Raw genomic sequence first — 72,089 nt, forward strand, 5'->3', positions numbered from 1 at the left:
GTTTATTTTTGTGAAGCGGTGTGCGAGTGATGATTAACTTTGTGCTGCAGAGAGAGAGAAAATAAACTATAACCTGAACCAGGAAAACTGCTTCTCGTCTCCTCTTTACAATCATAATGCACTGATTTAAGACCCAGTCACGCCATATGATGTAAATAAACCAACAATATATTGTATTTCAAAGTAACAGTTTAAATTGTGTTGTTTTATCATTGAAAGGTCAAAAACGATTTGAGCACAACCCCATTTAGCCCGTAGCCCTGTTTCGATTGCAAACGCCTTTATCAGTCTTCTGTCGGCTGGAGATCCGGAGAAAACCCCGATCATTTTAATGCATGTAACCCCTTAAAAGCCTAATTATGAGCCTTTGCTGTAGGCCTACATGTCAACAAGTTTAGTTTTCATTTTTACTCACTAAAGGTGTAAAGACTCTCCTGATCTGTCACAGCTTTACTGAAAACACTTTAACACTTCAGCTTATGTAAAAATGAAAGTGTCTCCAACATGGAGACAAATATTACACAGAATCCCTCCTGTCATCAACCTCAAAAATGTCTGCCAGCAATGCCAGCTGTGCCCCCATGACCACGACTCTCAAACCTCGACACCACTGGAATTCAGTAAAGACACAGAACAACTAGAATGTGGCTGTAAAAGCAATGATAATACTTCCTCCCTGTCTCTTTTCTGCCTCATTCACACTGTTAGCCCTCTCTCTCCTTCACCCAGGGTGACTGTAGTCCTATTAGCATGGCACTTGGGCTGTCGGTTTGCCAGTAATGAGTCCAGCAGCACAATACGGGCACCGGGCTGGAACAGCTGAGAGAGGACAAAGCATCTGAAAATGGGGCTGCCGCAGAGGGCAGAGAGAGAGAGAGAGAGAGAGAGAGAGAGAGAGAGAGAGATTTGAGTCCAGGAGTGTGTGGGCATGTGTTACTGTCATCACAGGAGCCAAAAGAGAGGCAGACAGGGGCCCTTCAAGAGCTACAGCCAAAAAGGCAGCTCGCTGTTTTGTGTGCTAATACTTCAATCATCGTTTACTCTCTGCTGTCCTGGACCGTTCACCTGGAAACTTTGCATTTGTATCTTGGACTGAGACATTGGTCATCAACAAACGCAAAATCCCCTTCAGGATTGTCGGGTAGACAATATTTGTCTGTCAAAATAAATTAAGAGATGGTGTCAGCTGAAATCATGAGGTTGTGTCTCCTTTATGTGTGAGTGAAGAGGGTCATTGTAGTTTTGACAGAAGCACTTAACTCAGACTGAGTGAATGAAACAAACAGCCTCATTAATAGATTTCACCAGCACATAGATCATTAATGTAAACATGGTCAGTTTATTACATAAAATTTGCACCCTTTTCAAAGACAATTAATTAGTGATCATTTCTCGTGAGCTCATTGTCCTGAAATAGTGGGGTTAGATGTGGACTAGAGAGCATTCCTCGAGTGTACAGATCCAACCCTGAATGACAGCAGGTTCATTATCCAAACATATCGGTATGTTAAATTTGAGAACTACTATAGACTATAGACCATTTAGTTTGGCCAAATATTCTATACATTTTTCAAAAACTGTTATTTACCTAGCAACTTTTTGACTTAACTAAACTTAAATTGACAAAATTGGAATAGTCATCGATGAACAGATTATTTTTCAAAAAAATTAACATTTTAAGCAGCCAGATGAGAAAGATACTCGCTCTTTTTTAATTTCTTGAAAGATCCTCAAGTACATATAATTGAAAAATATTGAAACAAAACACTTGTTTTCAGCATTTGTTACACAGTCACCTTAATGTGGGTCAATGATTCACTTGTTAACATCTATAACAAAATCCTGAAACATACAATAACAATAATAATACATTGCATTTATATAACGCTTTACATTGCAAAGCAATCTCAAAGCACTTTACAATAGGATAAGTAAAGGGGTAGGGAAAGCCTGTTTGAAGAGATCGGTTTTTAAATCCTTCTCGAAGACCTCCACATAGTACTGAGAAAGCTCGATCACCCTTGGTACAAAGTCTAGTTCGGGGAACATGGAGGGCTGTGTTTTGGGTGGTCCTTAATCAACGTGGTCTGGACCACTATGAGTTCGTTCAAATACGAAGGGCCCAAGTCATGTAAGGCTTTGAACATAACCAAGAGCATCTTATTGTCCACTCTAGACTTAACAGGAAGCCAATGTAATGATTTCAGACTTGGAGTCAAGTGAAGTCATGTGCAGATATAAGAAGTCTGGCCCTTTAAAAATAGCTGTCTGTATAAATCAATGTGCTTCTCATTTACTTGTCTCTCATGGGTCATGTCAGACATCTTGAGCTGAAACTGTCTGTCTGTTTTCTGAAAATGTAGTTATTTTCTGCATGTCTTATGAGAATATGAATATCTGGAGAAGAAAAGAGAAAAGATGAAAAAACTGAACACAGATATGCATGAAGCCTTCCAGTCGAATGAGAACAAGAGTTTTGCATTTATTTTAATACATGAATTCTCATTTTGACTGGGAATCTGTAAAACGCGCATCAATATACAGTAGGGTCTAAAAGTCACCACTAGTGAAAATCTGAAAATATGATTTATAATATGCTTTAAGATGTCAGCCTACATGTAATTTACACCAAGCAATGTACTACAAGCTACAAGCATATTCATTTGGGCAAAGTGGTTAATTAACTGAGGTGCAGCAAGCTAACCAACTAATCTCTGATTTAACTATGCCTTCATGCATTAGCTAGTTAGCCTGCTGAGCTCAAGTAGGAACAACTTATTTGCCCAACGTTAGGTAACTGTTATCAGACAGCAACATAGATGGTACATCAAACCTAGATAAAATATTTCTAATATCTACCTTGTAAAATTCACAAGAACATTGATACCTTACAATGTAAATGTATTTATATTCCCATATTGCCAACTTTGGATACTGAGTGAGATTTTGATGTAATGGCCAGGGCCGCATTAATGAACAGGCAAATCATCGTTCAAGCACAGGGGGCCCGTGCCCGTGGCACCTTAATGTGTCCCTGGACATACTTAATACTAGTAGGCCTTCTGTCTTTAATTTCTAACACCAAAACAAGACCTAATCCAACCCTACAAGACAGTTTCACAATTTCAAAACACCCATACACTATGACACAACCAGGGTTTTTCCTGGGTCCAAAAATGGTCTTCAGTGGTGTCTGAGGTGCCAAGCTCACCCACAAGCTCAAAGTTGGTTGGTTACATAATTGCAATTAATTACTAATTAACAGAATTACTAAACTGCATTTCATTTTAGAATTTTACAATTATTCTTCAAAATGCTATGGGAAATCAAACTAAATTCACTTAATTTAAATAAGAGCTTGTTTTTATATGGCTAGTTATAATATACCTACAGTATGAGTGGGCCACTTTACTGAGCTGGGACTGTTTCCAGTAATAATGTTTGTGTCCTTTTGAAATATTGTTTTCATGTCATCAAGCTCTTGATCATTTATATTAAGTCAAATCTTGACATATCTGAAGGTAAACAGGGCCAGTTTGTTAGAACAGCAGGAAAACTATAACGGTTCCACCTGCTGGCCGGAGCAGGTAGTTTTCAACCACTGGTTATAAATGCGAGGGCTTTAAAATCGAGCTGATGGTCCTTTCTGCAGTGAACTAAATGAAAGCACAAGTGATAATCCACCACAGGCAGTGCCCAATGCTTTTCATCATGGAGAGATGGAGTAACTACTGGGCGAAGATAGGCAAAATCATAAAACATATTTTCTTTGTGAAGTGAAACGTGTGTGAATCAGCAAAAAAGATCAGGGGCTTGTGACAATACATCAGGGGCTTAAGCCCCTTAGTCCAAACTGAGATGCCCCTGAGCCACATGCTCACTTTACTTTCACAAACCAACACAACAAAAGACTGCTCATGAAAAGAGACTTTTAAACAGAATCATCCACAAGGAAGTTAGATGAAGAACACAAATGAAGATTTTTAGGAGAATATTTCAGCTCTGTAGCTCCATACAGTACAAGTGAATGGAGACCAGCACTTTGAAGCTCCAAACAGCACAGGCAGTCAGCATAAAAGTAATCCATACGACTCCAGTGTTTTAATCCATGTCTTCAGAAGTGATATGATAAATGTGGGTGATGAACAGATCAATATTTATTATCTTTTTTACTATAAATCTCCACTTGTGGTACCTGTTTAGTTGCACTCTCACATCTGAATGTTGAAGTGGAGATTTACAATAAAAAATGACTTATATATTGATCTGTTTGTCACCCACATCTATCATATCACTTCTGAAGACATGGATTAAACCACTGGAGTCTTATGGATTACTTTTATGTCTCATTTATGTGCTTTCTGGAGCTTCAAAAGTCTGGTCACCATTCACTTGTATTGTATGGAGCTACAGAGCTGAAATATTCTTCTAATAATCTTCATTTGTGTTCTGCAGAAGAAAGAAAGTCATACACATCTGGGATGGCATGAGGGTGAGTAAATGATGAGAGAATTTTACTTTTTGGGGTGAACTATCCCTTTAAAGTACAGTCATGCTACTCTTTAAAAGAATTAGCTACACTACAAGCTACTAATAAAAAGTAGCTAAATACATTGAAGCTATTTAAAGAAGAAAATGTTTTTAGACATATAACAGTTGGATGATATTTAATTCTGCAATCAGTTCAAATACAGTATGTAATTAGTGTGATGTTCCCTTACAAAAATTAATCATGGTTTTATTACAGATATTTGTAGTAAAAACCATAGTAACCACAAAATGAACCATGGTTACTACAGTCATGATTACTACAATGTTACTATAGTAAAACCATTTCGTAAGGGTTAAACAAATAGGGCGACAGCATTAAATTGAACATAAATGTGAACTTAATACACACTATTAAAACTAGAAACGGCACTTTTTATATAACTGAATTTAAATGTTGTGAAAAAGAGCAGCAATTAACCAAATATTTGGCTTTAAAAAATAAAAAAATAAATAAAAGTGATTCAGCAAATCTTTATCTATTCAGTTAAATGATTCAGTTTTCCCAGCACTACATGTGACAGAGAGAGGCCGGTTCAGGTGAGTTTGTTTGATTACCCCCTCAACTCCATTGCTGCGTTCACAATGTGACGAAGTGTTTCGTGATGTTACTCGCTGGAAAATGAAGCTCGTTGCTGGAAAAGACACACTACTGTGGAATTAGTTGGTAGTGTCACTACTTTTAGTTAACTTCTTTCCAATACTGCTTTAAATGGCTTTGCTATTTGTATCTGCTAAATGCTATATATCTCACATATCTCTATCTGTGAAGGAGCTCAAACAAACAACACAAGACAAACTCAGTGAAGAGATGAGGTGAGAGCAGTGCAGAAGACTGTGAATGTAAAGTCCAGTAATGATGGAGAAGATGTGAGAGAGATGAAGGCCTGTCACAGATGACATGATAGTGAGATATCAGTCAGGTTGAACTGTGATGCACCTCACTGATCTCTGCCTGCATCACCCCTGCCTAATGATGGACTACACTCTTGAAATGGAATACATAGACTATCAATTAACTGCCAACAAAGCCTTCATCAGCCAACTAACAAAGAACAATGCATCAATGTGAACATCTGCAGTTAATCCAGGATGGACTTCAAAGACATTAGTCATTAATCTTACAGTTCATACAAAATCTTTGTTTTAAATACTGACCCTTAACACTTACTTAGTTTAATAATGTTAAACCATGACTTGCACTATACATAATTAAGTAATATTGGCATTATATTCATTTAGTCAGAGGGGAACTGGCCCCCACAGTGAGTATGATTTCTCCCAAGGTTATTTTTCTCCATTAATCAACATCTTATGGAGTTTTGTGTTCCTTGCCACAGTCACCATCAGCTTGCTCACTGGGGTTCTAAATATAATTATTATTTAATTTTCTATTTTTATACTCAATTTACAATCATATTTAATCAAACTACACAATGATGACTCTAAGACATTATAGATATTACAGTTTCATTTTCTGTTAAAGCATGATTTTCTGTAAAGCTGCTTTGAAACGATGTGTGTTGTGAAAGGCGCTATACAAATAAAAATGACTTGACTTGACTTGACTAGATACAGATATAAAAGTGTCTTATAAGAAATTAGAGAAACAGGAAGAGGAATGATGTCTGGAATTTTTGTGATAGATCAAGCGAGAAATGAGATGGAGGTGGAGCAGATGTAAGTGTTTGACAGGACCCTTAATGAAGAAAGCCCTCCACTTGCCTTTTTAATTATTCAACCAGGCCTGACAAGCAGCTACAAAACCCTTCAGCAGGACGAAAACAACAGGACGACTCAAAAGCACCATCCACTGATGTCCACAGACGTGACGCTCCAGCAGCTCTGGTCATGACCTCCATCACCCAACACAAGTGTACTCGCAGCCGAAGGGCAAAAACAACATGACTCTCCAAAGTCTCAACAATCTGCGTGCTTCAATATGACATCTACGTTATTTTAAAGCTTAAGCATGTAACTTTTTCAGTGTTAAATTTATTTATTTATCCCAGCTTAATATGCAGAGACAAATAGAAGTTAGCCATTCGGAGGTTAATTTTTTCTCGAAAACTGTAAACACAGTGTCTCTGTGGCACTATAAAACTGATATATATAATCAATAACACTGACTCAACCAATGGCGTGAGTTGGGGGCGGGACTAACTGTTCAACAGACGGGTGTATTCAGAAAGCTGTTTAAAAAAAAGAAAATCTTTATTTTTACAATTCTGTTTGGTGGCACAGAAATGACTCTTCAGCTTTACGGTTACTTAACATCAATGATAGTATTTTTCTAACACTTTATTTTTATAAAATGTTTTGAACATGATTCCATTCAATGGCAAGTTTATTTCAAGTAATTCAAGTGCAAAATAGTTTGCCTGTCTGTATTTAGCAGTATATTTGTATGCAGATGTCTGAATCTAACAGGCGTTTAGTCATTTTTGGAGTCTCTGAGTGTTTGATTGTTTTTCTTCACAATCTGTTGACATGTAAACAGCATTTATCTGATATTGTCTTTTCAGATCTTTATCAGGTGGACACATCCTGTGTAACAGCACCGCCCGAGGGCTCAATCCATCAAACATCTCAGCTCATCTTAATGGAAGGTTCTTCTTTCAATGAAAGGATATGAGATGTTCACAAAGACACAAGAGCCATTCAGCAACGTAACTCTCAATAGTCTCTTTATCGCAAAAATATTACATTTCTTCAACAATTTTAACAGTTTAAGACAGAGAAAAATATAACAAGTGACAAGTGTTTTTTTTTTATTTATTTTTTTTTTTTTATCAAAAACACAAATGATTCCAAATTAAAAAGCTGTATCCCTTCATCATACTAGCATTCACACTGTTTACTATCAGTATCTGCACATTTCTGTTGATGTCACAATAAACTGATCCAAAATAAACTGTGATGGTTAGGACTGAGGTAAGAATAACTGATCAATTGTTTTCCTTCATTCAACCATCTTGTGAAACACCTCCCTCTTGTGGACAATATGAACAGTGTCAATTGAGGAAAGGTTTGTGCAAAAAGTCTTTATATAAAGCATTATAAAATAGAACTGTTTACATTTTTTTTAACTTGCATGGAACATTCTTTATAAACTATTATAAACTACATTTTTAATTAAAACTTAAAAAAAGGAAATTAAATGTAAAACGTTTCAAGGATTCAAGTGCTTCCATCAGTTTCTGTAACAGTCCTGACACTGTAAAGGCTAAATGCCTTATTTTTCAAAGCTCTTTGTTATGACGTGGAATTATGATCTTTCGATAAGTGCGTCGCTCTGAGATGTTGCGTCTGACTTTCACGACAGGTTGAGGAGGCGTTTCTAACTCCAGAGACGGACTCGAGTGAGATCTCTTCATTCCAGCATCAGTCTCGTCCTGATCTTCATCCATCACTCCTCTCCACACTCCTGCATCAAACATGCTCAATTTGTCTCCAACGGATGATTCAGACGTTTCTACGGTCTGCCAGGCCTCCAGCATTTTAACATACACTTCATAACGAGACTTCTGCAGAAAAAAACATGAAACAGCTGCATTTACTTACACAGAGCACATTTACATACATGTTCATACACCGATTATGCTTAATAAGCCAAAAAGGCATGTGGTCATGAAAACGCATTTAACGGTTTTTGTTTATCGTGTAAGGTCATAAACGGTTTAAGCAAAAAACTATCGACAGGTGGATTTTTGCCCATTACTGTATTTTGCTCTGCATATTAACACCTTTACTGACATTCTTACTGGCTTATACAATGTGCGTATGTGTTGTGCGCACAACTGTTTACGTTTTGACCTCACAAGCAGAGAATACAAAAACGAGTTTTCCCAAGGGGGTGCAGCGTAACTGTTGCTCTCATGCCCTAACATGAACGTGCACTGGAGATCAAAGGTCAGTGAACATTTCACCAAATAAAACATTCAATTTCAGTTATCGAATGCTTTCATAACAATCATGAGTCTCATGGAATAATTTATTAGACTTCTGAATTATATTTTTGTGTTTTTTTTTTAAGCTTGAAGAGGTGGTCACCATAAACTGCCATTGTATGACATCATTGAGCACAACATTTCTTCACAATTTCTCCCTTTGTGTTAAGAAAAAGAAAGTCATAGAGGGTTATAACAACACAGGGGTGAATAAACAATGACTGAATTTTCATTTTTGGGTGAAGTCTCTCTTTAAGTCAAAATATTGTATGTTTTATTTCCATATCATTGAACATAACCCAATTATTGGTCTACTTCCATCTGAATGATTTTTGATTGTTGGTCTATGTACTCATGCATCAGACGACACTTTTGGAGCATCTCACTTTCATAAAATGTGCATATGCATATTGTCATCCAGACACAATACTACTGCATTTCACAATACTATACACTAAAAAGTGAGACTGTGAATATTGTCTGTTCCAAAAAGAGATAGCTTATTATAAAAATATGAATTACTTTGCTACGTTCTCTGTTTATTTTTATGTTAGTTAGGTTAGAGGTTTAATCATCAGTTAGATCTGAGTTTTTTTTTTGTTCTTTTCTTTCCTTTGGTGTTACTTGAGTCCCTTTTCTCTTGGGTTAATTACTTAGAATATATTGATTCCAATTGTACATATTTGTATATATTTTTGCTTATTGTTCATCTTTATTATTATTATCATTATATCTTGTTACACTTATTTTCACTTATGTATAATAAATCACTTTTCTTTTTGGCATTACTTTGTTTTTTCATTGTCTCTTACCACCACCATCACTCCAATTTATCGCAATCTCAATGTTACCTCTTCTAACCCTAGACCAAATTAAGAGGTTGTAACTTTTAATGGGGGCTCGCCCGGGATAGATAATTACAAAATATCCCTGTAATTGTGATAATTGGCGTGTGTGTTGGTGGTATGTTTGTCTTGTTTCCTAGTAAAAATATCAAAACATGATCAATTCCCTGAGAAAACACCTGAGAAGCAAAATTGTGTAAGATTGACAAATATACTTGTGTTATGCAAAAATCGAACCGATCTTGTGCAATTTTGCTTCTCAGATGTTCAGGTACGCACTTTTCAATGCCCATTTTGTGGATCCGCAATGCTTATGCATCAGAGCACTGGAGCATTTTAAAAAACAAGCACTTTTTGAAATAAACGTTACTTTCTATTGACAAAACCTCTTCCACACCTCATAATGTAAATATTCTTCTCTCTGTCGGATCTCCTCGAGTTCTCTGGCTTTGGTCTTACGTCCGTCGAATGCCGTCTGCTGAAGAACCCTCAAATCCTCCTGGAAACTGTGTAACATGGCTGCATGCGACAGCAGCTGTTTGTCCTGATCAAACACACACAAAAACAGCAGCATCATGTAAACAATCACAGATACAGTGAGGACTGATTCATGAGCAATGAACGGGATACTAGAAATTCCTGAGTTCATTGACACAGTCCTGCTTAAAAAAACATCAGTCCTGAAGAAGGACGTTACAGGACTGAAGGACTGCAGACCTGTCACTCTCACATGTGGCCCTCCAGAAAGCTACCAGAGATGCTGTCTAGTCTGAATGTAGGGTGTGATGGTCTTTTGAGCTCTATTTGAGGTTCTCAGGGTTTAAAGCTCCTCGACTGTTCGTAGATATGATCATCTACGCTGTCGAAAGCTCTTGGAGCAACAGGAATCCAGACTGGCATGCAGGAGGTGAGAATGCTCTCAATGGCAGCTCTGTAAAATTGGATGGGAGATGTTCAGCTTTTTGAGTTGCTTTAGGACTTCTCAGATTATGGCAGTGATATTGTTCTCTTATTTCAAGCAGATATGGGGTTGAAAAAACATTTTGAGCCGTTTATTTCCAGGAGGAAGTGGGTGTTCTGCCTCTTCCTAAAGTCTGTCCTCATCAAGTCTTTATGGCCCATGATTTGACCTCCAGATTTACCTCCAGGGCTCTGTTCTTCAGATGGACATAGTTGTCGGTGATTTGGTCTACTGTAACGGCCCCCAAGTATTTTGATTTGTGGATGACCAGTATGTGTTTTTCAATAGATGATTGTTAAACTACTCCATATGGTCACACCCAATCCTGGTGCAGTGAATGCAGAAAGGTAACCTGCTTGTGGGCACCAATATCTGTGATCAGGTCGTTACAGTGGTATGAGTCCACTTGAACAGACTGCTTCCTGTCTGTTGAGAAAGCAAAAATCTGATGGAACATGGAAGGAGTTTTATGCCTTGAGAGATCTCCTCAGTCCTCCTGAAGTCCATCTGCAGATGAACGTCCTCATGACAGCCGTCCTCCTCATGGACTAATTAAACAGCATGCACAGCTTCTACTGATCCAGCAATATGGCTATGTTTTTCATATCGGATCATGTGCCACTTTGTTTGGGACAGACTGGGTAGTTGTGACATCACAAATGGTTAGCTTATGAATATTAATCAGGTTAGATTACAAAACACTACAAATTAAGCGGGTCGCACACCGGACAAGAAGCAACACGCCGCATCACAGGCATCGCACAACGTGTCATTAGCAGTCCAAAACAGTGAACATAATCACTGTACAGACAAAAGTTTCACATGAAGGTTTTTGTACTCAATGAACAAAGTGATGTCAATGAGTTTGCAGGTTAGTGTATGACAAAACAAAAAACCGAAAGATTACAAAGGGTGACATTTATTATGCAATTTCTCTATATGTAGCTGTAAGCAAAGACACTCAGAATGAGGGAAGGAGGGCACTGGGACAGGGAGCTTCAGGTCTCAGGTGAGCTTTTAATCACAAACTTTGGGTTAACAGTCACAACTGGCACCGTAACTTCTTTAGCTTCACAAACTCTATAGTGTCACAGGCTCCTAGTCACAGCCTCTTAATCATCACACAGTCTTTATCACAAAACGTCACAACTCAGTAGCTTCACCGTGAGACTCTCATGCCAGACTCTCTCTCACTCTCTGCTGGTGGTGTGGCTGCTTGTATACTGCTCTCCCCATGCTCACTGGAATTAGAGACAGGTGTTAAACATAATCTAGCTCAGGTGCAAGCGCCCTTACCGCTTTTTCTCTCTCCGGACGGATGCTTGACCACGCTGCCACAGTAGCCTAGGCTTTATTTGGTCAAACCACAAAAAAAGACAAACTTTTTCCTGAAAAGTGCCTAAACACAATGCATCTTCTAGAATCTATCCTATCATAAGTCTACGGAATGTCTCTTTGGGTCAGGTTTAATGGAATTTAATGGAAAGAATGTGAGTGGCGCTCAGTGATGTGGCATCATTTTAAGCAGCCCCTGAAGTCTTAGCTGGGCACATTCGATGGACGCCAAACAGTGATTGTGTACTTACATTCATAGAATACAATAGTTATGCGCTACCTGGACCGCTTTCACTATGTCGCGCTGTCTCCGTGTTTATATACTCGTCTCCCATTGAATGCATTTAAATGCGCTCTACAATACGGAATAGCCTTTCTGTGGACCACCCTCCAGTCCGGGCCCCACCTCAAGCCTGGGACAAAAGGTCCAGTTGTCCCCCCTTATTGGCGGCCCTGCTGAAATGTATCACTGTACACTGTCAATGAATAATGTCTCCTCACACCTGACCGATGTGTTAGTGATAAAGATGGTTACCAGTGTGAGGTTTGACTCAGCGGCGGGCAGGATGGGTCGACAGAACTTCTTCTGCGATCCGACTGCCGCAGGGAACGGTGGAGAGGAGTACAGCGCAGACACCAGGTTTATCCGTCCGATCCAGCTGTTCATCTGCTCTGTGGAACTAAACGAGACGTGATGATTGCTCAAATATAACTGTTAAAGTGATTTTAGATCAAACAATATCAAGACAAGTCATTTTTATTTATTGAGTCCTCATTGGGCAGTTTCATTGAAAAACGTTATTGAGAAACATGCCTTGAAATTATTTGTCTTTTAAAGTATCTGCACACACACTCACGCAGCCTCGAAGAGGAAGACCCTCCAGTCGGCCGTCTGCAGGCGAAACACATGAGGTCGTTTGGTGTAGTTGAGAGCACACTCAGTGAGAGCGTGATGAACGCTAACTACTTCCTCTGAACTCTGCCAGTCGATCCCATACTCATCCTGGACAGAGAGAGAGAGACTGCTCATGTTCAATGTTTTTATAGCATTTTATTATTTGAATTGATGCTTTGGCAATACTGAATGAGAAACATGTCAATAAAGCAGAAAGAGAGAGTTTGTTGCAAGAATCATTATTGTAGTCTGTCTGTTTTTTTTCACATATTATGAATATCCAAGATCAGTATTTAGCGACGAGTAAACAAACCTTCTGCAGGTAAAGTACGGCTCCCTTCAGCACACCATAAAACGTCTTCCAGCTTCGTTTCCCCCATGGAGCTGCAAATCAGTTGAGTTCATTATCAGTGTGTTCACCGCTGCTCGTCCAGTATTTTTACCACACCCACAGTCTCTGTTTGTACTAGAGATGGTCAGGATGGTCAACTTCTCGTCCAACAACAGGTTGACTAATTAATCTAGATTTGTTTTAGTGGCAATGCTTTAAAGCTGATGAATTCCTCACAGACAGTTTTAACGTGACGACAGCATCATCTGCTTTAGCACAGTAACAGCTTAACAGAAACGAGACTCTCACAGAAGTTGTGTCTCTAAATTCATCTGTTGCTGCAGCGCTTGTGTAAGAAATGCAGCGCCACAATTACTGTCAGACTTCTAAGCACCTGCTATCAGCAATATTCACATTATTATAATGCATAATCTGTGGGTCTCTGTTAGTTTGTGAGGACTATTATAGTTTTGGACAATAAAATATAATAGATATTTAGTGTATTTATTTGTTCAATACTGTATCTGTCAGTTACCCTACTGAGGGGCTCTGCTTTTGCTTCCATGTCCACTAAGAAAGATGGTCTGGTGAACCCTAAACCAGTCTATAGAGGGTAAGTCATTCAGACAACAGACTAGTTGGCTCTGAAAACATACAGTTGTGCACATCTGTCATTTGTACATCAGACCAGTGGTTGTACACACTGTAACTCACTGCGTTTTCCATCAATGTCCGCATGAGCTTTCCGTTTCAAAAAGCCTTTCTGGAACACGATGGCCTTTTTATTGTGAGGGAGATCCTGGAATGGGTTACTCTTCGATCGCAGAAGTCTGTCCTGCTCTACATCCTGCTCGAGCATCATGGATTTTGCTAGAACCTCTTCATCTCTAGAAACAGAGACAAACCAGATGAAACATCAGAGATTTAACTCCGATCAGAGCTTTAATGAAAGAGGTCAGAGGTCAGTTAACTCACATGGCCCACTGAAGCGCATTGCTCTTGATGGAGTTATAAAGACTCTGAAAGTGAACAAACAAACATGAATTACTAATGACACAACTGTGTACCTAAAACTGCAGTTGAATTTCACAGCACAATCAAAAGAAATTGAAGCCTATTTTTAGGACATTTAAGATTTTCAGCATTGTGTGAAATTATTGTCATGATAATTAGGTACATCAATATCTCATTCTAATTAATGTAATGTGTCCAGATGTTTTCCTCTTCAGTTTATTCATGATTCTCATTATTCTCAATGAGATTGTGATAATATTTTTTTTTTTTAACAGCATCAATTAAAGACAATAATATACACTAACATCTTGTTTTCACATTAAAGGTGCTGTAAGTGATTTTTTTCATGGAAAGGTATGCAAAACATTTTCCTACTCCCTTAAAGATGAAATAAGTGTCTCACTAGTCCCTGTGACAGCTTTAGACAAAAATGTGTCCACGGACCACGGACATTGACGCTTTTCACCTGTCAATCATTATGCTCCTTCTCACAGTATTGTAGTTGCAGTGAATTATTGAGGCTTAATGCCATTTTTATGCCATGTTGCTCATAACAGTTGAGGGCGCTATTTTGCTGCTGTTGTTTTAAACAACCGTTTCAGCTCATGTTGGTCTCAATAAAGCTCATTTGGCATCTTTGGAGTGCGGGGTTTTGGAAAGAGGGGCGTGGCTAATCCAAAGGCTCAGTCTTGTGGAAGTAGAATTCTTTTTTTAAAAAATAATAATAATTGAATTTCTTTTGATTTTGGGGTGAATTATGACATGCTGTTGACAGGTCTCATGAGATTCACCCAAATACACAGGAACATGAGAATAACTCTTAATAAAGATGATTCACTGTTCACACCTTCAGACAGTCCTTGTTGAAATTCTCTCCTCCGTTCATCCTGTCCAGATTGGACACAAATTCAGCCACAGACATGGGCTTGCCGACATTCTGAGGAAAAAGATGAAACAAACACAGTTTCATCTTACAAACACTGTAATCAATCATTTCAGATCAACAAAAAATTATGAGATGCTCTTAAAGTGCATCATTTCTGCACCACTGAATGGAATTGCAAAAATAAACATAGTATCAAACAGCTTTCTGAATACAGTCCCATCTCAAACTCACGCCACTGAGGGGTATTCCAGAAAGCAGGTTAAGTGACTTACCCGGGGTAAATTTAATCAGAAGAAGTGGATAACCTCAGCTTTCTGTTCCAAAAACTGAGGGAACTTTCAGGGTATGTTAGTAGCCATCGCATCTTACTCTCTGTACATAACCTGCTCCGGAGTAGGTTATGTTCCAGAGTTAGTTTATTTCAGGTAGATATTAGTACGTTTCAGAGGCCGTCAGCGCATGTGTGCCCTTTTAATAGCAGCACAGTGGGGAAGAAAGTTCAGATTACGCACAATATTATACTTCTAAAGCAATATTACGGTAAACTGCAATCTTTCTCACAAATCTTCTTTACTCCGGCATTTCCAGTCTTACACCGCAGATTTGCATTCAAAAGTGAACAAACTGTGTACATTGTGCTTTAACTTTTAATACTGTAATATATTTTAACACAGAACACACCGGAAAGTCCCCCACACTCTTCACTGTGAAGACAGGGCTTTATGTATTTATATTTAGCCCTTCTAATAAATCATTTTATTCTATAAATTTCATAGAATAAAACTATTATAGCACCCGCATTCTATTTACAGTTCCTTCAGTCAATGAATATTCATGTTATTTATAAAATGACATTCCATAGTAGGAAATGTCTGCCAATTAAAAACTCAAGCAATTAATCACTCGTTATTCTTCTTCACTAACTAGATAATGTGATAATTTCACAGACCACAGATTCACTCTAATTCATGTAGGCTACTGTATATATAAATGCACACATTTCCAGACTTGTTTATTACTTTATTATCTGAAATATAAATGAGACGTGCTGTCATTTAGAGTCACCCACAGTGCCCTCATTTAGCTGGTGGTCAGCTGATTCAATGAAAAGATGTATCTTTCTGATGCTCAGCCTCCTCTACTCCATCAGAAGCTGTACATGGTCCATCTCTAAATTACATTTTTGTTCTGCCTTTCAATAGGGACCCTTTACAGCTTCCTATTAACAAGGAAGAGATGAGTTACTTTTCCCGAATGCTGAGATCATGAACATCTATAATGTATAGTCAGACACATGATCTTCAATTAAAACAACATAATTTCATTCTGTAACAAGTTGCTGGAGGCAGATGGACCCTACTGTACATGACAACACAACATGACAAGTTTTAATGCCACATCAAATGAGAAAAGAACACAATGGACATGTAACTCCTATCACTGTCCACCTCTGTTACAGCAGATCTTCATCTTATAATGCACATGAATAATCATGTGTGGCCTACTAAAAACATTACATTAAATCTATGAAAAATGATGACAATCAATGACACCATCAGCAACTGTGGGAAATTAAAGGTGATATGATTCTAAGTTTTTAGAAACCCCAACTGGGTACATCAAATGGTATTAAAAATAAAGGAAATACATTCAGTTCACATGACATACAGTAAAATACAATTAGCATGCACAGATCATGGTAAATACCATTAAAATCAGTCTCATAAAATATATAGTAAACCTATAGCCTATTATCATAATATTAATAGAATATCAATGTTAATACTTATAATGAAGTTCAGTGCAAACAAATAACGTAACGGTCAACCTATTAAACATTAATATAGGCAAGAGAGGTCTAATATTAATGTTGAATTAAGCTTTTATATGTATGGTAAAACTTTATATTTTTATTCATTTAAAAACGCAATGATTCAGTATAATTTCTGTCAAGCAAACTCTCAGTCCTAAACCAATGTAGCTCCTATCGCTATTACGAGTGAAGAAGAAATAATGCTCGTTTGCAGTCATTAAAACTTCATGTTCTGCTTCACTGAAATATGGCGCGCCTTTCTTCTTAGTGTCTGTTTCCATGGTGACTCATGGATTCTGCGATCTGCTGAGAATGCCTTTCTGAGTTCACTGAAAACGCGCACAAACTCTGAGTTTCAAACTCATGGTTGAGTGAACTAACCCCGCGCAGGTGTTCTGGAACCCACATACCGCAAGTTTTGGGTTAATCAACCGAGAGTTCAGGGTTTGTCACGGTAAGTTAACCTTGCTTTCTGGAATAACCCTCTGGTCTCAAACTGTCGAGACGGGTCACTCAAAACAAACAAAGAGACACAATGTTTACAGTTTTCAAGAAAATTAACCTATGAATTACTTATTTATAATTATCTCTGCACAGTAAACTTGGATAGGAGAAAGTATTTTAACACTAAAAATGTTACAGTTGAAGTCAGAAGTTTACATACAACTTAGCCAAATACATTTAAACTCAGTTTTTCACAATTCCTGACATTTAATCATAGAAAACATTCCCTGTCTTAGGTCAGTTAGAATCACTACTTTATTTTAAGAATGTGAAATGTCAGAATAATAGTAGAGAGAATGATTTCTTACAGCATTTATTTCTTTCATCACATTCACAGTGGGTCAGAAGTTTACATACACTTTGTTAATATTTGGCAGCATTGCCTTTAAATTGTTTAACTTGGGTCAAACATTTTGGGTATCCTTCCACAAGCTTCTCACAATAAGTTGCTGGAATTTTGTCCCATTCCTCCAGACAGAACTGGTGTAACTGAGTCAGGTTTTTAGGCCTCCTTGTTCGCACACGCTTTTTCAGTTCTGCCCACAAATTTTCTATCGGATTGAGATCAGGGCTTTGTGATGGCCACTCCAGTACTTTGACTTTGTTGTCCTTATGCTACAACTTTGGAGGTATGCTTGGGGTCACTGTCCATTTGGAAGACCCATTTGCAACCGAGCTTTAACTTCCTGGCTGATGTCTTGAGATGTTGCTTCAATATATCCACATAATTTTCCTTCCTCATGATGCCATCTATTTTGTGAAGTGCACCAATCCCTCCTGCAGCAAAGCACCCCCAGAACATGATGCTGCCACTCCCATGCTTCACGGCTGGGATGGTGTTCTTCGGCTTGCAAGCCTCAACCTTTTTCCTCCAAACATAACTATGGTACTTATGGCCAAACAGTTCCATTTTTGTTTCATTAGACCAGAGGACATTTCTCCAAAAAGTTAGATCTTTGTCCCCATGTGCACTTGCAAACTGTAGTTTGGCTTTTTTATGGCGGTTTTGGAGCAGTAGCTTCTTCCTTGCTGAGCAGCCTTTCAGGTTATGTCGATATAGGACTCGTTTTACTGTGGATATAGATACTTATCTACCTGTTTCCTCCAGCATCTTCACAAGGTCCTGGGATTGATTTGCACTTTTCACATCAAACTACATTCACCACTAGGAGACAGAATGCATCTCCGTCCTGAGCGGTATGATGGCTGCGTGGTCCCATGGTGTTTGTACTTGCGTGCTATTGTTTGTACAGATGAATGTGGCACCTTCAGGAGTTTGAAAATTGCTCCCAAGGATGAACCAGACTTGTGGAGGACCACAATTTTTTTTTCTGAGGCCTTGGTTGATTTCTTTTGATTTTCCCATGATGTTAAGCAAAGATGCACTGAGTTTTAAGGTAGGCCTTAAAATACATCCACAGGTGCATCTCCAATTGACACCAATTAGCCTATCAGAAGCTAATTGGCTAATTGTCTAAAGGCTTGACATCATTTTCTGGAATTTTCCAAGCTGCTTAAAGGCACAGTTAACTTAGTGTATGTAAACTTCTGACCCACTGGAATTGTGATATAGTCAATTAAAAGTGAAACAATCTGTCTGTAAATAATTGTTGGAAAAATTACTCGTGTCATGCACAAAATAGATGTCCTAAATGACTTGCCAAAACTATAGTATGCTAATATTAAATCTGTGGAGTGGTTAGGGTTAGGGTTAGTTTAACCTAAGTGTATGTAAACTTCTAACTTTAACTGTACATAATTTAGCATTAAGGAATGACCCATTCTCATGTATAAGTCTCTGACTGTAACAGTAACATGAGACTCACTTGTCCGTGCAGGTCTGTGTTTAGCAGCATGAGAGCGCATGTGAGCGTCAGAACCGATTCTGCTGAGGAGAAGACATCCGGATTACACTGCTGGAATCGACTGGAGAAATGCTGCAGGACTCTCTCACGCTCCTGAGACTCACCGATCAAAACCACCTCCTTCAGAAATGACCTAAGAGTCATGACGCCAAAAAACATCAAAATAAAATCGTTAGCAGAGGAATCTCGTCATGAAGCTGAAAGAATAAATCTTGAATCCTACCGGAGCGCTTGTTCCAGACTCTGGTCAGTGAAGTCAAAGAATGTGAGGTACTCTTCCCCGACAGCATGACTGAACTCGTTGCTATAACAAATGCAAAGTTTTGATGAAAACACAAATACTTGCCTTGTACTCCATCAGAGCTGAGTAGTCACTTACTCTTTGTCCAGGTGTCGGACCACATCTGTACGCTGAAAACCGTCCAATCTGAAGAGTCTTTCAGCCAGTCGCTGAGCCTCGGCCCGGTCCACCAGCTCCACACCTCCATTAATATGAGGACACACAGGTACCTGGTTCTCCAGAACTTCCTGCACGTGTTCAGCCGCATCTGTCAGCACTGGAGGTCTTTTCAGGTCACTGGACTCAGACTGTCTGGTTACGGCTGAATGTTCGGTCTGGTCTAATGGTTTAATCTTTGATTGTACCATCTGCTCGGGGGGGTTCTCCTCATGTGGATGTTGTATCTGCTCTGAGGATTCATTCTCATCTGGACATTTGAACTTCTCTGTCTGTTCTGGTGACTGTATTTCTGGTTTATTGGATTTCATTGAGGTTTCATCTTCTGTTGAAAGTTCTGACATCTCCTCTGAAAGCTCCAAGTGTTTCGCCGCTTCTTTTGGCCCATCTTCTGCTTCTTCAGGACACAGTTTCTCCACTGAACTGACAGGTTCTTCTGCACATTTTGGTCCGTCTTCTTTGTTTAACTGTTCTGAGACGTCCTCTGTCTCTCCAGAATGTTGTGTATGTTGTAGAATCTCATTGTTCTGGTTCACCTCCATCACTGTAACAGATATGTTCATATCTTCTGTATGTCTCACTGGCTCTGGTGTCAGTTCAACTTCCTCTAGTTCCTTAAAATCCATAATAAGGTCTGATAGTTGCTCTCTTGGTTCTGTTTGGTCTGTAATGGATTCCTGTAGTTGATTAGACTTGTACTCTAATTGGACATCTAGAAGATCTGACGTTTCCTGTTCTAGAGGCTGGTCAGGTCCTCTAACCTGATCCAAGAAATTCAACTCCTCCTGATTATTTGTTCTTGTGTCTGACGATTCTCGATTTGTCTCAGTGCATTCTTCTGTACTTTCCTCTCTGTCTGAATCGGAGCTTTCCTGATGGGTTAAAGTCAGTTTGGGAAGGATTAAAACATCTACTTCCTTCTCTTCTTCCACATGTACACTCTCTTCCACATGTGAACTCTCTGGACCTGATTGAATCTCAGAGCCTCGTGTGTCCATTAATATATGAACACCATCAGAAGACTTAAAATTCTCCTCAGATCTGGATGTCAAATCTGCAGTAGAATCTGATGTCTGTGTGGTTTCTGAAAAACAGTACACACTTTTATATATTTCAGGAAGAACATTTAAAAGTTTTGGGAATGTTGTTGCTTCTTGTCTTTGCAGAAAAATTACATACTTTCCAGAACAACATCAAGCTGCTTAAACTACTAGGAATGTAACGGCTGAAGTGCATGTGGTCACATTTTAAAGGTTATGCAAAAAGACATTCAGAAACAACTTTTGAAGAGGAAGCCATTTCGATTGAGTCAGCGAACGTCCAACATTCACAGCTGACGAACACATGCCCGTTTCACAATCACACCATGACAACCACACCCCATTTTAACATTGTACCCCATACACAAATCTGATATATGGCCATATATGAACAGATATATAATTATTGTTCACATATTCAAGTATTTTCAAATTACACTAGTATTTGGGAAAATGTATGTTTTCGTTTTCGTATGTTACATATACGAAAACAGACATTTTTGATATATTTTGAAATGTATGTTCCAAGTCTGTACAAGTAAGTGATTTTTAAATCAGTAAAAACCATACATGTACATATACTGACATATATTGGATTTCTGCATGGGATAAGATGACATAAAGCACTTTTATGCAAAAAGCTGAGGTAATTCAGACGTTACCTTCGACATATGCAGATGGTGTCTGGATCTCGTCCTGTGAGGATTCAATTTGTGTGTTTATATCTGATTTCTGTGCATTACATGTCTACCGGAGGAAAAGCACCAGAACAGATTTCAAATTCACAAATATTCCAAATCCAACTGATATAGTGATTTTCTAATTCATTTTAAACACCATTGTAAGTTTGTCTAAAATGTGATGTGAAGTATAGGGATATAACGAATGAGCTGAATCTATACAAGTTTCCAAATCTTTAATTTCTTATAAAGTTCTTTATAACTTTTCCTTGTGAATAGGTTTCTAAATCAACAACATATAAAACCACAATGTGTAGTGAATGTACCCAAAACAGTTTTTAAATAGGATGAGGACACCAGTTCCTGATACAAACACAATGAGGAAAACCACAAAGTCCTTCCATTTTGACTAACATACCTGTGAAGAATCACTGTTTGTTAAAGTGACATCTGTTTGTGGCTCAGCTTCAGGTAGTACATCAACAATCTCTTCCTCACTTGGGATGTAACTGATTTCTGTGGACAGCAGATTAACTGTCCAGTTCATTCCAGAGTTCAGTTCATTCACAGATCCAGTGGATGGAGGTTCTGCAGAGGTTTCTGGGACATCCCACTGCACAGTAGCGTAAGAGAGAGAAGTGCAGGGCACAGTGACAGAAAACAATGAGACGCTGTGTTCGGACAGATCAAGACCATCACTGCTCGCCATCTCAGTTTCCTGTGTCATTTTCTCTATGTACTGCTTGGCCTCCAGGTATGGTTCAGATTCCTCATAGTCTGCCATATTATCCATAGTCTTCTCATTTAGATCCTCATCATGAAGACGTCACAAGGGTAAAATATTCAGTCTTTATATTCTGTGATGAGCAGCGCGTCCATTTTGAAATGGTTTCCTCCCACGCCGACATTCACTCACAAGACACTGTGATGAGAAGAAACACATATTTAATGTCTTTCTCATCATCGTTCAGTAGATGTGCTCAAACACTTCAGTCTATGGTGCATTAATGTGGAGACAGACAAATTACACAAATATTTCATTAGTTGTCATATCCACACCACAAAACCACCGCAATTTACAGCCATGTGCATGAGAATGCTGAAATGGCTGTAATAGAGGCGTTCTGTGAACCACATGTTTCTGCTGAGATGACAAAGACGCACAGGACACAAATACGTAAATGAACGATCACTCAATGCCAACAGCAAACATTAGTATCTATAAAGCATGTAGTAGTACAAGATGGATGGGAGGGTTGTTTGGGAATTATAAATTTCTCATGCTCTATATAAGTAAATGACATAATCAAAATCAAAGTTTACTGTGTTTAAACATCCCACAGAAATAAGTAATGAATTCATGTGTAAAGGTCATTCATAATGTAGTGGAGTCCTTGTTTGAATATTCACATTTGTCTTGTCCTAATAACCACTAAGTGGTCAATAAATACATTTGTATTACCTAAAGTGATGATTGTTTAAAATAAATGTAAAGAATGAAACTCACCTCATGAAACACTGAACTGTTTTAAGAGACTCACACGGGCGGATGTGATTGGCAATGACTTTTGCTCAAGCAGCTTTTGAGACACACTTACACTTCCTGACCACAAACAACCTCCACTGAGAGAGAGAGAGAGAGAGAGAGAGAGAGAGAGAGAGAGAGAGAAATACTGTTTGACTCAGAGTCAGTTTGAACTGTTTTCTTGCTGATAAAAACTGTCCAACATAGAATACTTCCTGTTCAGATCACCTCACACTTCCTGTGCTGCTGTAGAGACTGTTAGAAAGACAAATACATGACAAATTATTTATGATCAAATAAAAACTTTAAACTCTGTTAAAAAGAATATTAAAAACACAGACATGTTTGTTAAAGAGGTACTTTTACTGTCAGCACATCTATATGAAATGACGTTTCCCTGAAACACATTGTGCTACAACAGACACAGATTGTGAAAACACAATCAAGTGATAATAAAACGATGTGAGACAGTAAATAAACAATGAAAGTCTGAGCAGTGTGCAATACGACTTTAAACCTGCTTGAGCTTACTGCACCAACATAGTGAGATAAAGTGAGTCATTATAAAACAGTTTAATCCTCAAATCATCCTGTATCTATGAAGGTCAGACTGTATGTTTTTTTAACAATATACTTTTAACGTCTCCTCAAAAGATTCAAGTAAAGCACTAATAAGAAAAAACACTATTTTAACATGTTACTGCTGAGTGGATAGTCAAAGACAGACAATTGTTTGAAAAGTTAATACACACAAAACAATTCATTTATTTTCCTATAAACGCTCGTGGACAAATGAAACAAAAGATCGGCTTCATTCGGTTGTTAAAGCGACTAATGTTTATTTAATGTTTATTATCTTTCAGTTCCTCTGCAAACGAGTCCGACAACATTTCTCCCATTACTGCCTCAGGTCAAATGACAGTCGAGTTCAAGCAAACATCCTAATTTCTGTGCCGCATTGAGAACATTTGAATGCACTTTAACTCACCTGCTCATTTCTGAGAGAAATCTGAGAAATAATGAATTAAAGAGCAATGATGAGCGTCTAAAGGAAAGCGACGATCTGATTGGCTGATGGTAAAGACAGGAAGACACCTGAGAGCCCTGCCCACATTCATCCCGCTGTCAGCAGGTAAAACAGAAAGTAACCAGTTGTGCTGCTAGTGTACCTGTCAGGACTCCACATCATCAGTAATTATATAATTATCAACAATCCAATTCATTTAGAAATAAAACTATATGTGTGATGTTGAGAAGAGTTTTTCAAGTGTCAGAGAAAAGTATTTCTTGCACTATTCTACAAGAAAGAATAGTGATGGCAAAATGAAGTGTTCTGAAGTAATGAGACTTTCAATACTAATATAGTAAACTGTGTTCGGAGCTCAAAGCTGACTATGACAATATGTTATGTGTGTTTGAAGCAATAAAAGTTATTATCAAAGATATGTCGTTTTTGTGTATTGTTCACTAAACTATTTATAACACATTCAGAAATCTGATATATGGCAATATACGCAAAACACTTAAATGAAATATACAGTGCATCCGGAAAGTATTCACAGCGCTTCACTTTTTCCACATTTTGTTATGTTACAGCCTTATTCCAAAATGGATTAAATTCATTATTTTCCTCAGAATTCTACAAACAATACCCCATAATGACAACGTGAAAGAAGTTTGTTTGAAATCTTTGCAAATTTATTAAAAATAAAAAACGAAAAAAATCACATGTACATAAGTATTCACAGCCTTTGCCATGACACTCAAAATTGAGCTCAGGTGCATCCTGTTTCCACTGATCATCCTTGAGATGTTTCTACAATTTGATTGGAGTCCACCTGTGGTAAATTCAGTTGATTGGACATGATTTGGAAAGGCACACACCTGTCTATATAAGGTCCCACAGTTAACAGAGCATGTCAGAGCACAAACCAAGCCATGAAGTCCAAGGAATTGTCTGTAGATCTCCGAGACAGGATTGTATCGAGGCACAGATCTGGGGAAGGGTACAGAAACATTTCTGCAGCATTGAAGGTCCCAATGAGCACAGTGGCCTCCATCATCAGTAAATGGAAGAAGTTTGGAACCACCAGGACTCTTCCTAGAGCTGGCCGCCCGGCCAAACTGAGCGATCAGGGGAGAAGGGCCTTAGTCAGGGAGGTGCCCAAGAACCCGATGGTCACTCTGACAGAGCTCCAGCGTTTCTCTGTGGAGAGAGGAGAACCTTCCAGAAGAACAACCATCTCTGCAGCACTCCACCAATCAGGCCTGTATGGTAGAGTGGCCAGATGGAAGCCACTCCTCAGTAAAAGGCAAATGACAGCCCACCTGGAGTTTGCCAAAAGGCACCTAAAGGACCCTCAGACCATGAGAAACAAAGATTGAACTCTTTGGCCTGAATGGCAAGCGTCATGTCTGGAGGAAACCAGGCACCGCTCATCACCTGGCCAATACCATCTCTACAGTGAAGCATGGTGGTGGCAGCATCATGCTGTGGGGATGTTTTTCAGCGGCAGGAAGTGGGAGACTAGTCAGGATCAAGGGAAAGATGAATGCAGCAATGCACAGAGACATCCTTGATGAAAACCTGCTCCAGAGCGCTCTGGACCTCAGACTGGGGCAAAGGACAACGACCCTAAGCACACAGCCAAGATAACAAAGGAGTGGCTCCGGGACAACTCTGTGAATGTCCTTGAGTGGCCCAGGCAGAGCCCAGACTTGAACCCAATTGAACATCTCTGGAGAGATCTGAAAATGGCTGTGCACCGACACTCCCCATCCAACCTGATGGAGCTTGAGAGGTCCTGCAAAGAAGAATGGGAGAAACTGCCCAAAAATAGGTGTGCCAAGCTTGTAGCATCATACTCAAAAAGACTTGAGGCTATAATTGGTGCCAAAGGTGCTTCAACAAAGTATTGAGCAAAGGCTGTGAATACTTATGTACATGTGATTTTTTTTTCTTTTCTTTCTTTTTTTGATTTTTATAAATTTGCAAAGATTTCAAACAAACTTCTTTCACGTTGTCATTATGGGGTATTGTTTGTAGAATTTTGAGGAAAATAATGAATTTAATCCATTTTGGAATAAGGCTGTAGCATAACAAAATGTGGAAAAAGTGAAGCGCTGTGAATACTTTCCAGATACATTGTACATTATGTTCACACACAGACTGATATTAAAAGTCACATACTTGTACAGATATGCAACATATATTTCAAAATACTACAGAAATGTGCGTTTTCACATATCTATCATATATTTTCCCAAATACTATTGGAATTTGAAAATGTACATATAGTATGCTCAAATATACAGTATGAACTATAATGTCATATATGACCATATATCAGATTTATATTTGGCAAGGCTCCAGGATTTCATATATGAATTCACAAGGTACAGTAATATGTGCAAAAAAAAACCAATTGTAATGTATGAGGTTAAATTAGTAACTGATTTTTTTTTTTAATTTTTTTTTTCAAGCGTGTAGTCTGTGTAAATAAATTGTAGACTGGGTAGTAACATTTTATTAATAGGGGAGTGAAAGTGTTTGTGTTACTGTATATGGATCTTAAGTTTAAAGAGTGATTATTATTTTTTCACAAGCTTTGAAGCTTCGGTGTCGCACATAACATAACTAAGAAACTTATAGAAAAATAAATAACAGGCAGTCATTTTAAGATGTGACAAAAACAACACAAGCAGGTGGTTTTATAATATCATGCAGAGTGGGAGTGATAGAAGGGAAAAGGCGTTAAGACTGGGACAGAATTTCACTTTGGAAAAACATGGAAAAGGGATGTGTGATAGTTGTTGTGTTTTAGAGACCGTGTAATATATATAATGTCAGTCAAAGTAGTTTGATTGTATAAAGCAGTGTTGCCAACTTTGGATACTGAGTGAGATTTTGATGTAATGGCCAGGGCCGCATTAATGAACAGGCAAATCATCGTTCAAGCACAGGGGGCCCGTGCCCGCGGCACCTTAATGTGTCCCTGGACATACTTAATACTAGTAGGCCTTCTGTCTTTAATTTCTAACACCAAAACAAGACCTAATCCAACCCTACAAGACAGTTTCACAATTTCAAAACACCCATACACTATGACACAACCAGGGTTTTTCCTGGGTCCAAAAATGGTCTTCAGTGGTGTCTGAGGTGCCAAGCTCACCCACAAGCTCAAAGTTGGTTGGTTACATAATTGCAATTAATTACTAATTAACAGAATTACTAAACTGCATTTCATTTTAGAATTTTACAATATTCTTCAAAATGCTATGGGAAATCAAACTAAATTCACTTAATTTAAATAAGAGCTTGTTTTTATATGGCTAGTTATAATATACCTACAGTATGAGTGGGCCACTTTACTGAGCTGGGACTGTTTCCAGTAATAATGTTTGTGTCCTTTTGAAATATTGTTTTCATGTCATCAAGCTCTTGATCATTTATATTAAGTCAAATCTTGACATATCTGAAGGTAAACAGGGCCAGTTTGTTAGAACAGCAGGAAAACTTTGTCTATAATTTGTCCAAAATTCATGGAGGTCCAGATTTTAAACCCCTTCATTTTACAATTTGTACATGCCCTTATGAATCTTTAGCTTGTCATAGTTCTTCCACTGTTTAACTGGCATTGTTAGCCTGATAATGGGGTCATAACATCAGTGGATAGCTCCTCATCATGGTAAATTTGCTTCGGCGGCCCGAAAGTTCAAGTCTCATGCTGATGGAAAAATTTAAATTGAAGATTTGTTACTATGTTTTATTTATTTTATATTGAATTATGTTTTGTTGTTATTTGGCGTGAGATTTACTTGGGTAGTGCTGAGAATACTTTGAGGGCAGGTATGAAGGATGCATGGGTGCATAGGGCAATTCTTACATTTACCTATAGGGCACCTGTTTAGATAGAAAAATATCATGTGTGTGATAATGATTCTCTGGACTGTGAGGACGATCTGAACAACACACGGAGAGCTGATCGGTCTACAGGTAAATTCCCTGCAGCTATATCCTTTACTATTATTATTAAGAACAATTCAAATTGTACATGAGTAAATGTAACAATTTCAAAAACACACATGTCAGGGGTTTATGGGGAAAGTGAAGCAGCACAAATGACACTATAGGGGGGGAAAGTGTACATAGTAAACCGTTGCATAGTTCATATTCTTCTGTCATTTGCTATGATGATAATGAAGAAGAAGAAGGCGGCTGTTGTGTTTCTCCAGTCCAGATGGGAGCGGTAGTGTGTCTGTTTACGCTCACTGCGACTCCTGTGTTTGATGAAATGGCGAAGATTGGTGACTTAAAATCATTTCTTGAATCTTCGTTAAATGAGATCTTCCGCGCGACTGTCAGTGATATTCTGAATTCAGTGGATCAGAGTCTGGCGGAATATCAGCGCAAAATCCAGCAGATTGAGTCCGAAAATGAAGATCTGAGGAAGCGACTGTGTGCAAAAGACAAAAGGCCAAAACGTATGAAAACAACAGGTGCGGGAAATTCAGATATTAAATAAACTATATTAGTTATAGAAAGTTTACATTTATCAGATGTTAAATAACTCTATTGGCATGTTTTACAGAGATATTCAATGGTGGAGACCTGGCAAGCTGTCACAAGTGCTTTAAATCATTTTGTGTGTTTAAACCCCTTTTAAATTACAATAATTTTTGTGAAGTCTGCCCTAAAACGTACATTTTCACTCTCTTCATATTTTTGTTCTAGCTCTTGGGTCAACAAGTGAAGATAATCAAACCACACTGGCATACATTAAAACAAGAGTCAATTATATCATGAAGGCAGATTTTTACTTTACTAGTATAAATGTGTTCTTAAGACAAAGGTATCTTTCATTAATGTCTGGTCGGGGCATGTTGTCACATCTGTTTTACATGTCATTTATCAAGTACAATATTTGTTGGCCAAAGCTATGTTTTGATATATTTGTACGTTATCTTTTCCAGTCTTGCGGTTTCATAAATGCTTCAGTTGCTTTACTTTTGAAATTTTGCTGCTGTGTTTAATAAAGACGTAGATTTTGTTTTAGAGGTCATGATGGGGGTGACTGGGAATGTGTTTACCTCAATGTTTACATGAAACTTACTCCATTGGTTTAAAGGCAGGTCCCATTGTGACATCTTGCCCCATACAGTGTCACAACATGCTTTGATATTGGGGCACGTTGTCACAAAAGGTCAATGTGTCTTTTTTACCTGGGCAGTAATATCGAAAATAGTCGATTTTCAGCTTTTTTTCTACTTTTGTGTTATTGAGAAATACTCACTGGATTGAAAAGTGTGACAGCTAGCCTCCGTCTCCAGAATATAGTTATAACTCGTAATGTGTCATTACTAAGAATGTCAGATGTCAGTATCATCTGTTAAATATTTCACTCAGTCTTGTAAATTCAGGATTGCACTTTTATTCTCTTAAGATCAGCTGATTTTCTTCAGTCTTCCTGATATGATGTTAATTATATCTTCCTGTTATTAATGTTTGGGCAATAATTGAGCATATATGTTACAAGATGTTTTCTTCTCTTGTAGCTCAGTTTGACTGTTCAAGAAATGATTTCACTCAAGATCTGTTTCCGTCTGCTCATACGAGTGAGTACAGACTTGAAACTAAGATCAGTGGAGATTTACTGAACAGCTGCCTAAAATCACAAACCGCAGATGTCGGAGTGCATCGGTTCAGCAAAGATCAGTCAACGACGATAGTGACATTCGTGAAAACCGACCCTGAGGATGGATGTGCTATTGACCTCTCGAATCTTCACACGTCTCTTAAATACATGGATAAAGAAATCAAGACTGAGAATTCAGATGAAGACTTTAAATGTTGCTCTGAATTTAAATCTCCAGTGAGTGGCATAAAGGTAAGTGTAGTGTCAGACAGTGCTGATGAAGATGGTAGTAACCACAGCAGAGATACTAAACCAGTGGATGAAGAGCAGCAGTTCACTGAGACAAAGATAGAAGTGTCAAGTCCAGACGGACAGTCGGGAGAGGGTTTTCCTGGAAAATTACAGATAACAGAATCTCCCCCAAACTCGCAAGGATTAGACCCAAGTCTGAATTATCCCTGCAGTCAGTGTAGTAAGACCTTCAAGCATGAAGCATCACTCAACATTCACTTGAGATCGCACAGCTCAGAGAAGCAGTACGTCTGCAGCCTATGCGGCAAGGGTTTCGACCGCGCCGATATCTTTAAAAACCACGAGCGCACGCACACTGGAGAAAGACCCTTCATCTGTGACGTGTGCGGAAAGAGCTACGCCTACAAGGGCCTGCTGCGCACGCACAAGAGAACTCACACAGGTGAGAGGCCGTATGGTTGCTTGCAGTGCGGCAAACGATTCAACGAACTCAACCAGCTCAAAGTGCATTCGCGGACTCACACGGGTGAAAGGCCGTTCAGCTGCACTGAGTGTGGCAAAAGCTTCACCCACGACAGCAGTCTGAGGACCCATCGGCGACTGCACACTGGAGAGAGGCCGTACTGCTGCAGCCAGTGCGGCAAGAGATTCAATGCTATGGGCGACCTGAAAAACCACCTCCGGATCCACACGGGCGAAAAGCCGTACCAATGCGAACGGTGTACGAAGACCTTCAGCCAGGCCGGACATCTGTCCATCCACATGCGCATGCACACTGGAGAGAGACCGTACAGCTGCGACGAGTGCGGCAAACGCTTCACGGTGACCAGCAGCCTCAAACTGCACCAGTTAACTCACACGGGTGAAAAAATGCACAACTGCTCACACTGTGACAAGAGCTTCAGGAGAGCATGCCACCTCAGGAGACATGAGCTAGTGCACACAAAAGAGAAACCCTACTGCTGTTCATATTGTGACAAGAGGTACTACGATCAGTCGGCATTAAAGAGACACCTGAAAGTTCACACAACGGACAAGATGGACATGCAGAAGAGTAAAGACAATTGTGATGCTGCTCGAGTCATAATGCAATAGTGCACACTAGTGAGGGGATTCAAGAGTAGTGTTAATTTTACAGAACAATACTTATTGTTCAGGACCCATATTCACAAAGATTTTTATCTTACCGCTTATAGTTAGGAGTTTTTGCTTAAAACCTATTCACAAAACCGCTAAGAGCAAGTTTTAGTTAGGAAATTTTAAGATAAGAGTAAGGCGGAGTTGACCTTGTTGCTATGGGTGATATCATGTTTTATCGCGCTCTTTTAAATCGCCCTCAGTGATTGGTAGACAGGGAACAGCTATTTGTCAGCTTGACAGACAATGATATATACAGTAAATAAAGGATAGATAAATAGATACAGTTGAAGTCAGAAGTTTACATACACTTAGGTTGAAGTCATTAAAACTGATTTTTTTAACCACTCACAGATTTCATATTAGCATACTATAGTTTTGGCCAGTTTTTAGGACTACTTTGTTCATGGCATGAGTAATTTTTCCAAAAGTTGTTTACTGACATTGTTTCACTTTTAATTGACTATATCACAGTTCCAGTGGGTCAGACGTTTACATACACTAAGTTAACTGTGCTTTTAAGCAGCTTGAAAAATTCCAGAAAATTATGTCAAGCCTTTAGACAATTAGCCAATTAGCTTCTGATTGGCTAATTGGAGTCAGTTGGAGGTGTACCTGTGGATGGCCTACCTTACAACTCAGTGCCTCTTTGCTTAACATCATGGGAAAATCAAAATAAATCAGCCAAGACCTCAGAAAAAAAATTGTGGACCTCCACAAGTCTGGTTCATCTTTGAGAGCAATTTCCAAATGCCTGAAGGTACCACGTTCATCTGTACAAACAATAGTATGCAAGTATAAACACCGTGGAACCACGCAGCCATCATACCGCTCAGGACGGAGACACATTCTGTCTCCTAGAGATGAACGTAGTTTGGTGTGAAAAGTGCAAATCAATCCCAGAACAACTGCAAAGGACCTTGTGAAGATGCTGGAGGAAACAGGTAGACAAGTAAATCCACAGTAAAACGAGTCCTATATCGACATAATCTGAAAGGCTGTTCAGCAAGGAAGAAGCAACTGCTCCAAAACCGCCATAAAAAAGCCTGACCACAGTTTGCATGTGCACATGCACATTTTGGAGAAATGTCTTCTGGTCTGATTAACTGACATAATGACCATCGTTATGTTTGGAGGAAAAAGGGTGAGGCTTGCAAGCTGAAGAAAACCATCCCAACCGTGAAGCATGGGGGTGGCAGCATCATGTTGTGGGGGTGCTTTGCTGCAGGAGGGACTGGTGCACTTCACAAAATAGATGGCATCATGAGGAAGGAAAATTATGTGGATATATTGAAGCAACATCTCAAGTCATCAGCCAGGAAGTTAAAGCTCGGTCGCAAATGGGTCTTCCAAATGGACAATGACCCCAAGCATACCTCCAAAGTTGTGGCAAAATGGCTTAAGGACAACAAAGTCAAGTTATTGGAGTGGCCATCACAAAGCCCTGACCTCAATCCGATGGAAAATTTGTGGGCAGAACTGAAAAAGCGTGTGCGAGCAAGGAGGCCTACAAACCTGACTCAGTTACACCAGTTCTGTCTGGAGGAATGGGACAAAATTCCAGCAACTTATTGTGGGAAGCTTGTGGAAGGATACCCAAAATGTTTGACCCAAGTTAAACAATTTAAAGGCAATGCTACCAAATACTAACAAAATGTATGTAAACTTCTGACCCACTGTGAATGTGGTGAAAGAAATAAAAGCTGAAATAAATAATTCTCTCTACTATTATTCAGACGTTTATATATTTAAAATAAAGTAGTGATCCTAAATGACAGGGAATGTTTTCTATGATTAAATGTCAGGAATTGTGAAAAACTGAGTTTAAATGTATTTGGCTAAGGTGTATGTAAACTTCTGACTTCAACTGTAGATAGATAGATTTATTTTTTTAGGATGATGAAGATTTCTTCATCCTGTGTTGATGTAATGAAACGAGCATGAATCCCGTCAACAGCATCAAAATACTATGTAGCCCTGCAATTGCAGTGATTCCCTGTGAATGCCCCCTTTTTTCTCTGTAGTGAGCGCACATCCACAGGAAAAAAATACGCCATGAATTGTTGGATGATGTGTGGTCTGGAGAGGGCATATATATATTTTGCTAGATTATTCTGCTGATGGACGACAGAAATTCCCAATTCGTCCGCGCTATACAGTTTTATTTTGATGTGGTCAGGGAGCGCAGAGTTGTCAAAACCTTTATCTGTGGTGTAAATGGGTTGTTTCAGTTTGTGGGAGAGGTAACTACATCTCTAAGTTTACAATAATGAAAACACACTAGCGATTCAGGCGATATCTTTTTTTAAAGGTCAGTGTCAACATTATAAAATAATGCTCATAAAATTTTAATCTAGGAGTAATTCATAAAGCATTTTAACACTAAAAGTAGCTCCTAAACCCATGACGGCTGAGTCCTCCTGAGGACTTCTAACTCCCTAAGAGTGACTCACAAACAATCCAAAGCATGGCTGCTGTCGTCAATCCACATTAAAAACAATATATTAGAATATTATTATGAGATTGACTGTTTAAAAAGGTATCTCCTGAATCACGACTGAGTTGATATTTTAAAAAACGTATTGCCTGAATTGCTAGTGTGTTTTCATTATTGTAAACTTAGTTAGAGATGTAGTTACCTCTCCCACAAACTGAAACGACCCATTTACACCATAGATAAAGGTTTTGACAACTCTGCGCTCCCTGACCACATCAAAATAAAACTGTGTAGCGCGGACAAATTGGGAATTTCTGTCATCCATCAGCAGAATAATCTAGCGAACTATATATGCCCTCTCCACATACTTTTGAGTATATACACTATACTCCACTGTATAGTGCAGGAAGGATTATAACAAATCATAATTATCAATGGGAATAATTGACATTTTAATTGCAATTAATTTTGATTAATAGAACTGACATTAAAATACTTTGTGTATGGCAGTTGCATGCCATATTTGGAAAACTGTGTTCCTGAATTACCTCATAGCTATTTTATACAAGTAAATCAAGACATTGAGCTGCATGAAAAATGTATTCATATTTAGAATAGATTGTACATAGAAGTGAGCAATGGACATGTCTGATTGTTTACAATGCTCGATCACCACTGCTGCAAAAATGGAGATGTGACGCAATAGGAGTACACCTACATGAAAGGCATTGACACTTCACAATTAGTTACGCAGCAACTGTAATTGTAACATTTATTCAATTAATTGTAAAGCCTTAATATGCAGTTCCTTTAAGTCATGGTGTGACAAATGATTTTTTAAAGTCCAAATATTCAGTGTAGTCTCTTAAAAAGTGTTTATTTATACTGCATGCATAATTATTAGGGCTGGCAATCGATAAAGTTTTTTTTAAAAATTAAATTAATTATGATATGCCAAAATAATTAATCATATATATATATATATATATATATATATATATATATATATATATATATATATATATATATACACACACACACATTTGCTGAGACAGGCCCTCAAGTAACAATAATTCATGTAATCAAATATGTAATTATTAAAAATGTAAAGGAACATTTTTGCCTGATTAAAGCTTGCTGTGCTTAACATTGAATAATAGTCAGCACAGTAATTGCCTCTGCAAGAACTTTCTGTTTTTTGTTATTAACATTTTTATTGATTCCATACACAAAAACCAATAAACACAACATAAAATACGGAATCAGTTATATAAATTAAAACCCCTACACCTACCCCCCCACCCCACACAAACACACATTACAGTGGTCTCTTACAATTATAACAAAAAATTAGAAACAAACTAATAAAACAAATACTTTTGTAAAAAAAAAAAAAAATAAGAGATCACTTACACATCAAACTAAAAACCTTTGCGATTCGCTGGTTGACTGATAGGATAATCATCCACCACCAATCCCCAACCTGACCCCCAACAACACCCCAGTGGTCATGTAATTATAGACACACAAACAAACAAAAAAACAAAACAAAACTAACAAAATATATAATAATCACACACATCCACTACACCTCTCTCTCCACTGTCCCTCCCCGAGAACCCTCCAAGAAATCCAAATATCCACCCCACTTCCTATTAAACAAATCCCATTTTCCCAACCTTCTCTAGATTGCCTCCTCAAATGCCGCAACCTCACTCATCTCCCCACACCACTCCCGAAATGAGGGTGCCCCAGCCATCTTCCACCCCTTAAGTATTATTCTTCTGGCCACCATAACTCCGGCCAGGACCCAACCTCTCAAGTGGCTATCCCCAAAATGTATGACCTCCCCATCACCCAAAATGCAGAGTCTGGGGCAAAATGAAAACCGTGTGTCCAACACATCACACAAAAATCCCTAAACCTTCAACCAAAATTCTTGGATCTTAACACATCCCCAAAAAACATGGGTTGTGTCCCCGTCTTCTGATTGGCATCGCCAGCAGGTGGGTGTGTCTTTAAGACCAAGTCTATACAATCTAGAGGGGGTCCAATATAATCGATTCAAAATCTTAAATTGCATCAGACGCACCCTTGAATCCCTAGATGTAGACTTGACGTTTTTTAGAATCTTAGCCCACACTCCCTCCTCCAATCCAAATTGAAATCTCTCTCCCATAATCTTTTGAGAGAAACTGAAGCTCCATCCCCCAGACTCAGAATTAGCAGGGATTAATACACTGATGCCTCATGACCTTTTCCAAAAGCATTAATCACCACTTCTAGAGTATCTGCCCTTTTAGGGGGGTGTATGCTACTCCCAAAAATAGTACAGAGCAGGTGGTGCAGCTGTAAGTACCCGAAGAACTGAGATCTAGGAATCCTGAAATGTTGGACCAAATTTTCAAACAATCTCAACCCACCACTCTCATATAGGTCACCGAGTGTATTAACACCCCTCTCAATCCTCTCCGACCAGCAGAAAGGGGACTCACCAATACGCAACTTTGGGTTTAGCCATATGCTCGAGGCAGCATTTAAATAAATGTCTGAATTAAACACTCTGGACACTTTTGTCCATAGCGTGTGCAGATAACGGGGTGCGACTTAACTTCTCCAATTTGTTTAATAGAAAGGCTTTGTAATAGTAAAATAGGGGCAATACATTTCTGTTCAATTCCAAACCAGGGAGGGGCTCTCTCAGGTGGAAGTGACCAATGAGCTAAATGTCTGAGACCGAATGCATAATAATAAAACAATATCTTGCAACTTGTTGAAATGTAACCTGGGTGTTTTCCATTCCAAATGAAGGACTTCACCATGCTATCAAATTGCTTGAAATAAGAGAGGGGGACATCTACAGGGAGAGACTGTAGTAGGTAGTTGAATTTTGGAATACAGTTCATTTTAATATCATTAACCTTCCCAATCATCGATAAATGTAATGAAGCCCACCTACTCACATCACTCGAAAACCTTTTTATTAAAGGGTCAAAATTAACTCTGACTAAATCACATAATTTTGCTGGGAGTAAAATGCCCAAATACTTAATGCCCTGTTTGGGCCATTGAAAGGCACCCGAATGAAAAGCCATTACTGGGCAATATGCTGTCAGAGCTAAAGCTTCGGATTTAGACCAATTAACTCTGTATCCTGAAAATTTTGAAAAGGAATTAATAATCCTGTAAGGCAAGGCATAGATCTAGTGGGGTCAGAGACGAATAATAAAATAACATCTGTGTAAAGTAAAAGCTTATGCGCCACGCCTCCCGCTGTCACCCCTGGAAAATCTTCTTTCTTATCGCGGCTGCTAATGGTTCCAGGGCAAGACAGAACAATAATGGGGAAAGAGGGCAACCCTGCCGAGTGCCCCTATTCAGAGTAAAATAATCAGAAATTAATCCATTTGTTTGTACCGCCGCTACAGGGTGTCTATATAGTAACTTAATCCATCCAATAAAAGTATTTCCGAACCCGTATATTTTCAGCATCTTAAAAAGATAATCCCATTCTACCATATCAAACGCCTTTTCGGCGTCAAGTGAGATGGCAGCGACCGGAGTCTGATCATTTGCCGCTGACCACATGATATTAATGAGACGCCTAATGTTGTCTGAAGAGCTGTGGCCCTGAATAAACCCCACCTGATCTATATGTATAAGAGATGTCATAACTTTACTTAATTGGATAGCCAGACTTTTTGCCAAAATTTTTATATCTAGCTGGATCAGGGAAATTGGACTGTAACTTTTACACTCGCTTGGATCTTTGTCCTTTTTAAGAATCAGACTGAAGCTTTCCATTCTTTAATGACTCTGTATAAACTTCTAACAAAAGTGGAGCCAATTCTGTAGCATAAGATCTAAAAAATTCAGCGGCAAGCCATCTGGTCCCGGAGGCTTGCCAGTAGGCAGGGCCTTAATTACCTCGCCAAGCTCCTCCAAGGTTATCTCAGATTCAACAGAATATTTTTGCTCAGTTGTCAATTTAGGGAGTTCTAATGGTTCCATAAAGTTTCTAAAATCTTCATCAGTAGACGAAGACGTGGAACTGTAAAGATCAAGATAGAATTCTTTAAAGGCATTATTAATATCAATGGCCAAGGTAAAAATTTCACCACCAGCAGATTTCACTGAGGGAATGGTAGAAAAAGAATCTCTCCGCTTTATATATCTAGCCAAAAGCTTCCCTGCTTTGTCCCCTGACTCAAAGTATGACTGTCTTGCCCTGAATAACCAAAACTCCACCTTCCATGACAAAATAGTATTATATCTGTATTTCAATCGGGTCAATTCTCTGAGGCCATCAGACGACATTTGGTGCTTCAGTTCTGCCTCTGCACTTTTAATATTCTCTTCCAACTGCACGAGTTCTCGTGCTTTGGATTTTTTGGTGAATGAGGTATACTGTATGATCCGACCCCTAAGAACTGCCTTAAGTGCCTCCAAAGCCACGCGCACAGAGTATATTGAGGACCAGTTGGTCTCCATATAAACATTGATTTCAGCCTTTAGCATTTGTTGGAAATCAGGATTTTGCAAAAGGGATACATTAAAGCGCCAACTATATGATTTATTTTTCTCTATGTGGCAACACCTCTAAACTCACCAGGGCGTGATCTGAGACTAAAATGTTTCCAATTGAGCAATCAACAACAGATGAAATTAGGGATTTAGATATATATATAAAAAAAAAATCAATTCTAGAATAAATTTTATGGACTGATGAAAAATGTATAATCCCTACCAGATGGGTTCAAAAGTCTCCAAATATCTGTAAGACCAAGATTTTTACACATCCTGTGAAGTGTCAATGTTGCTCTAGGGGTCTTGCACACTTTCGCTTCACTATGATCAAGGACTGAGTCCATCAAAAGATTAAAGTCTCTATTATATCATGAGGGGTGCCAGCGGCTTGCAACATCCCTTCAAGATCTATAAAAAAGCCCTGATCATCAGCTAAAACAATAATGACTTTTCCTAATTTATCTTTAATCTGTTTGAGAAATTTGAATTGTAGATGTTTATTTATCACTATAATGACTCCCCTGCTCTTTTTCGAGCCAGCAGTAAAGAAAACATGCCCACCCCATATCTTCCCGAATTTGTCCGCTTCCTGCGAGGAGAGATGTGTTTCTTGAAGAAACACTATATCACATTTCTTATGCTTAAGAAAAGAAATAACTTTCCTTCTTTTTATGGGGTGCCCCAACCCATTCACATTCCATGTGGAGAGAGACAATCCATTCACATTAACATTTGACATTTTGATATAATAGAAAAAATAAACTGTGTCAAAAATAAGATTATACAGACCACATTCCCCATTAGTGCAACAATAAAACCCCGAACTTCTCCTCGAAAGAAACATACAGAAAAAAAAAGAAAATGTGCGAATTAACCCCGCGCACGACAGCGCCAACCTGCGTCAATCCCTCTAAACTCAAAGAGTCCACGTACGCCTACGAGAACCCCCGCGACAACTTTGCCATCGGATTGTTCAAGTCTGGTGCTTCTGTACAGATTTTGTGAGGCAAAATTACATAACAGAAAATACTTTGTAAAACAGACCCCAGCCAACAGGCAGAATAAACAGAAAGAACGTGTAGATTCATTCACAGAATTGTTTTGAAGGTGTGTTCCTCCACAAAACAAACTCCAGCTGATATAAAGCCGTTCAGTTTCCTCGGGCAGACAAACAAGTATTTCAAGTGTTCAACGAACCAGCTGTTATGAGTGCAGCAGATGACGTAATCATTCCAATGTCCCATGAAAATACTCCACAAAAACAAACTCCAGTCAACAGGAGGCATAAGCACAAAGAACGATCAGATTCATCCACAGCTGACCCAAAGCAGTGTCATTCCACAAAACAAGCTCCAGCCGCTAGGCGGAGCCAGCACATAATGAAACAAAACAGGCATTCCGGTTCCTCGGATGATCAAGAGTCAAATTCACTCGGAGGCCGCATAAAAAACAAAAACATCCGTCAGCTTTATAAAATACATCATGTGGATATTTTGCGGTCATCTATAGTGTCCATTCTCAATCTGGCCGGGATCTTCAGTGTAAAAGCGATCTTCCATCAATGCACAAGTTTCTTGAAGGAGAAGTGTTATTCCACAAAACAAACTCCAGCTGCTAGACGGAGCCAACGCAGAAAGAAACAAAATGGTGCCCAGCTTCCTCAGACAATCAAGTTATGTACAGCGAGTCAGTCCACTCACATAGGTAACATGCAATGGTTTACTCACCCATAGTTTCTATAAAGGACAGTGCTTTTGGGGGGCATAAAAATACTTTGTGGCCGTATTTGGTGTCTATTCTCAGTTTGGCCGGAAACATCAGTGCAAAAGCGATCTTCCGTTGATGTAAGAGTTTCTTACATTCCTTGAACTGATCGCGTTTCCCTCTTGTCGAATTCGCAATGTCCGGGAACAAGAAAATATTGTGATTCTTCCAAGAAAGTTTTCCTTTGCTCCTCGCCTGGCGCAACACCAGATCTTTATCGGATGATCTCAGAAATTTGGCCAGAATTGATCGGGGCCTGTCTCCCTCAGCAGATCTGCGAGCCGGGACTCTGTGAGCTCGCTCGATTTCCAGTTTATGGCCTGTTATGTCGAGCAGACTCGGGAAGAGCTCGTCCAGGAATTTAACCATATCTCTGCCCTCTTCGTGCTCAGGAATTCCAACAATTTGTACAGTGCATCCGGAAAGTATTCACAGTGCTTCACTTTTTCCACATTTTGTTATGTTACAGCCTTATTCCAAAATGGAGTAAATTAATTATTTTCCTCAAAATTCTACAAACAATACCCCATAATGACAATGTGAAAGAAGTTTGTTTGAAATCTTTGCAAATTTATTAAAAATAAAAACGAAAAAAATCACATGTACATAAGTATTCACAACCTTTGCATTTGACACTCAAATTTGAGCTCAGGTGCATCCTGTTTCCACTTATCATCCTTGAGGTGTTTCTACAACTTGATTGGAGTCCACCTGTGGTAAATTCAGTTGATTGGACATGATTTGCAAAGGCACACACCTGTCTATATAAGGTCCCACAGTTAACAGTGCATGTCAGAGCACAAACCAAGCCATGAAGTCCAAGGAATTGTCTGTAGACCTCCGAGACAGGATTGTATCGAGGCACAGATCTGGGGAAGGGTACAGAAAAATGTCTGCAGCATTGAAGGTCCAAATGAGCACAGTGGCCTCCATCATCCATAAATGGAAGAATTTTGGAACCACCAGGACTCTTCCTAGAGCTGGCCACCTGGCCAAACTGAGCGATCGGGGGAGAAGGGCCTTAGTCAGGGAGGTGACCAAGAACAATGGTCACTCTGACAGAGCTCCAGCATTTCTCTGTGGAGAGAAGAGAACCTTCCAGAAGAACAACCATCTCTGCCGCCCTCCAACAATCAGGCCTGTATGGCAGAGTGGCCAGATGGAGGCCACTCCTCAGTAAAAGGCACATGACAGCCCACCTGGAGTTTGCCAAAAGGCACCTGAAGGACCCTCAGACCATGAGAAACAAAGATTGGACTCTTTGGCCTGAATGGCAAGCGTCATGCCTGGAGGAAACCAGGCACCGCTCATCACCTGGCCAATACCATCCCTACAGTGAAGCATGGTGGTGGCAGCATCATGCTGTGGGGATGTTTTTCAGCGGCAGAAACTGGGAGACTAGTCAGGATTGAGGTAAAGATGAATGCAGCAATGTACAGAGACATTCTTGATGAAAACCTGCTCCACAGCGCTCTGGACCTCAGACTGGGGCGAAGGTTCATCTTCCAACAGGACAACGACCCTAAGCACACAGCCAAGATAACAAAGGAGTGGCTCCGGGACAACTCTGTGAATGTCCTTGAGTGGCCCAGCCAGAGCCCAGACTTGAACCCGATTGAACATCTCTGGAGAGATCTGAAAATGGCTGTGCACTGACGCTCCCCATCCAACCTGATGGAGCTTGAGAGGTCCTGCAAAGAAGAATGGGAGAAACTGCCCAAAAATAGGTGTGCCAAGCTTGTAGCATCATACTCAAAAAGACTTGAGGCTGTAATTGGTGCCAAAGGTGCTTCAACAAAGTACTGAGCAAAGGCTGTGAATACTTCTGTATATGTGATTTTTTTCATTTTTTATTTTTAACAAATTTTCAAGATTTCAAACAAACTAATTTCACATTGTCATTATGGGGTATTGTTTGTAGAATTTTGAGGAAAATAATGAATTTAATCAATTTTGGAATAAGGCTGTAACATAACAAAATGTGGAAAAAGTGAAGTGCTGTGAATATTTTCCGGATGCACTGTATATTGTTCCTTTGATTTCTATTTTCGAGATCTTCCAATTTTTCTAAAATGCATTCCAAATCTGTTTTGGACGCGGGCGCATTAGCGGAAAATTCCCTTTCCGATGACTCAAGATAATCGATTATTTTCTCAACTTCTGCGACTCTTGTGACCAACTCAGAGAATTTTGTTTCCATCGACGTATTACAGCGAGATCCTCCAATAACCTTCGTCAGCATCACCGAGAAATGTGAAAATGGATTTGAGGCTGTATCTCGGCAACACTTTGTCCTATCAAAATTAAACGTGGTATGCTTCGTGAGGAACATTTGTGACAGTGCCACCTATAGATCAAGAATTGTTAAAAACTGGCTATTTTTGCTCATAACATTTGAACTGTTTGTCCTAAAATCATGAGGTTGGTGTTTTTGGATTCTTTTCAAGGGTACCATTGTCCAATATCACACATATTGCCTTTCCGCCATTTTGAATTATGATATAAAGTGATATATCTTTCAGACCACTTGTTTAATTTAAATTATGTATGCTTCATCCACAACATGTCCTGAGGGTACCAATGCTTTTGTGTGCTCACTCTGAACTTGTCATGTCTCTTTGGCATTGTTGAGATGTGTCAACAGAATGCCTCAGTGGTTAAAGCATGCTAATATGGCTCAGAAGGTGAGTTCGAATCCAGCAAATAAGGGCTTTAACATTTTTACTTCTGTTAAACTGTGAGTCTTTATGTTGTGCAGAAGGTTTCGAGTTCAGGCACCACATAGGCAAGTGCCTTTGAACTGGAGCTCTCAACGTTGTTCTTAGTATGTCAAGTCATTTTTTTCATTTGTAGAGAGCTAATCACAATGCAAATCGTTTGAAATCAGCTTTACAGAAAATTGTACTGTAATTAAGCCAACAGTGACAAGCTTCATAGAAAGCTGTGACTTAATGTCTTTGTCAAGCCTCATGGCTAAAGGGCTTGGCCCCACATTGCTGCCTGCAGCTACATTTAGGGGCAAAGGCACTTATTGCTTTTGTAGATTTTCTTATTGTTATTCTGCCATTGGAGACTGGCAGCCCTATGAACTGTACAGTTTGGCACACTGATAGGGGTGGGCATGAATGCCCCTATACCAAATTTGGGGTCTCTAGGACAAACTCTATAGCATCACCACCAGTTTAAACATTAACTTTTCTTTTGCGTGTATATTATTTTGAACTGTTTGGCCTAGAAACAAAATCCTGATTACTCTTCTCCTGATGATTCCTTACATTAAACTCTGCCCATTACAGTGGCGTCATCTTGGATTATAACGTTTACAGTTTAAGCTTTTCAATTCCTTCAAACTTTGTCCGTTTTGCTAAAACAGTGACTCAGAATAATCTCCAGATAGAGCCTCACAGAACTGACCAATAATTTTGATTTGTGCTACCATTCCAAAGTTATGCCAATGCAAAGTTAACAAGGTCATCATAAAAGGTATGTCAGAACACCATGGTATTATGTCCAAAAATCCATAGTACCGTAATACTATGGTACTTTTTTGTTAGTGGAAGAGCCACAGACATGATTATTTAAGTCACCGTAGCCTTTTTAAGGTGACTATGCTAACATTAATGCTGACATTCCACAATAACATGACTGGTAAATTAAAATGTCATGAATAAATTATTTCTGATGTTAGTACACCTCAGAAAGAAGAGTGTAAGTTAACTTAAGAACATCATGTTTGTACCAGTGGCAATTTCTCAGGGCCAGCAAAGCCTTCTCTGCTGGCCTAACATGTCATATAAATAAATATGTTTCATTCTTTCATTCTCAATCACCTTTTTGCCTATGTATTTTTAATCGCTTTACACGCTTAATTAATCTACAAACAAATAGAGAAAAACAAAAAGTTTATCCAGTCAGAAATTTTTCCATGATGCTTACAAGCAAAGCGTGACAACTGTTTCATAAATCACATGCCCGAAGCAGCGCGTGAGTCTGAGCTCCACCCGTCAGGCCTTCAGAATTTCTATAGAATCCCTCAACAGTGCAAATGAATGAGCGACTAAAGTCAGATTGTCAGATTCATTAGCCAGTCAGATTGATTTATTTGTTCTTGGTGGGTGTGATCTTTAGAGTATTTCCCGGTCGAGGCCTTCTAGCTGGCCTTGAGTGACGCAATCATGCTTTAAGTGATGTAATTTGAAAGCGAAGAGCGTGAGATCATACTGACGAGTCGACTGTCATCACCATTGAGAAAGAGATCCTTATGGATTTAAAAACACGAGATGTAGGGGTCACATGACGCCATGCAAGGAGCGGACGTGTGAGCGACGAGCTCTGCACACTTTGCTGAATTTTCGATTATTCTCATGTTATAATCTGGTGAAATGTGATACACCCAGTTACACATTTGCCCTTTATTGCAAAACATGACAAAGAAGTCAAAATCCTCGGGCTCTGGAGACATTAAAAGACACTTACGTGTTCAGGATGAAAGCCCCGACAGGCCTACAGACCGGGGACTTGATTTGGATGGCGTGGCGGGAGAAGGAATCCAGCTTCAGTTGTCCAACATGTCAGTAATGTTGACGAAGATTCTTACTGACTTGGAGGATCTCGCAGTAATACGTCGATCCATTATGGCGATGGAAACAAAATTCTCTTGAGTTAGCTACAAGAGTGACTGATGTTGAAAAACGAATCGATTTTCTGGAATCTTCGGAGAGGGAATTAACCGCTAATCCACCGGCGACCAAAGTTGATTTGGAACATCTCCTTGACAAGATTGAAGATCTTGAGAATAGAAACCGCAGGAATAACGTTCGAATTGTTGGAATTCCTGAGCATGAGGAGGGCAGAGATATGGTGAAATTCTTAGATTAGTTTTTCCCGAGTCTGCTCGACATAACAGGCCACAAGCTGGAAATCGAGCGAGCTCACAGAGTGCTGGCTCGGAGATCTGCTGAGGGAGATAGGCCCAGATCGATTCTGGCCAGATTTCTGAGATCATCCGATAAAGATCTTGTGTTGCGCCAGGCGAGGAGTAAAGGGAAGCTTTCTTGGAAGAACCATAATATTTTCTTGTTCCCGGACTTTGCGAGTTCGACAAGAGAGAAACGCGATCGGTTCAAGGAATGCAAGAAACTCTTACATCAGAAAAAGATCTCGTTTGCTCTGATGTTTCCTGCCAAACTGAGAATAGAAACGAAGGTCGGACGCAAAGTATTTACATGTCCAAATCAGGCAATGTCTTTTATAGAATCAATGTCTGAGTAAACCATTGGATGTTTCTCATGTGAGTGGGCCTGACTCGCTGTACTTACTCTTGAGGAAGCTGGGCGACATTTTAGGTTTTTTGCGTTGTTTTGTGAATAACACTTTCCTTAAAGAAACTTTTGCATTGAAGTTCCCGGACAGATTGGACACTATGGATGACCGCAAAATATCTACATGCTCACACAAAGGATGTCTTTTATAAAGCTGACGGATTGTGTAAGTCATGGTATATACTTTTATGCAACCTCTGAGTGAATTGACTCGATCATCCGGGGGAACCGGGATGCCGGTTTTCTTTCTTTTTGTATTGGTTCCGCCTAGCGGCTGGAGCTTGTTCTGTTGAATAACATTCCTTTGGAACAGCTGTTGATTCATCTGTTCGTTCTTCGTGGTTATTCCTTCTGCTTGCTGTGGTTTGTTTTGTTGAGTTTTATTTATTTTTTTAAATTTTTTTTTTTTGAGACATTGGAATGATTACGTCATCCTTTGAACTCATAACAGCCGGCTCGCTGAACATTCGTTTGTCTGTCCGAGGATTCTGAATGGTTTTATATCAGCTGAAATTTGTTTTGTGGAAGATCACACCTTTGAGACAGTTCTGTGAATGAATCTACACATTCTTTGTGTTCATTCTTCCTATTGACTGGGTTTATTTCACAAAGTATTTTCTGTTATGTAATTAAATTGAGCAATCCGATGGCAAAGTTGTCGTGGGGACTCGAGGGCATTCATGGACCTTTTAAGTTTAGAGGGATTGTCGCCAGTTGGCGCTGTCGTGCGCGGGGTTAATGCGCACGTTTTTTTTCTGTTTGTTTTGTTCGGGGGGATGTTGTTAGAAGTTTATACTGAATCATTAAAGAATGGAAAGCTTCCTCCAACCATGACACAAGCCCGGATCAGTCTGATTCTTAAAAAGGACAAAAATCCAAGCGAGTGTAAAAGTTACCGTCCAATTTCCCTGATCCAGCTAGATGTAAAAATATTGTCAAAAAGTTTGGCTAATTGATTAAGTAAAGTTATGACATCTCTTATACATATAGATCAGGTGGAGTTTATTCGGGGCCGCAGCTCTTCTGATAACATCAGGCGTCTCATCAATATCATGTGGTCAGTAGCGAATGATCAATCTCCAATCGCTGCCATCTCACTTGATGATGAAAAGGCGTTTGATATGGTAGAATGGGATTATCTTTTTAAGATTTTGGAAATGTACGGGTTCGGGAGTACATTTATTGGTTGGATTAAGTTACTTTATAGACACCCTGTAGCAGCGGTACAAACAAATGGATTAATCTCAGATTATTTTACTTTGAATAGGGGCACTCGGCAGGGTTGCCCTCTTTCCCCATTATTGTTCTGTCTTGCCCTGGAACCATTAGCAGCTGCGATAAGAAAGGAGGATGATTTTCCAGGGGTGGTGGCGGAAAGTGTGCCGCATAAACTTCTGCTTAACGCAGATGATATTTTATTATTCGTCTCTGAACCTACTAGATCTTTGCCTTGCCTCCACAGAATTATTAATTCCTTTTCCAAGTTCTCAGGATACAAATTAAATTGGGCTAAATCTGAAGCTATGGCTTTGACAGCGTACTGCCCAGTAACGGCTTTTCAGCCGGGCGCCTTCCAGTGGCCCAAACAGGGCATTAAGTATTTGGGCATTTTATTCCCAGCAAATTTGTCTGATTTAGTTAGTGTTCATTTTGACCCTTTAATAAAAAGGTTTTCGATGTTAATGTTATTAAAATGAATTGTATTCCAAAATTTAACTACCTGCTACAATCTCACCCTGTAGATGTCCCCCTCTCTTATTTCAAGGAATTTGATAGCATAGCGAAGTCCTTCATTTGGAATGGTAAATGTTCCAGATTGCATTTTAATAAGTTACATAGGCCAATAGACAAAGGAGGGCTAGGCCTACCCAAGATTTTGTTTTATTACTATGCGTTCAGTCTCAGACATTTGGCTCATTGGTCACTTCCACCTGAGAGAGCCCCTCCCAGGTTTGTTATTGAACAGGCAGTTCTTGCCCCTATTTCGCCATTACAAAGCATCTCTATCAAACTAATCGGAAAAGTTAAGTTACGCCCCGTTATTTCGCATTTACACTCGGTATGGACTAAAGTGTCCAGATTGTTTAAATTGGACACTTATTTAAATGCTGCCTCGAGCATATGGCAGAACCAAAGACTATGTATTGGCAAGTCTCCTTTCTGCTGGCCGGAGTGGATTGTGAGGGGGGTTGCTACACTCGGTGACCTATATGAAGGTGGTGTGTTGAGATCATTTGAAAACTTGGTCCAACATTTTGGGATCCCCAGACCTCAGTTTTATAGGTATTTAAAACTGCGCCACCTGCTTTGCACTATTTTTGGGAGTAGTACACATCCCCCTAAGGAGGCAGATGCTTTGGGAGAGGTGATTGCGGCTTTTGGAAAAGGTCATGAGACATCAGTGTACTACTCCCTGTTAATTCAGAGTATGGGGGACAGAGCCTTAACTTCTCTCAAGAGAGTATGGGAGAAAGATTTCAACTTGGCATTGGAGGAAGGAGTGTGGGCTAAGATTCTTAAAAACGTTAAATCTGCATCTAGTGATGCAAGGGTGCGTCTTATACAATTCAAAATTTTGCATAGATTTTATTGGACCCCCTCTAGACTGTATAGGCTTGGTCTTAAAGACACACACACCTGCTGGAGATGCCAATCGGAGGATGGAGACATGGCCCATGTTTTTTGGTGGTGTGTCGAGATCCAAAAATTCTGGTCGAAGGTTCAGAATTTTGTGTGCGACGTGGTGGGCACTCAGGTTTCATTTTGCCCCAGACTTTGTGTTCTGGGCGATGGGGTGGTCATCGATGTGGGGGATGGCCATATAGGGAACTGGGTTCTGACATGTGTGTTGATCGCCAGGCAGGTTATTTTGAGGGGTTAGAGGTCAGCTGGTGTGCCCCCATATCCGGAGTGGTGCACGGAGGTGAGGAGGGTGGCAGCTTATGAGGAGGTGTCATCTGGAAGATGGGGTGGCTTGGATAAGTTTGTTCAGAAATGGGGCAGGTATTTGGAGTTTTTGGAGGGCCCTCGGGTGGGGTGTGGAGAGAGTAGTGTATTATAGTTTGTATGATTATTATGTGTGTGTGTGTATGTATGTATGTGTATATATATGTGTATGTATTTATGTTTGAATATGTATGTATGTATATTGACCACAGGGTTGTTGTTGTTTTTTTTTTTGGGGGGGGGGGGGGGGGGTTGTGGGGTTTAAATGTTGATTTTGTGTATATATATATATATATGTTTACAATTCATTGTAAAAAAACAATTTATAAAAAAAACAAAAACACAAGATGTTCTGCATGACCGTGTGATTGCTTAATTTATTAAACAGGAAAGGAGGACTGATTTTCACTTCAAGTAAATTTACATTTACATTTATTCATTTGGCAGACGCTTTTATCCAAAGCGACTTACAGTGCCCTTATTATAGGGACAATCCCCCTGGAGCAACCTGGAGTTAAGTGCCTTGCTCAAGGACACAATAGTGGTGGCTGTGGGGATTGAACCAACAACATTTTGCTTACCAGTTCAGTGCTTTAGTCCACTATGCAGGACTAAAGTAAGTGCTAAAGTGCTAAATTGGTAAGTGCTTTTTGCATTGTTATAGCAACATCAGGAGTTTTCTAAGTGTAAATTAGGCTGCTTGAGAATTCAGTGTCGGATCAAGTTTTGAAAAGTAGTGCTGTGTTCCATTCAACTCGGAAAGTCGGATTTTACAACTTCCTACTAGGAAAAGTGCAATGGAATGCATCTTGAAGTCAGAATTACAACTTGTAGGCTCATGCAGAAATTCTCAACTCTGATTTCGCCGAGATGCAGGGGCATGATGTCACACAAACATGTTGACACTCAGGGAGATATACAAAGTAAGTGATAAACATTCACTTTATTAAGTAATATTAAAAAATGAGTTTGTTTCCACATTACATGATATTAAAGCTTGTTTAACAAACGCTTGCAGAAACGTGTATAAAACATTATAATCTCTTTTGATACTCGTACACCTGAAGCACAAATGCTAGCGCTGCAGCACTGATTATCAGTTGGGTTGCTAGGAGATCTCTCATGAAAGTCAACCCCCTGCTAAGCTAATGGGAGCGTTGCAGTTTTGTTTCCTTAAACGTCATCTTCCGAATATCGAGGAATGGAATGCATTTATGGTCGGAGATATCAAGTAGGAATATCCCACATCCAACTTGAATGGAACGCAGCATAATCGTGTACCCTGACGAAACGAAATTTATTGCAAGCAACATTTAAATCGTAAATATTATTAGATAGATTTTTCCAGGTATTATAGGTCTCCTTGGTAGATTCATATGAAAAATTATGATTTTTGAATGTCTGTTCGGGAGATGTTCATTTCACAAAACAGTCATGCTGCAGTTAAAATTAGGCTTGCTTGAGCATTAAGTGTCGTTTCAAGTTCTGGCTTTTGTGCGTGGACGTGTTTTTAAAATGTCAGTTGGTATTACTAGTTAGCTGCGACATAATGTATGATGCCTAAAGGCATAGAGTATCTTATTCATTGTGAAACTGTGTTTTCTTAATGGCATGAATCACACTGAAGGCCTAGACTTAAAATGCACGGGCCCGCCACTGGTTTGTACCTATCTGTATTGAAATGTTGCAAATGTAATGTAAATAAATTCAGCTGTTGTTAAATATTTAACACAAGAATAAAGCTTTTTAAATAGGTCAGCGTGTTGTTTAAATGTTAATTTAGATGCATTAGCTGACTGAAGATGCACAAAATATATCATCTGCAGTGTTGGGTAAGTTACTCTAAAAAAGTAATTAATTACTAACCACTAATTACATCATCTACAGTGTGATTAGATTATTGTACTAATTACTCTGTCTGAAAAGTAATTGCCTTACTTATTACTAATTACTTTCTAAAACACTTATCAACCTCGACCAGATGAAAAATACAAGGATAGACATGAAACTGTTCTTTTAATTTTCAAATAAATTATATAAAATCAAATAAATTATTCATGAACTGGCCAAAGAATTTAAGGGGGCAGCATTAAATTAGAAAACATATATTTTAACATTAGATGTTAAATTTCGATTTTAAATTCACTATTGTTTTATATAGAATGGTTCTATAGTCTATACAGTATTTAATGCAATTACATCATTAGTAGCTGTAATTAAATTACTGAAAAATGAAGAGAAATCCCTTTACTTTTTCAATGAAAAAGTAATTCAATTACAGTAATTAATTACTTAGTAATGCATTACACCCAACACTGATCATCTGTAATATCTGTTTCTGTTCATCAGTTAAACTGTTGATCGATGTCATGTGAAATCATCTGCTCCTCTCATCCGAGACTCCAGTGACCTCTAGTGTTCAATGATGGAACTACAGGACTCACTTACTTTCGAACTCGCTGATAATTATGAAACTGTTAAGATGATTTGCAGATATGCACTTCATGCATTCATTTATGTATCAAACATAAAACGTTCAAATGAACAATTTATTTATTAACAAATAAACATTAATGCTTTGCGTCATGGTGGGATTTCAGAACTGTGTATAAAAGTAAATATAAATATATTTAAAATAGTAGGCCTATCATACAACTTAGTCTTAAACAAGGTGTGCTCAGAACAGACTGCTAGTTCAACCAGAATGTACGGACAAAAATGAAATCCCAGAAAATGTGATGAACAAATAGGCAGATAATGATTAACGTGGATGGGTTTCTGGTTGTGCGGATTCAAAATTCAAATTATTTTTATTTTTATTTGTTATTTTTTTTTATTTATTTTTTTTTTAATTACCTAAAAAGGATCCATTCCGTTCATGACAATATTTTGCCAAAAACCACTCAATCTCCCATTCATTCCTAAGGGGAGTTCTGCAGTTTGTCAGAGCGAGCGACCGTAACAAAGGGGGGCGGAGCTTAGCGAAGGCCAATTAAAACAAAGATCTGCAGTGAACGCAGTAGAATTAATTCATTTCACTTCAAATGTCTCAAATCGCTCACGGAGACAAAATATTGGTTTGGTTTTGGTAAATTATTAATAAAATCTCTAAACAACACGTGTCAAGCGACTAATGTTGATTTTCTGACCCTTTAAGCTTCAAAAAATCCTCGGCAAACGAGTCCGAAAACAATTCTCACATTTACCAACTCGTTTCAAATGACAGTCGAGTTGAAGCAAGACAAACATCCTCATTTCTGTGCCGTGTTTGCAAACATTTTCATTTACCGTTATTATACCAATGAGCGTCTCATCTCACCATTGCGAGAGCGGCGATGTGATTGATGGCAAAGACACCTGGAGCCCCGCCCACATTCTTCATCCTGCTGCAGTCTGTAGGTAAAACAGTAAAGACCGATTCATTTACAAATAAAACTGTATGTGTGATGGAGAACACAATGTAGCTCTGTACGGAAAGTATTTCGTGCACTGCACTAGAAACAGTAGCAATGGCAAGTTTTCTAAATTTACTGAAACTGAGTTTGTTACTCGAAGATGACATCTGCTGCTCAGTAAATGAAGCGCACTGATTCTGCAGCTGGATTCTTCGTGTGCTGCTGCTGCTTTGAGTTGGAAGCAACACAAGTTATTATGTCGTTTTGTGTTAACTGTTCTCTGTTGTATTTATGCATTTGTCAAGGCTCCAATTGTAATGTATGGGAGTAAATTAGCAGCAGATTTTTTGAGAGTGTATATTAAATTAACATGCTTGTTAACAGGGCAGCAACCTTTTATTCATATGGGGAGTGAAGGTGTTGCTATATTTGGATCTTATGCTAAAAAGGGATACATTTTTTTTTTAATTCAGGCTTTGTTGGAGTTTTGGTGTTGAACATCAGAAACCAGTTAGGGTTCAGAGAAAACTTGGCAGCTGGCAGCCGGAAGTACCTGCAAAAACAACTGGGCATGGGAGGGGCATATTACTGGCAGTCACCAATCACTAGCAAGCTTTCGCAGAAATCTTTTCTTCCTCCTTTTTAATAAAAGTGCTGCTGAAAGCACTGGCAGAAGATACAACCGAACGTGTTATAAAATAAATCTGGAAAATCCAGCTTAAGCTGGTAGCTGTGTTTTGGAACATGGTAGCTGGTTTCTAGCTGGCCAAGCTGGTCATAAGCTGATCCAAGCTGGTCTTTAGCTGGTCCAAGCTGGGAGACCAGCTTAGACCACCTTCCAGCTTGTCATAGCAGCTCAAGGTGGTCAAGCTGGTTTTTGGAACATGGTAGCTGGTCGACCAGCTAAGGACCTATTGGACCAGCTTATAATCAACTTGTACCAGCTACCATGTTCCAAAGCACAGCTACTTAAGTTGGATTTTCCAGCATGGTCTGGATAGCCGTCTTTGGTTTACTTTAGTTATTTTCTTTCACAAATGTTAATGTTTAAATCACGAGTGGGGATTGTCATATGACTCGCATAACAGCGCAAATTGAGGGTTTATTTATTGCTAGAAATTCAACATGCAGCTTATTTTTGGGAAATGCTGGCATCAGTTCTAAATGTCCTTTGTATGAATGGTTAATTTTTGTGCCCAACATATTGCTTACAGTTCTGACCAACTCACTATTAAGCATATACATTCATGTGTTTATTGTGTATGCCTATAGGTCATTTATTATGCAGATATTGGTTCAGTAAAATTTCAACAATAATAGCCATGTTTGGTTGTTGAAATTGCTGTAGTGTACTGTTTCAATCATAGTTGTGGTGTAATCATGTAAGATTAGATGAAATGACAGAAATACAGCAAAGATGGTCCGTGTACAATCCGTATATCATTTGTTTATTTTATATTAAATTAGGAATTAAACATTGGAAAAACAAAAAATGACATTTCATTATTCGTTTACAAAACCAATATTAAAAAACAAATAATGTCTTATTTTTCGTTATTTCAATTTAATGCTCAAGTTAAAAATAGGAAATTGGAAAAATAGCCATGGTACAATCCATGTATCTTCCGTTCATTCCATTTCCATTTTGAAATAAAAAATAAAAAAACGGATAATGAAAAAACAGGTGTTTTCTTTTTTAATTTTTCTGCACAAAAAACAAACGTACACAAATTGATTTATTTAAAAAAAAGTAGAATTCTAGCCTTTTCTATTTTTTGCTTCTCATTCTCCCTTCTCAAAACTAAAACTGAAGAGAAGAAAAAGGAAAATCTAAAAAAAAATATTTTTAATTTACATAACTCTTACATCAATGCTTACAAAAGTCACCAGCAGGGGGAGTAAAGACAAGAGACCTTCTATTTTACATGGGTTAAGAGGAGGTGACTATTCAGATGATAAATAATAGTACAGTAAATATGGCATTTCATGGAAAAACTATTGTTATCTTGCATGGTGATTTTAAGGGATATACAGTAAAGGGACTTTTAAGGGGAAGGAAAGCCCTATTCAGACGGGATTAGATTACGATACATATGTCTGCTACTGCAGATGTCTACTGCATTTACACACTGTCGCCACATAACTGGCCAATCAGAAAATACTGTATATGGCAGTGCTGATTTATTATGTAGGAAATATTAAACATGATCATGTACGAGAGTCACGTGATGCCATGCGAGGTTCGGATGTGTGAATGGCGAGCTCTGCGCACTTTGCTAGTTTTAATACTTTTTATGTCATAAACCGGTGAGATTCGACACACCCTGATCCTTAACTGTTCTAGGAAGACAATATGTCAAAGAATTCAAAATCCTCGGACTCTGGAGACATTAAAAGACACTTACGTGCTCACGCTGATGCTCCTGAGCAGCAGGCAGCAAGTCAGGGAGCTGATTTGGCCGGAGAAGTGAGGGAAATTCGGTGAGAATTGTTGAACACGTCAGCAATGCTGACGAAGGTCGTGCGCTGACTTGGAGGATCTTGCTGTAATACGTTGATTGATAACTGCCATGGAGACAAAATTCACTGAAGTGGTTACAAGAGTGGGGGATGTCAAGAAATGGATCGATTATCTGGAGTCATCTGAGAGGGAATTAGCTGCTAATACGCTAGCGAACAAGGTGGATTTGGAGTTAGTCTGGGAGAAGTTGGAGGACTTGGAGAATCGTAAACGGCAGAATAACATCCGAATTGTTGGAATTCCTGAGGACGAAGAAGGTTGGGATATGGTGAAATTCCTGGACGGGCTCTTCCCGAGTCTGCTCGACATAACAGGCCATAAGCTGAAAATCGAGCGAGCTCACAGGGTTCCGGCTCGGCGATCCGCGGAGGGAGACAAGCCCCAATCAATTCTGGCAAAATTTTTGAACTCATCCGATAAAGATCTCGTGTTACACGAGGCGAGGAGTAAAGGAAGTCTTTCTTGGAAGAACCACAGCATTTTCTTGTTCCCAGACTTTGCGAATTCGACAAGAGAGAAACGTGATTGATTCAAGGAATGCAAGAAACTCTTACAACAACGGAAGGTCACTTTTGCACTGATGTTCCTGGCCAAATTGAGAATAGATGCTAAGAATGGCCGCAAAATATTTACGTGTTCCCAGCAAGCGATGTCCTTCATAAAGTCAATGGACTGAGTAAGTTATTTTGTGGCACTCACGTTGCAGCCAAGTGGACCGACTCATTGAACATTCACTTGACCGTTTAAGGAAACTGAGTGCCTTTATTATTTATTTTTGTGAAGGTTCCACCTAGCGGCTGGAGATGTTTTGTGTAGTAGCACTCCTTCGGGTCAGTGTTCTGGATGAATCTGCATGTTCTTTGTGCTTTTGCCTCCTATTGGTTGGAGTTTGTTTTGTGGAGTATTTCTTGCAGGACATCAGAGAGTCTGGGCCATTTGTTGCACTCATGTAACAGTCGAATGAGCCGGCTCACTGAACATTCATTTGACTGCCTGAGGAAACTGAATGGCCATTTTTTTATTTATTTATTTATTTTTATTTTTTATTTTTTTGCTGGTTCCGCTAAGGGCTGGAGCTTGTTTTGTGGAGGAACACACCTTCGGGACAGTTATGTGGACGAACCTACACGTTCTTTGTGTTTATTCTGGAGTTTGTTTTATAGAATATCTTCTGTTTGGTAATTCTGTCTCACAAAATTTTTATAGAAACACCGGACTTGAGCAATCCGATGGCAAAGTTGTCGCAGGGACTCTCGTAGGCGTACATGGACTGTTTGAGTGTGGAGGGATGGACGCAGGTTGGCGCTGTCATGCGCGGGGTTAATTCGCACATTTTCTTTTTTTTTCTGTTTGTTTTGTTCGAGGGGAAGTTCGGGGTTTTATTGTTGCACTAACGGGGAATGTGGTCTGTATAATCTTATTTTTGACACAGTTTATTTTTTCTATTATACCAAAAGGTCAAATGTTAATGTGAATGGATTGTCTCTCTCCACATGGAATGTGAATGGGTTGGGGCACCCCATAAAAAGAAGGAAAGTTATTTCTCTTCTTAAATGTAAGAAATATGATATAGTGTTCCTTCAAGAAATGCATCTTTCCCCACAGGAAGCTGAAAAATTTGGGAAGATATGGGGTGGACATGTTTTCTTTAGTGCTGGCTCAAGTAAGAGCAGGGGAGTCATTACACTGATAAGTAAGCATCTAAAATTCAAATGTCTCAAACAGATTAAAGATAAATTAGGAAGAGTCATTATTGTTTTAGCTGATGATCAGGGCTTTTTTATAGATCTTGAAGGGATGTTGCAAGCTGCTGGCACCCCTCATGATATAATATTGGGAGGAGACTTTAATCTATTCATGGACTCAGTCCTTGATCATATTGAAGTAAAAGTGTGTAAGCCCCCTAGAGCAACACTGACGCTTCACAGGATGTGTAAAAATCTTGGTCTTACAGATATTTGGAGACTTTTGAACCTATCTGATAGGGAGTATAATTTTTTTCATCAGTCCATAAGATTTATTCTAGAATAGATTTTTTTTTTATATCTAAGTCCCTCATTTCATCTGTTGTTGATTGCTCAATTGGAAACATCTTAGTCTCAAATCACGCCCTGGTGAGTTTAGAGGTGTTGCCACATACGGAGAAAAAGAAATCATATAGTTGGCGCTTTAATGTATCCCTTTTGCAAAATCCTGAATTCCAACAAATGTTAAAGGCTGAAATCATTGTTTATATGGAGACTAGCTTATCCTCAGTATCCTCTGTGGGCGTGGCTTGAGAGGCATTTAAGGCGGTTCTTAGGGGTCGGATCATACAGTATGCCTCATTCACCAAAAAATAAAAAGCACAAGAACTCGTGGAGTTGGAATGGAATATTAAAAGTGCCGAGGCAGAGCTGAAGCGCCAAATGTCGTGTGATGGCCTCAGAGAATTGACCCGATTGAAATACAGATATAATACTTTATAATAATTTTGTCATGGAAGGTGGAGTTTTGGCTATTCAGGGCAAGACTTTCAAAGTCATACTTTGAGTCAGGGGACAAAGCAGGGAAGATTTTGGCTAGACATATAAAGCAGAGAGTGTCTTTTTCTACCATTCCCTCAGTGAAATCTGCTGGTGGTAAAATATTTACCACAGCCATTGATATTAATAATGTTTTTAAAGAATTCTATCTTGATCTCTATAGTTCCACGTCTTTGTCTACTGATGAAGATATTAGAAACTTTGTGGAACCATTAGAACTCCCTAAACTGATGATTTTGGGATTCCCAGATCTCAGTTCTTTAGGTATTTTCAGCTGTGCCATCTGCTCTTTACTATTTTTGGGAGTAGCATACACCCCCCTAAAGTGGCAGATTCTCTGGGAGTGGTGATTACTGCTTTTGGAAAAGGTCATGAGGCATCAGTGTATTACTCCCTGCTAATTCAGAGTATGGAGGACGGAGCTTTAACTTCTATCAAGAGATTATGGGAGAAAGATTTTAACTTGGTATTGGAGAAGGGAGTGTGGGCTAGGATTCTAAAAAACGTGAAGTTATTATCTAGAGATGCAAGGGTGAGCCTTATGCAATTCAAGATTTTACATAGATTCTATTGGAACCCCTCTAGATTGTATAGGCTTGGTCTCAAAGACCCACCCACCTGCTGGCGATGCCAATCAGCAAATCTATCCACAGAGCCTCCGAAAAGGCCGGCTGGAGACACCGGAGGATCAAATAGAGTGACTTTTCCCGCATCATGCATTTCCATGATGGTCAGCCAGATGTGACTGTAAAAAAAGAGGATATGGATAATTTTCTATCCGTTCCGGAGTGGAACTTCAATAAATTGCCCTTGAAGGTCTCTGCGTTGTTCTGTCTTTTCTGAGCGCTAAAGTAAATCAATTATTGTTAATTCACACATTTAATTCCATTATTCATTTTATCTGACTCCGATTTTATATTAATCTGACTCCAATTTTAAGTTGACCTCTAATTTATATTTAAGCTCTAATTAATTATTGATTACTCTAAATCCTCTTCTATTCATTGTCCTTTTGATCTTTGGAGACTTACGCCGGCCCTTATTAAATTACGTAAACCTCCCGAAAATGGATAGCCAGTTCCGTTCTTAGTCAGTGGTTGTAGGGTTAACTAATATCGTCTGGTTTGGCTTTTCTCATAACCAGACGATATTGCCGCTTAGTCACGTACATACAACTTGCTAAGACGGGCGGTGAGCAGTGACAGAGTCTTTAAATGGCTTTCTCCTACCCGGTTGTCCTGAGTGGTTTCTCCTATATTAAAGCTCCAGTATGGTCTACCCTGGTCTATTGAAATTCAAATCCTACCCGGCTGTCCTAGGTGGTTGTCCTACCTGGTTGTCCTAGGTGGTTGTCCTAAAAAAAGACAACCAATGCATTAATTTCAAGTATACATCATAATGGTGGTTAATAACTCAGAATAATTGATATTTTTAATTTTGTCTGAAGCATGCCATCTGATAAAATCTAAGATTTCTATTAGATCATTTAGAACATGTCTAGGTGTCTTGTGGAGACGGAGGTCTAAAATTTCTTGTCTAGCAGCAGTAAATAAATCTTGTGCATATGATCTGCAGGCTAAGTCACGTTCGAAGGTACGGCTCTGATTGAACAATGCGTGGCTGACCAACAGAAGCACTTGCGCTTCGGATCTAACCACTTTGATTATATTTTCATTGCTATTGGTGATATGTTGGAAGCCAGTGGCCACCTGGTCTGCCATCCATGTTGAAAATTGAGATTGTTTAGTTATTTTGAAGGTGTTGACTATAGAATTGACTGAACCGAAGAGGCCTGCAATATTTCCAAGCAGATCTCATTTGGAACGGGTGTATGGTATTTTTACAGCAAGTCTGTCTTTGTAATTAGAAATTAAATCATCAATTCGTGACTATAGCCATGCATATGTTTTGTCATCATAATCATTACAATGTTTTGTATAGGCAGATAGAATATTGGATATGTTGTAAGTTACATGAGTCATCACCAAATTTACATCATGAAACAAAGTCTTATTAATGTTCCCTTTGATAAGTCCACCAGGAGGAATTGGGTATAGCTTTGGGCATTGCTTTGGTTTACTATACCCACAGATGGTGAAATTAAAACAGTGATTGGCAGTCCATGAACAGTTTTGTGGGCTAGTGAAACTGTTTTCACTAGCTTTACATTTTCCTACACAATAAATTCCTTCCTTTCGGCTAGTGAAGATGAAGGTTTTTGGTTTATTGTCATAGGATTTGTATAATGTTAAATTGAATTTATATTCTGTGTAATTTATGTGTGTGGTGTTTAGTGTTTCTGTGTGAGTGCACCTATATGTGGCAGGTTCCAAATTGTTAACAAAAAAGCAGATTTTAGGGTCTATGCCGTCATTGTTTTTTTTCATATAAAGTGCGCAGCCCACCTTCTTTAGCCCCTGCATATTCCTTTGCATACCAGGCAGTGATATTGTGTTGGGATGGCCATGCTGGTGTGTGTGTTGACATGTTTATGTATGCGGGATGGGTGGAACCAATTTTACAACAGATTTGTGGTGTGCAATTTTGTTCCAGTGCTACTCCGGGAGGCCATGTAACTATTTATTTGGGTGTAATAAGAATTTGAGAGGTGTATGGCCCCTTCGTATATTTCTTTACCCATCTGCCGCATCCTAATGTGTGTGTGAGCAATACCCGTTGACCCAGCTTGATACAGGTGGGTCCGGACACCTTTTGGCATCTGTCCCTCACGAGACTGCAATCTGAAATGGGAAAAACCACAGAGAGAAAACAGTTAATGTTGAACCTTTAATTAATTTGCATTTAGACATATGGTACTTTATTTATTTTCCTCTGATGGTCACAGCCAAACTGTTACAGACAGCTTTAGTCTCATACTGTATGGCTTGTGCCATCAGGGGGAAGATGCATTTTGCTTTACAAAAACATGTACCATTACAATGTCTAATGCAAATTTAGTTTCAGAGATCAAATTAGACTGAGCATCTTTGGTGAGATCTGAATTACTGCTGATATTTTAGTGCAGTTTGAAGTGTGTAGCACCTTAAGCTGTTCTTGCAGTTGAGCCTGCAGAGTCTGCTGTTGTGAGCAGTTCCCTTCCTTACATTAGCTCAAATGAGCTGATGCCCATAGCTTTATTTATTTTATTTTATTTTTTATTGTTCTCAACACAGCTCTGTGGTCAAAGAATCAGTTCACCTCTTTTTGGTGATGTGTTGTCTGCTTAACATTTTCTAAGGGTGATATTCACACGTTTGATCATCTATGATCTCTGTGGTCTGTCAGGGTTGTGAAATTTCTGTCTGATGTTTAGCATTTTACTCATGTTTTTCATAATTTGCCCAGTGAAATGGGTTACCTGATCAGACTCGATTTGGACGGGCACACCCCAAAGCAGGATGATTTGGTTGGCCATCACCCGTGCCACAGTGTTTGCAGTGTTATTGCGGGTGGTAATTGCTTCCACCCACTTTGAGAATTTATCAGTGATCACTAAGCAATAATGATATCCCCCTTTGGCACTGGGGAGTGGACCAATGAAATCCAACTGTAAGGATTCTTCAAGGCCTGTAAGGTTGTTCGGTTGGCAGTGTTATTACAAATATACATGGCCATGCTTGGCCATTATAATATAATGCATATTATAATGTGATTATAATACAATTATATTATATTAAAAATAGTATAAATTAAAATAATTTTATTACTGGTCTCTGGAGGTTTTCTAGAATGAGATATTTGTCATCTCGCTGCTCTTTTGAGAATACATGCCTTTTGATTTGGCCCTGTATCAGATGCAGGAGCATGTGCATTGTATGCACAGGTCAGGCTGAAAGCCTTTGGACATGCTGCTGTAAACACCCAATGACTGCAGGCACATATTTACATGGGTCAAATTTCTGCTCAAGCTGCAGAGCTTTTGCGATTACAATATGAAATTGAATGCAATTTTCTCATTTTCTTGAGTTAAGATGTCATTAGGTTTATTCTCATGCGAATCTATTTGAATATGAAAAGGGGGCTGGGCAAAGTCAGAGGTGATGCAAGGCACAAAGAGTATTCTTGAATTTTAAAGTCTTAATGAAGTTCTTCAGTCTTTTTAAAGTTACTGAAGGTTAATGTTAACTGTGTAAAACTAATGAGAGTTTGGTAATTGTGTAAAATTACTGATAGTCACATGGAATTTTGTACTCCGTATGGTTTAACTGCAGCTGTATGGTAAATAGCACAGTGTGCCATATCAGAGACAAACATATCCGACATAGTATCACATTCAGCTTGAAACTGATGAATAATTTCAAGAGAAACGTGATTACAGTTATTTCAACTTTACACAAGAGGAAAAGGCTAGAATGCCCGAAGCATTTACAACCTCTAACCTAAGTGTTTCTTGTAACACTTACAGCAGAAACAGTCAAGTGTTTTCAGGATGGTCACCACTGTAAAAAAAGAGGATATGGATAATTTTCTATCCGTTCTGGAGTGGAACTTCAATAAATTGCCCTTGAAGGTCTCTGCGTTGTTCTGTCTTTTCTGAGCGCTGAAGTAAATCAATTATTGTTAATTCACACATTTAATTCCGTTATTCATTTTATCTGACTCCAATTTTATATTAATCTGACCTCTAATTTATATTTAAGCTCTAATTAATTTCTGATCATTCTTTTAATTTAACATTTTTAGGTTATTGATTACTCTAAATCCTCTTCTATTCATTGTCCTTTTGATCTTTGGAGACTTACGCCGGCTGTTATTAAATTACGTAAACCTCTCGAAAATGGATAGCCAGTTCCGTTCTTAGTCAGTGGTTGTAGGGTTAACTAATATCGTCTGGTTTGGCTTTTCTCATAACCAGATGATATTGCCGTTTAGTCACGTACATACAACTTGCTAAGACGGGCGGTGAGCAGTGACAGAGTCTTTAAATGGCTTTCTCCTACCCGGTTGTCCTGAGTGGTTTCTCCTATATTAAAGCTCCAGTATGGTCTACCCTGGTCTATTGAAATTCAAATCCTACCTGGCTGTCCTAGGTGGTTGTCCTACCTGGTTGTCCTAGCTGGTTGTCCTGAGTGGTTTAAATTCAAACTGAGAGTCTTTAAATGGCTTCCTCCTATATTAAAGCTCCAGTAATGATTTCAGAGGAATTCAGAATAAATCAAATAATAACAACTTATTTGTCAGGTAGGATATAAAACATTGTTGCAGAAATTCAAATCAAAGCCAATTTCATATGATCAGAATAAACAAGCATTACTAAAAATAAAAGACAAGTCAAAGAAACATACCTGACAAAACTACATGCAGCGGTACAGCATGGGAGATCTGCATACAGATTCCCAGAGCTTCATGCCAACTTTCCTTAAATATCTAGACAGAAAAAACATTGTGTACCAAATGGTATTATCCTTTGAACAATGAGGATTTGGGGTGAATGGGTTCTTGACTTCCTGTGGTTTAACCTTGTTAACATACAGGAGATAATTTCAATTGTAGGTCAAGGAGGGGAGACACCTCCAGAATTATGCAGTATTTGGCAAAGACCTTATAACTTTGTTACCATTGGTTTTATCAACATGGGAAAGAGACCACTATATCAGTCGCACAGAGACCTCTTAAATGATATCAAACACATACAGTTGCATTCTTTGTTTTCATGGTATTTGTTATATTTTTACATATAAATCTTGTGTCTTTTGTGTTGGTCCAGAGCTGATGAAGGTGAGAAGGGGGAGAGAGAAGGGGGGGCAGCAAGATGATTTGCAATTTATCACACTATGGTGATATTCAGGTGTAGATTTCAGCTTTTTTGAGAGAGTTCTATGATGTTGATTCTCGCAGAGTTCTTTGACTTTTACCGGAAATGGCGCCTTTTGGTTGTAGACATTCTGGTGCCAGCCTTACATGACAATCCTAAAACTCCAGGTTGCTCATTGACTTGCCAATAACCTGTGCAGTGACTTTCATGGCTCGCAGCACTAAGTCCGTAGTGGTGCAGAGCTCTTTGAAAGTCTCTGGATCATAGCCTTGCTTGTTCATTTGTTTGAGAAGCTTAGCTTGGAAAACTTGGAGCACCATCATCTCGTGGAGTGCTGAACCAGTCCCTCCCAAGGGGAAGACACCGCGGAGACCACACCCCGCCCGGGGGGGGGGGGGGTATTTAAGTGGAAATGCATCACATGGTCTTGCCGAGCTTTGTCGGAAGTATGCCATGTGGAGAAGTACCATGGTAGGTCCTACCCTACGGGGGAGGAGTTACTACAAGCATGGTGACTTAAGATGCAGTTTACCAACAGGGAAACGAATTAGCAGAAGATATACGTTGCATGGGGTTATCTACGGGGAACCACCACATGCAGAGCACCTACCCTGGTACAGGGCTTAGTTAGCACGTGTACTGAGCCGGCAGCAAACTCGTCTGCCACAGGGCTCGGAGGAAATCAACCAGGGAACACAGTTTGTGAACACTACTGGGAGTCAACAGTGCAGGGGAGGTGAAAGGTGCTATGCGCAATCGATACACCCGGCCGGCTGTCCTGGACTTACCTGCTTGTGCGTGCCACATCACGGGATGAAACCGGTTCCACCCGGAGATTGTAGAACCTTGCAAAGGTGTTGGGTGTTGCCCAGCCCGCTGCTCTGCAAATGTCTGTTAGAGATGCGGCACTGGTCAAGGCCCAGGAGGCCACTACACCCCTGGTAGAATGGGCCTGTAGCCCTACCGGGGGTGGCATGTCCTGGGCGTGATATGCCATTGTTATGGCGTCAGTGAGCCAGTGGTCGATCCTCTGCTTGGAGACAGTGCTTCCTTTCCGCTGTCCACCAAAGCAGACAAAGAGCTGTTCAGAGACTCTAAAGCTCTGCGTGCGATCCAAATAGATGCGTAAAGCGTGCACCGGACACAGCAACGTCAGGGCTAGGTCTGCCTCCTCCTGGGGCAGCGCTTACAGGTTCACCACCTGGTCCCTAAAAGGGGTAGTGGGAACCTTGGGCACATAGCCCGGTCAGGGTCTCAGGATCACATGAGAGTAGCCTAGACCGAACTCCAGGCACGTTTCGCTGGCAGAGAACGCTTGCAGGTCTCCTACCCTCTTGATGGAAGTGAGCGCAGTCAGGAGGGCAGTCTTCAAAGAGAGTGCCTTAAGCTCAGCTGACTGCAAGGGCTCAAAGGAGGCTCTCTGTAGACCCTGGAGAACTACAGAGAGGTCCCATGAGGGAACGAGGCGCGGTCTGAAGGGATTCAACATCCTGGCACCTCTCAGGAACCTAATGATCAGGTCGTGCTTCCCTAAGGACTTGCCATCCACTGTGTCGTGGTGTGTCGCTATAGCGGCTACATACACCTTCAAGGTGGAGGGGGACAGCCACCCTTCCAACCTCTCCTGCAGGCAGGAAAGCACTGATCTGACTGCGCATATCTGGGGGTCTTCGTGTCGGGAAGAACACCACTTAGCGAACAGATGCCATTTAAAGGCATATAGGTGCCTCGTAGAGGGGGCCCTAGCCTGAGTGATCGTGTCTACCACCGCGGGTGGTAGACCGCTTAAGTCTTCCATGTCCCGTCCAGAGGCCAGACATGGAGATTCCAGAGGTCTGGTCGCGGGTGCCAGATGGTGCCCCGTCCCTAAGAAAGAAGATCCTTCGTCAGGGGAATTTGCTGGGGGGGGGCTGTCGTGAGGAGCTTGAGGTCCGAGAACCACGTCTAGGTGGGCCAGTAGGGTGCTACCAGGATGACCTGCTCCTCGTCCTCCCTGACCTTGCACAGGGTCTGTGCAAGTAGGCTCACTGGGGGAAACGCATATTTGTGAAATCCAGGGGGCCAGCTGTGTGCCAGCGCGTCTATACCGAGAAGTGCCTTGGTCAGGGCGTACCAGAGCGGGTAGTGGGAGGATTCTTTGGAGGCGAACAGGTCTACCTGTGTCTGCCCGAATCGACTCCAGATCAGCTGGACCACCTGAGGGTGGAGTCTCCACTCTCCCCTGAGGATAACCTGCCATGACAACGCGTCCGCTGCAGTGTTGAGGTCGCCCGGGACGTGAGTGGCTCGCAGCGAGTTGAGGTGCTGCTGACTCCAGAGTAGGAGACGGCGGGCGAGTTGTGACATACAACGGGAGCGCAGACCACCTTGACGGTTGACATATGCTACTGTTGCCGTGTGTCTGTCCGAACTAACACATGCTTGCCCTGGATCAACGGCCAGAACCTCCACAGGGCGAGCAGAATTGCCAGCAACTTGAGGCAGTTGATGTGCCAAAGCAGCCGCGGGCCTGTCCATAAGCTGGCGGCTGCCGGCCTGTTGCATACAGCGCCCCAGCCCATATTGGATGCGTCTGTCATAACCACAATGCGCCTGGAGACCTGCTCTAGGGGAACGCCTGCCCGTAGAAACGTGAGGTCAGTCCAAGGGCTGAAGAGGCGGTGACAGACCGGCGTGATGGCCACGCGATGTGTCCCTCGGCGCCATGCCCATCTTGGGACTCGAGTCTGAAGCCAGTGCTGAAGCGGTCTCATATGCATCAGCCCAAGTGAAGTGGCCACCGCTGAGGATGCCATATGCCCCAGGAGCCTCTGAACGAGTTTCAGTGGAACCGCTGTTTTCTGTTTGAACAGGTCAGCACCGACAGTGCGCGCTCGTTCGTGAGGCACACCATAAATGAGACTGAGTCCAACTCCAAACAGAGAAAAGAGATGCTCTGAATCGGGAGGAGCTTGCTCTTTTCTCAGTTGACCCGAAGCCCTAGTCGGCTGAGGTGCGAGAGCACCAGGTCCCTGTGTGCACAACACATCCCGAGAGTGAGCTAGGATTAGCCAATCATCGAGATAGTTGAGGATGCGAATGCCCACTTCCCTTAACGGGGCAAGGGCTGCCTCTGCAACCTTCGTGAAGACGCAAGGGGACAAGGATAGGCCGAAAGGGAGGACCTTGTACTGATACGCCCGACCCTCGAATGCAAACTGCAAGAAGGATCTGTGTCAAGGTAAAATCGAGATGTGGAAGTAAATGTCCTTTAGGTCTACCGCCGCGAATCAATCTTGATGCTGGACGCTCGCTAGAATGCGTTTTTGCGTCAGCATCTTGAACAGGAGTCTGTGTAAAGCCCGGTTCAGTACTCGCAGGTCCAAGATTGGCCGCAACCCACCGCCTTTTTTTGGTACAATGAAGTAGGGGCTGAAAAACCCTTCTTCAACTCGGCCGGAGGGACAGGCTCTATTGCATCCTTCCATAGGAGGGTAGCGATCTCCGTGCGCAAGGTAGCAGCGATCTCGCCCTTCACAGAGGTGAAGTGGATGCCACTGAACCTGGGCAGACGCCTGGCAAACTGAATTGCGTAGCCGAGTCGGACAGTCCGGATCAGCCATCGCGACGGATTGGAAAGCGCAAGCCACGCATCCATGCTCCAGGTGAGGGGGACCAAGGGGACAATCTCGTCGGACGTACCGGCAGGTGGGGCCTCGTGGCGGGGCGGAGCCCGAGGTGCCACGCCATTTTGTGGCTGTGCTGAGTACAGGGACATCAAAGCACTTACGTGGCTCCTTGTGACCACCCCCGGGGGCGGATTTGTGCCACAGCTGGGCACGCAGGGGCGGGGAGACCACCACTGGAGCGCCAAACCTGCAAGGATGAAAAGGTTGTAATGACAGACGTGCACACCGGGTATGTGACCCAGGGAACGAGGAAACCGCTGTTTTGCTGAACTGTTGGGTACCGCAGCCACTTGGGCATGCGGCAAAATTAAATGAAAAGGCACCAAAAGATTCTCCTCCCGGCCCTCCACCGGGGGATGGAGTGGTCTGCTTACCAGCTCCAAGGTGGGTTTCATCGTCCCTGGATCGCCCATCTCAGGGGCGCTTCGAAGCCTTCCGTGGGTCCTTAGCGGCCGGCCGTGAGACGGGTTGTGTCTGCTTCCTGCGGTGGGTTCCACGCCAGTGCCGAGCCGAAAGGGGTGGGCTGTGGCGGAGCCGGTGCAGTACCACAGGGGGACGCCTCTTGGCGATGAGCAGGCGGGGTGCGGGATCTTGAGCCGCGCCGGGGCAGGATGTGCCAGATAGCCTCCATCTGCTGCTTCACCGTCGAGAACTGCTGGGCAAAGTCCTCGACGGTGTCACCGAATAGGCCAACCTGGGAAATGGGGGCAGCAAGGAACCGTGCCTTGCTGGCCTCACCCATCTCGACCAGGTTGAGCCAAAGGTGGTGCTCCTGGACCACTAAGGTGGACATCGCCCGCCCGAGAGACCGCGTCGTGACCTTCATCGCCCGGAGAGTGAGGTTGGTTGCCGAGCGCAGCTCCTGCATCAAATCTGGGGCAGAACTACCCTCGTGCAGTTCCTTTAGCGCCTTGGCTTGGTGGACTTGCAGGAGAGCCATGGCGTGCAGGGCGGAGGGGGCTTGTCCAGCGGTACTGTAGGCTTTGGCCGTCAGGGACAACGTAAACCTACAGGCCTTGGACAGGAGCTTTGGGCGTCCGCGCCAGGTGGCGGCACTCTGCAGGCATAGGTGCACCGCGAGCGCCTTATCCACCGGGGAATCGCCGAATAGCCCCTGGCCGCCCCACCATCGAGGGTAGTGAGGGCGGGGGAGCTGAAAGATCGGGACCAGGCAGTAAAAGGTGCCTCCCACGATCTTGTCAGCTCCGCGAGCACGTCCGGGAAGTAAGGGACTGGAGTGGGGCGTGGCTGCTTTGAGTGGCGCCCGGCAAAGCATGTCCATCATTTTCATGTCAGCCTGTGACTGGGCAACCATACCCGAGGGGGGGAGCCCAGCTGAGGCTTCCATGTCGGACTGGACGAGCCCGCTCTCTGATGATGCGCTCGAGAGCTCATCAGCTTCGCGGGCTCCGAACAAGAGGTCGAACTCGCTGTGAGACAAGCCGGTGGACTCATCCTGGAAGCCCGATCGGGGCAGACGAGCGTGCTGGGGAATGGGAGGTCCGTGGGGGGATACCGGCGGAGGTGGTCCCATTGGGGTCCCCAAATCGCCCCCAGTGCTAGCCGCGCTGGCCTCAGACCCATAGGTAGAAGGACTGAGGCGGGCAGCCGCTGGGGTGGCTTGCTTCCTTACGAAAGCAAGCCGCGACCGCAACGTTGCCATGGTCATGTTCTCGCAATGAGTACATGATCCATCCATGAACGCTGTCTCTGCGTGGGTCATGCCCAGACACGAAAGTCAGCGTTCTTGACCGTCAGACGTTGAGAGGTAACGACTTCAACCAGGAATAACACACAAACGGAAAGGCATCTTTAATAAGATGCATCTTTAAAAAGACGTTCCGTGTGTGCCGCTCTTTTAGAGAAATATACTCTTTTAGAAAAATATACTCTTTTATTTCTGCCGAAGCACCCAGGGGCGTTCTCTGCAGTGCACCAGTGCAGAGGAGGGAGAAGCCGCTGAAATGCGCCGTCAGATCCAGCAGAGGTGAATGAACATCAGCTCAGTATACATCGACCGTTCGGCTCCGAAGAGAAAATCTGAATGAGTGGTTGCATACCAGCTCCTTTTATACCCGTATGTCCGGGGGAGTGGTATGCAAATACCACTCGCCAATTTTCATTGGCCTTTTATCAAAGACCAGAGGTGTCTCGGGCTCCCAAGAGTGACCCCTAGTGTCACTACATCGACACAACATTGAGTGAGTGACAGATAGGGAACAAAGAATGCAACTGTATGTGTTTGATATCATTTAAGAGGTCTCTGTGCGACTGGTATAATGGTCTCTTTCCCATGTTGGTAAAATTAATGGTGACAAAGTTATAAGGTCTTTGCCAAGTACTGCATTATTCTGGAGGTCTATCCCCCTCCTTGACCTACAATTTAAATGATCTCCTGTATGTTAACAAGGTTAAACCCCAGGAAGTCAAGAACCCATTCACCCCCAAATTGACATTGTTCAAAGGATAATACCATTTGGTACACAATGTTTATTCTGTCTTTTTCTGTTTATTCTGGTATTTAAGGAAAGTTGGCAAGAAGCTCAGGGAATCTGTAAGCTAGATCTCCCATGCTTTGCCATTGCATGTAGTTTTGTCAGATATGTTTCTTTGACTTGTCTTAGAAATGTTTATTTATTCTGATCATATGTGAAATTGGCTTTGATTGATTTTGTAATTTACGTTTTAAATCCTACCTGGCAAATAAATTGTTATTATTTGATTTATTCTGAATTCCTCCAAAATCATTTATCACCGGTAGAGTCGAGGGACGCCTTTTGTTACCGAAAACTTATGTCCAGGATAATGATCATTACTGGAGCTTATGAATAGGAGGAAACCACGTAAGACTACCAGTCACTGCTTATCACCGTCTTAGCAAGTTGTATGAAATGTGACTAAATAAAACTATCATCTGGTTATGAGCAAGCAGTAGGTGGCCGAACCAGATGATATTAGTAAACCCTGCAACCGCTGACTATGAACGGGCTGGCGATTTTGTGTCCATGAGATCTATGCAATTAATCGGCCGGCATATGACTCTAAGCGACAGTCGGGACCCGAATGAAAGGATAATGAAAATTAAGATGATTCAGAGTAATCAAATTAAAAGAATGATCAGAAGTTAATTAGAGCTGTAATCTAAATTAGAGGTCAACTTAAATTGGAGTCAGATTAATTTAAAATTGGAGTCAGATAAAATGAATAACGGTATCAATTTGTAAAGTGTAAATTAACAATAATTGCTTTACTTCAGCGCTGAGAAAAGACAGAACAACGCAGAGACCTTCAAAGGGACATTTATTGAAGTTCCACTCCGAACCGATAAGTGTGTGCCTTTTTACACAGCTTCACACCTAAAAGGGCAGGGCCCAAACACCATAGCCAATATTAGAATATTGGCATTATTGTAGAGAGGTTTCAACTAGGTCGTGTAGAAGGACACTCCCCATATACGTTAATAGAATGCAATGTCAAGTGTATTGAGTCATAAGGGAACTCTTATTTTCAATGAAAGGGGTCGAGGAAGAACAGATGATGGTGTGCGTTGACCAATCAGTGGAAAGAGGAGTGTCAGGCCCACCCACATGGGCAAAACAAATATTCAATTTATAATCTCGGTTTATATGCACGTATTTTTTTTTTTTTTTCTTTTTTGGCTATTTCTTTTAAAATTGAAAAACAAGCAGATTCAACATAAATTGTTGTAATGTGATAAAGAGAGATAATGGAAATGTGATAAATGAACGGTTTATTGGTTATTTTGTTTTGAAGACAAAAACGAGAAAATGAATTAACCGAAGGTACACGGACCGACAATCCGTGTGTCTTCCGTTCATTCCATTTCTATTTTGAAATCAAAAAACGGATAACGAAAAAACAGGTGTTTTCTTTTTTCATTTTTTTGCACATAAACAAATGTATAAAAAAAAAATAAAAAAAAAATAAGTCGAATTCTAGCAATCCGTGTATCATTCGTTCATTTCATATTCAATTAGGAATTAAACATCGGAAAAACAAAAAATGACTTGTTATTTCATTATTTGTTTACAAAACCAATATTAAAAAAACAAATAATGACTTATTTTTTGTAATTTCGATTTAATGCTCAAATAAAAAATAGGAAATTGGAAAAATAGCCACGGGACACTGTGCGTTTTGATTATTTGATTTCACTAAAATTTGGCTTGAATATTTGATTCGCACATATGGGTGGACCTGAAACACCCCTTTCTTCTGATTGGTCAACCTGCACCATCGTCTTCCACAATGCTGTGAAACAGAATAAAAGTTCTTTGCTGTTTAATTGTTCAGATGCATTTGTCTGAAAAATTCTTTACCATTTATTCTCCAAAACTCGCAACGTTTATTGCAGCTGAGCTATCTCTCTCATCAAACAGCTAGACACAGTGCCTACACACAACCGTAAAATGTTCATTGAATGCAGACAGGGTTTCGTTTTCATGCGATAGGACAGTCATTGCCACATGAAACAACTGATAAGAGTGTGTAGGGCTTTACTGGTTGTTTAGATCAGTGTTACTATCAGAAATAATTGGTAATTATTTCTGTAGTTATTAATTAATATTTAAATTAATTAATTGGATCTAACTCATTAAAACCTCATATGGGACTCCAGTAAATGTAGTGTGCTACGTTTAGGAGCAAGTTTGGTTATTAGCAATAATTAATAATTATCAAAGATAATTATTAATTATTAAAATCAATAGAACATTGATGAGAATCAATGTTAGCTTTTTTTAATCCTTTAAATCAACAATTATCAAAGATAATCATTAATTGTTAACATCGATGAAACATTAATTAAAATTAACACTAGCTTATTGATCATTCAAATTCAATCATCAAAGATAATTATCAATTATCAAAAATCAATAGAATATTAATAAGGATTAACACTGACAGGGCACCACCCTGAAATCAGGGACTAATAACCGAATATTAAAACAGTCTCAATATTAGATTGTTTTCTTAGGAAAATCGACATCCGAAGAATATCGATTTTCGGGAAAAAAAAAACAATGAATGAAGGTTTGAATCCGAGCACTGACATCCCATCAGCATGACACAGGCGTATGCAAAACAAACCAAAACACTTCTCTTTGTAATATAAACAAAGTTTATTTATGCAGTAATATCAATTAATAATTAATACAATGCAGTCAATAAACTTACAACTTACAACTACAAACTAAACAGTGATATGATTTGATATGGAAATCAAAATAATCCTATAACACATAAGGTGTGTGTGTGTGTGTGATTAGTAAGAGAGAGAGAGAGAGAGATGATTAAGTGACAGCCCTAAAGCTGATTTTGCGATAGCGGGAGAGAAAGCAGCTGTGTTCATCACTCAGAGACGCGGTTTTACGAGCGGGGCTCGTAAAAGTCCTGCATTATTTGACTCTTTAATGGATGAACTCAGTTTCTGTCTCACCCGCGATGGCGAAATTGCACAATCCAATTTGGTTGGACCACAATACAGCAAAACAAATTTGTGATAATTAATACCCTGAGTATTAATAATGAGCGGACATGGCGGTCCGTAAACTGTACAAGCAAAAGCTTGAAACACAAGAATAACATGCTATAATATTCTATTTCTGCCCAGACGTAAACCTCTTACTTGAATCGCATGAGGACACAGGTAGAATGTGTTTTCCTCTGTCCTTTAACTTTGACCCGATTCCTTGAGGCTTGGGTGATGACGGGAGGCCGTTTCCTCGCTCTGTCAGCGGGCGGTACGGCTGTTGATTGTCGGCGGGCGGTACGGCTGTTGATTCTCGGCGGGCTGGCGGAGAACTCAGAAATATCGACTTGATTGAAGATGGAAGAGAAATCTTTAATCTCTTCACTTCTGTAGGCAAACGGATGAAGATGCGAATTGCTCGGCGGTCTCCTTCGGATCCGTTAGAGTGTTTGGTTGAACACAGAGTAATCTCAACTCGTCCAGCGAGATAGAGATTGTATTGCTACAGTTTCAAGTCGGACATTACTTCCTTGTGCCACGAGGTTGCACCGGAGAGCAGCAAAAAAACTACGTCTATATTCGGTGAACAAAGTCGCTGGAAGTGAATTCTGGACGCATTTCAGAATTATTTCAACTCCTGATGATGTCATGTTTGAGAGACGTTCTGTTGTGTGCCTCATCCAACAGGAGTTGAGAGCTCGATCCTTTAGTGAGCAAGGCTTCATGGATCTGTAGTCTGTTTTGGACTCCCTTTGTTTGATTTTGGCGCGATTTTTATCAGTAAAATTTACGACTTAGAAGGTAGGGGCTTGAGTTATGTTTTTACGACTGTGTTAGGCCTGCCTTTGTCTTCTATCTGAATACATGAGGCCCAACAAGCGACATATCAATTTAGAATAATTAGACTGATTTACGACAGGTAAGATTGTTACAGTAAATCCAATAATATGAGTATAGTATTACGTTATTTTAGGATAAATATAAAAATTCCTGAAAATGTTATTTTCACATTCCAAAGTTTACAGTAACTTTTCATTGGATAGACTGACTAGCTGTAAAAATCTCA

The 72,089-nt window shown here is 40.2% G+C and overlaps 2 protein-coding genes across 3 annotated transcripts; one reads left to right on the top strand and one right to left on the bottom strand.

Moving 5' to 3' along the window:
- Positions 1 to 6,857: 6,857 nt before the first annotated feature.
- LOC127422664 (PH and SEC7 domain-containing protein 1) lies at positions 6,858 to 22,764 on the bottom strand. 2 transcript variants are annotated; one of them, XM_051666442.1, is made up of 14 exons: positions 22,632 to 22,764; positions 21,543 to 22,046; positions 21,107 to 21,191; positions 19,327 to 20,488; positions 19,171 to 19,251; positions 18,909 to 19,080; positions 14,727 to 14,816; positions 13,841 to 13,884; positions 13,580 to 13,752; positions 12,848 to 12,918; positions 12,497 to 12,642; positions 12,175 to 12,319; positions 9,741 to 9,887; positions 6,858 to 8,075 (listed from the first exon to the last, which is right to left on the bottom strand). In XM_051666442.1, the coding sequence occupies exons 2-14, from the start codon at positions 21,915 to 21,917 to the stop codon at positions 7,791 to 7,793; spliced, it is 2,976 nt and encodes a 991-aa protein (XP_051522402.1). In that variant the 5' UTR covers positions 21,918 to 22,046; positions 22,632 to 22,764; the 3' UTR covers positions 6,858 to 7,790. The 2 variants fall into 2 exon arrangements, with proteins under 2 accessions (XP_051522402.1, XP_051522410.1); XM_051666450.1 differs by lacking the exons at positions 21,107 to 21,191; positions 22,632 to 22,764 and having other exon boundaries at positions 6,870 to 8,075; positions 21,543 to 21,688.
- Positions 22,765 to 27,922: 5,158 nt separating this feature from the next.
- Positions 27,923 to 32,815, top strand: LOC127422781 (zinc finger protein 3). The gene is made up of 2 exons (XM_051666545.1): positions 27,923 to 28,148; positions 29,205 to 32,815. The coding sequence occupies exons 1-2, from the start codon at positions 27,944 to 27,946 to the stop codon at positions 30,629 to 30,631; spliced, it is 1,632 nt and encodes a 543-aa protein (XP_051522505.1). The 5' UTR covers positions 27,923 to 27,943; the 3' UTR covers positions 30,632 to 32,815.
- The last annotated feature ends 39,274 nt before the right edge of the window (positions 32,816 to 72,089 follow it).

Source organism: Myxocyprinus asiaticus, chromosome 3 (genome assembly GCF_019703515.2).
Source record: "Myxocyprinus asiaticus isolate MX2 ecotype Aquarium Trade chromosome 3, UBuf_Myxa_2, whole genome shotgun sequence".
Taxonomy (NCBI): domain Eukaryota; kingdom Metazoa; phylum Chordata; class Actinopteri; order Cypriniformes; family Catostomidae; genus Myxocyprinus; species Myxocyprinus asiaticus.

Coding starts and splice junctions, on each gene's coding strand:
- LOC127422664 (XM_051666442.1), bottom strand. CDS start 21,917: ATGGATAATATGGCAGACTATGAGGAATCTGAACCATACCTGGAGGCC. Junction 12,643..12,847: donor CCGTACTTTACCTGCAGAAG/GTTTGTTTACTC, acceptor CTCTCTGTCCAG/GATGAGTATGGGATCGACTG. Junction 9,888..12,174: donor CTGAGTCAAACCTCACACTG/GTAACCATCTTT, acceptor GTGTTTGATCAG/GACAAACAGCTGCTGTCGCA.
- LOC127422781 (XM_051666545.1), top strand. CDS start 27,944: ATGGCGAAGATTGGTGACTTAAAATCATTTCTTGAATCTTCGTTAAAT. Junction 28,149..29,204: donor AAAACGTATGAAAACAACAG/GTGCGGGAAATT, acceptor CTTCTCTTGTAG/CTCAGTTTGACTGTTCAAGA.